Source organism: Argiope bruennichi, chromosome 1 (assembly GCF_947563725.1).
Source record: "Argiope bruennichi chromosome 1, qqArgBrue1.1, whole genome shotgun sequence".
Lineage (NCBI taxonomy): Eukaryota > Metazoa > Arthropoda > Arachnida > Araneae > Araneidae > Argiope > Argiope bruennichi.
The window spans coordinates 66,465,891-66,531,915 of record NC_079151.1 but is presented as its reverse complement, the minus strand read 5'-3'; the positions used below and the strand labels follow the sequence as shown (position 1 = coordinate 66,531,915).

The 66,025-nt window shown below is 26.7% G+C and overlaps 2 protein-coding genes across 3 annotated transcripts; one reads left to right on the top strand and one right to left on the bottom strand.

The window, feature by feature from the left end:
- Positions 1-6,636: 6,636 nt before the first annotated feature.
- Positions 6,637-27,768, bottom strand: LOC129962348 (sodium channel protein 60E-like). The gene is made up of 6 exons (XM_056076098.1): positions 27,529-27,768; positions 25,252-25,379; positions 24,684-24,767; positions 17,820-17,948; positions 17,057-17,148; positions 6,637-6,699 (listed from the first exon to the last, which is right to left on the bottom strand). Exons 1-6 carry the CDS (start codon positions 27,619-27,621, stop codon positions 6,692-6,694), a joined length of 534 nt encoding a protein of 177 aa, XP_055932073.1. The 5' UTR covers positions 27,622-27,768; the 3' UTR covers positions 6,637-6,691.
- Positions 27,769-27,943: 175 nt separating this feature from the next.
- LOC129970256 (clathrin interactor 1-like) lies at positions 27,944-47,642 on the top strand. 2 transcript variants are annotated; one of them, XM_056084444.1, is made up of 13 exons: positions 27,944-28,176; positions 32,132-32,330; positions 34,176-34,314; positions 35,264-35,390; positions 36,303-36,431; positions 36,546-36,729; positions 36,838-36,955; positions 38,828-38,885; positions 39,791-40,181; positions 41,800-41,868; positions 41,957-42,071; positions 43,174-43,251; positions 45,794-47,642. In XM_056084444.1, the coding sequence occupies exons 1-13, from the start codon at positions 28,145-28,147 to the stop codon at positions 45,919-45,921; spliced, it is 1,767 nt and encodes a 588-aa protein (XP_055940419.1). In that variant the 5' UTR covers positions 27,944-28,144; the 3' UTR covers positions 45,922-47,642. The 2 variants fall into 2 exon arrangements, with proteins under 2 accessions (XP_055940419.1, XP_055940420.1); XM_056084445.1 differs by lacking the exon at positions 43,174-43,251.
- Positions 47,643-66,025: the final 18,383 nt, after the last annotated feature.

Genomic DNA, 66,025 nt, shown 5'->3' with positions numbered 1-66,025 from the left:
CAACAGGGAGATAAAATAATAATAAAAATCCTTTTTATTATTATTTAAACCTTTTTTTCTATGCTATTTATTTGAATAAATTTATTTTTTTTAGTCTCCAACTTCACTATAAAAATATTCTCCTTTAATCGAGGATTTTTTAAAAAAATTATATAGAAAGGAGCTTTGACAGTTTTTTTATTATATACAGAGAATTGCAGTTGAGCAATGAAACATTTTTATTTATGAGATTTTGAAGTATTAATCTCTAAAATGTAGTTGTTACATGCTAATAAATTATTGGAATAATATTTATTTCAGGAATCTTAAGATATGTCACAATGTGAATGCCTCTAGTATGAAGGACAACCTACATCTTGAAAAAAATTTGGAGAACATTCGAAGCATTTTTCTTAACTAAAAATGTGCACTCTCTGGATTTCACATGCATTAAGTAGTCAGAAAAATAGTCATAATAGAACGCCTTAAAAAAATGGAAGAATTTCATATAGTTTTCACTTTTTTTATATCATTCTATTTATCTCTAATCTGTATCATTTTATTGTATTTAATATTACATTTAGCTCTATTTTTCGCATAGGTTCTTTCTCAACTACAAAATGTCAGAATTCCTTTTACAAAATCTTGATAACTATATTTGGAAAAACTGAAACCAAACCACAAAAGCAACAACATAAATTCATATATTTTTTTTGTATTCCTCTACAAACATTTAGTGTACGACAACTTAGAAATCATATAATTTGATGATGATTCTTTAGAAATGGATTAGAAGTAGACTGACTCTAAGAGCTTATGGATAGGGAATTGAGTTATTTTAACATCATAAATCTTCTCAATTTTCATTGGATGAATATTTGAACTTTCAGAAAAGTTCAACAGAGGAATAGGAAAAGTCAGCATTTGCTTTTTCTATAAAGAATATTGTAACTTTTATAATGGACAGTAAATATGCTTCAGTAGAGTTCAACTAAATCATTATTATTAAAATGGATGTTTTTATTTAAATTCATCGTTGATGAATACCTTTGCTTAATCTCTTGAATTTCCTATTATTTTCATTACCACAATCTTCTGCATTTTATGTCCTCAATGATTGTGAATAAATACATTTTTAAGGTTGTTAATTTTCTCAAGAACTGTATAATCCATTCAATCAAAACGATATATTTCACTTCTTGCAATTTTTAATATTAAATATTATTACTTTATTAAAATTCTTTATTAATTTATTCATTCATTCATTATGTGTTATTTATTAAATAGTAAGAAAAAAGTTTTTCTTGGCACTTTTAATTTAAAAATTGCTATTTTACATTGTTTACTCATTTTTAGCAGTGTTTTTTATTCAAATTTCTGGTAAATCAAGTTCTTAATCAATTAGTTAGCAATTAGTGAACCACTGCTTTTTATTTCTTTACAACGCTTTTATAGCATTAATTACTTGCTTATAAAATGATGACATATTTTAAATAGATCTAAAAAAGTTCTGCATATGTTGATATAAATTGTCAGATGTCCAGGATAAAATTAAAAAAAAAAAAAAAAAAAAAAAAAAAAAGAAAGAGGATTTTTTAAAAATTTTTAGATAAAAAAATAGGTGCATTGCTTCTGTTTGAATATTACACATCACAGTACATTACTCATTATATTAAACATTAAAAAAATATTTGATTTGTTAGTTGACAAAACTCATTATTAGAATAATTTTTTTTATTCCACCCAGATGCAAGATGCTCACTAAATGAATGGCCAGTATATTTAAATTTATTGACTGTTGGAGTCTGAAGTTTGTTGGAAATAATAAGGAAAAAGCATCATTCTTATTTTCAATTAACAGATGTGAAATCTTGTTTTAAAAGAGGCGAGTTCACACCATTATTTAGCTATTTTCATACATTTTTCAAGAAATTTTAATTACTGCATACATTGGTATCATTTATATGCTGAAAATATAATAGAAATTTATTTTACAGTTTACTGTGTAAAAAAAAATCTACTAGCTAATATATTAAATAAAAAGAATAAGAAAGCTTTGCAAGTAAATAAGGGTAAAATTTATCAGTCCATATTGGCATTGAAATGAAAGAAAACAAATTTTCATATGATTAGTGAGAATAAATTCATAATAAATGAAAATTCTGTTTCAATTGGATTTTGAAACATTTTCTTTCTATACTGCATTTGCAATATATTATAAACAAGCATTTAATGCAAGAATACATTAAAGAATGAAAATAAGAAACCATGGAACTTCATCAAATATTTTCCCTAGTAATTTTTCCGTATATGTGAAAAACGAATTTTTTAAAATACTCTTATATGAAATTTGTTTGAAAATTTTTAATGATTTGAAATCCAATGCCTTATATATATTTCACTCTACATGATAAGAAAATGCTTTATATCGAATATGTATTATTGAAAGAATTTTACAAGTCTTTACTTTTAAATACACATACTGCAAATGATATGTTATTTCTTTTAAATTTCAGCTTTTTATTATTATGAACAACAGGTATATATGTATTTTATTTTTAGATTTATAAACAACAGGTATAAATTGTTTTTTAAAGAAAAAATCATGCATAATATATGTATGAGAAATGTCACAAAAGTTTTTATTATGATATGTAAATTCATGCAACAGAGGGGCATATTATATGAGAACCAAATAATTAACAATGATAACAAATAAAGAATTGAATTCTGTATACTCTCCAAAAGTAGTTTACCTGATCAAAAATGTCTCCCCAATCATCATGAGTAATAAAAGCAAGACTATTTATGCAAGATGGAATAAAACTATCGAAATGAGCATGTTCACTAGAGTCTTCAATATCAGGTAGGCAGATGTACCCAGATGGACATTTTCTGAATTAATAAATATAAACTGTATTAATACATTTTATTAGAACAATGCATAATTAAGTATAAATTATACTAATACATTTTATTAGAAAACGGCATGAATACTGTAAAGATTTTGAATGATTACAATGATATCAAAGACAAGTTTCTCAATACCCAAGTTAAACATTAAAATGCAAGTTATAATTCATTTTTGCAAGACATTAAGGAAATTTAAATCTATATAATAATATGGTCACTAATTGTAAATTTTATTTAATACAGAAGATATAACCAAAACAGCATATTAGAATAACAACCTTATTGAGTTCACAGATATAGTAAATGCCAGGAGAGATACAGTTAATAATATAAAAACATAGAAATATCAGTAAATATCAAATAAAACAGCTAAATTTCTAACTACCTACATTAGCCATTTTACTGATGAGAATCATTAAACTATTCTAATAGAAGTTTTTGTAATCTTTGAATATAAATTGAAAGATTTTGAGATTCACTTAATCTTTTAGATACATTTCATGTATCAAAAAATCGTGCACTTGTTTGAATTAATATTTCATTTTTTGTAATATTAATTATATTAGTAGACAATGAAGGAGTATATAATATAGTAGTAAGGAAAGTTTGAAATAAATGAATTCTTGTAAAAAATGTATTGCTTTTATATGCCTTAAAAATTAAAAGTATTCAAATGCAAAAATATTCAAATAAATGTATACTCAAAACATTAAAAGTGCTTCTAAAAATAAAGCTAAATTGTGATTGATATAATACATTTCATAAAATGGAGAACAGTTTAATCTTATATAGATGTTATAGTTAATGTGATTGACTATTAATAATAAAATTGTTATTATATATACATTGTAAAGGAGATTATTCAATTTATCACACTCACAGGTTATAATACTATCTATTATTATTATTATTAATAATAATCACAGTAGCCAATGATTGTAAGACATATACAACATATTAAGACATACACAACATATATATACATGCCTACAAGATGTTATCGAATATCTATTAAGAAAAACATTAGTAAACAGTGTCTTGAATATTATTTGCTTCAATGGAACTTAACTGTGAAATTCATCAATGATATCAAAAACAAAAACATGTCAAGATTAATTGCAGAAATATTGATTTTTACTGTTTTTGAAATGAAACTGAGTTCCCTTAGCCTTTAATCCTTAAGCATGAATTTTTTATTGAATGTTTAATGTACAGTGCACCATATATTGTCAGTTTCTGTAGCATGTTCTACCAGTATACATTGCCGAAAGACATTCAATTTATTACGGTTATTCAAAAGCAATCATATTTCAAGTCATCATGATATGATCTATATATGATGTAATACTAGTATATTTCCCCACTGTCACCAGACAGTCTTTAAATTTGATATATAAATAAAAGTATATTGATCTGAAAACTTACTTCACAGTGTGAATAATGAAAAATTGCTGCAAAAATAAAGTATTTTTGAGCACTTTAGCCTAAAAAAAATTAAACATATTTGCATATGCAGATTTTCAAAGCATAGAATGTTTTATAATAATGCATAGTTTTTATTGTTTTAAGTTCGAAAAAAATTAATTTTAATACGTATTTTTTAAATCTTAATATTTATTTCTGTATGCCTTCTATTTTAAAACAAATAACGTCTTTTAATTTTGATAAAAATAATAAATTCTCCTAAAAATGAAAAAAAAAAAAAATTATAAAAACCAAAAAATTAAGTCAACTTTTATAATATTAACAATAAAAATCTGGGATCATTTTAAACACTTCTTTTAACAAATTATAAATTAATTCCAATGGATATATCATTGTTGAAACAGTTGACATTGATGTAGAACCATAGGATGACTAAAATTTTGTGTTAGATTGCTATGTATGCAGAAACAAATAAAAATCGGCATGGCTAGAAAGAAAAATGTAAATGTCCTTCTGCACTAACTCATTATATTTAGCAATTTACAGCATTTAATTTGTAGTCTTATAAAGCTAAGAGCTAAAAATTCCAGGATGACTATCATCATAAGATTGGCAAAACTGCTACGAAATTGAGGATAGAACAAAGCCATGTTTTAATTGGGCTTTTTTAAATCAAATAATTTAACAGAAAAGTATAGCAGCGTTTAGAAATAACCAGACTGTAAAAAATTATCTTATTGCTTCTTTCTTCTGAAGTTTAGTAAAGAGCTTTTTCAAACATTTCGCATTTTAAAAATTTCATAAAACCCAGCTTTTTAACCTATACCCAAAAATAAATAAGTTCTTATTTTAAGCTGTAAAAAATTAGAGAAAATATGATTATATATTTTATGAAGAAATGAAAATAATTTAACAATTCTGAGTTTTCATAAATAACAGAAACAAATTCATAAAGTTAAAAAAATGCAAGCATTGTAGTGAGAATCAAAATTAAAGCACAAAATACCAATTAGTGCATTTTTAAAACTATTTTTTTAAGAAAGCACGAGACAGTAAATCCCATTCTCTCAAAATTTAACAACACTCATCGCATGAAGAATTTTATTCAATGGAATATTTAAGTGTAACCTTTTATCTACCAATAGTACTTAAAAATACCCTTTATATCAGGCCAATATCTATCAAAAGAAAATCTATCAAAAGAATATGAAGAGTACAGCTCAGACAGCAAGTACTAGACATCAGCTAAAAGCAGTAATTAAAAATATTTTATTATTAATTAATTAATTCTAATTAATTCTTTTTTACTCTTTCCTGGGCTTAATCTGCATTGAAAATAATTTAGCAAATGTCTTATGTGGATCATATTTTAATGATGGCCAATATTATGGTGGATATTTCACAATCTCTAAATTTTAGACTGTTTGTATCGTAATAGGAGATGCATATGATAATGCAAAACAAAAAGTATTTCAAAGTAATGATATGCATGGAGGAGTTTTATAACAAATAATAAAAGAAAAGATAAAATTCTAGTAATTGGACTGAATATGATCATTACTATAGTTTAAGTAAACATTATTTGGGAGCAATTCAGAAAATATGCTAAAATGTTAAGTATGTTTTATTTTGAAAGTTCTTATTATTTGTATAATCTAATAAGAATATATACCTAAACAGAGCTTACCAAACAAAAATGGAAATTTGTGACAATAATTTTGAAGCACAATTAATTTCATCATTTGAAGAAAAAAAAAAAGTTAAAAGGAAAAGAGTGCACCAATATAAAGAAATGAACTAAAATGTGTAAAATTCTACTAAGAAACTAAATTATGGAACAAAGTTTTTTTTTTGAAATAAAGTAATTTAACACTCTATTAAAAAATCAATATTATATATATATAAATTGCAGCATTTTCTAATAAAAAAATTAACAAGATGCAGTTATATTTAATTCAGCCAAATTCAGAAATAATGCTTATAATTTCATTAAATTACTAAAATTTTAAAAGAAAAAATTTATGCATTTTAATACATATTTTATAAAAGAAACATCTTTACTTAAAGCATAACTGTCTTTATGGACATGGTTCTTTCAAAAAGTGTGAACCAATACATTTATCAAACTATTAGTATATATAATATAATCATATATATAATATAATTTTTGATAAACATAAAAAAAAAGACTTAGTACTTTCAGATATTATTAAATTATATTTTACAGATTGAATGGAAAGCAAATTACTGTGATCCAGTTAAATTTCCACAAAGACCATTCGCCAGCCAATTTCTGCGATCATAAATAAAGTCTGAATAAGAAATGTTTAGATTCTTTGGTGGTTCCAATACACATTTATTCTGAAAGACTCCACTAAATATCTGCAATTAAAACAAATCACAAAAGAAAATTCTTCAAAATTAAAAAACTAATTACATCTCTATGTATAAATACTGAAAGATTTAAGTAAATATTTAAAAGTACTTCTGCAATGATTTTTTAAAGAGTTAAAAAGTTATTTCCCCCTTAATTTTTGTTAAAAATTTAAGTTTTGTTAAAAGTTAAGGGGAAAATGAATAGATAGTGAAACTAATATGCAATTAAATACATTTTTGTTAAATTTTAATATTTCATATAATTAACTTTGTATAAATTCTACAACAAAAAAGCACATCATTCAGCATGTCAGAGAAAACATATTCTCTTTGAACATATTAATTTCTCATACATTTTGACAACAGAAAACTTTCTTACAAAGTTCATTTTAGTGGGTTTTGTTCTGTTTGGGAGAAACTGTATAGCTATTTTGAGATAATCTTGAAATTGTGAACTCAATCAAACACCTAGGGACAACACCTGAACTAATACTTTCCTCTTAAAACTTCTGTATGACACCAAAAGGAGGACATTTAGCACATGACATCAGATTTAATATACTCCAGAATTATATACACAAGGGATCTTTAGTGAATTCAAGTTTTGCACATGGATCTCACTAGCTCTGAAGCAGATATCTTACCACTAGACCATTGTGGCTGTGTAAAATCAGTGGGATTCTTTTCTTCAGTAAATATGAAATATAGTGAAAAGTGAGTTTTTTTTTTCTAAATTTATTAAAATAACTAAAAGCATTAATGAAAACTGTTACAAATTTTTTTTTATAAAATCACATTTAAAAGAATTAGAATTTTAATAATATTCTCCCATAGAGTGTTAGTGAGATAGGCGGCAAATGGGAACTAGTAGAAAATGTAGTAAACAATTCAACAATTCTATTAAAAAACAATTGATTTGAGTGAAACATACTTCAAATTAATAATAAAACATAATCTTTTGTTATATGAAATATTTATCAAGTGTTTCATTTGTTGATTTCATAAATTAATTCAAATTAAATTAAAAAATGCAAACTGAATAAAACTTTTTCATTATAATACTAGCAATTAAAAAAATTGATTGTAAATTGACATTAAAAAATGACTAACTTCCAAGTTAGATATCATTATTTTTGCTTTTAAGAGTTCTTGATTCCTTTAATTCTCTTTCCAACCATCAGATATGTGGTTATGCAATTTTGGAAACTTTTGGAGATTCCATAATTAAATCTGTTGAAATTGCTAATTTTTAGCTTGATCTTTTTTTTAAGTCTTAAAAGAATGGTAAGGCTATTATCATGTATTAATGCCTGCAATAAATTGAACTTCATTCACTTTGCAAATGATCTCAGAACAAAAGAAAACCAGACTAGATTATGTATTTAAAATTTGATTCCAAAAATTCTGACAAATACTAAGCTATTTAGATAAAATGTAATGGCACTTGTGAAATAAGGTTGAAGATAAATCGAATCTAATTTTATAATCATTTGGAAGGTATCATTAAATCTAAGATTAAAATTATAGAAATTGGTAGATCAAGGTATTGTTAAAGCAGGTCAATCTAAGGAATATATTAATAATACTTCCATAACTGAAAAACAAATGATGCAGTAATAATTTTAACTTAATCTTCAAAATTTTAACAAATGAATCAAAGGGAATATAATATAAATATTGCTTTCACTACAAAAGAATTTCCACCAAAATTAAGAAAAAAGTCAGTAATTCATATTAGATTTTAAAGATGGTTCTTCAAAAGTCCATTAGATGAAGAAAAGTAACAAATTTTAAAATTTTAGCACATTATTCAAAAGCTATAAATTGTTAAGACCTTCCCATTGAAATTTCACGTGCCTTTGAAAGTTTTTAGGAAACTTTCGCAATATCTAGTTACTTTAGTTTCTGCCTTATGGAACTAAATCTGTAAAAGAGGACAAAGAAATTTTCACTCAAATAAACAAATAAAAAAAAAAACACTAAACCCTTTAATAAGCATAAAGGGCAATATAAAATTCTAAAAGTTAGATTTTTAAGACATGTATCTAATATGGTAGAAACATTGCTTGTTCATAAGAGGATTATGACTGTAGTTGAATTAAGACAACCAAAGATAAAATTATTTAAAAGAAACTTATATTGTAATACTGAGAATATTTAATTACTTAAAAAAATTATGCAATAACTTTCAAATAAAACAATATCATTAATCTATTATCTTGGTTTGGGTAATTTTGGATGCTCAAATGATTTATACTTAATAACAAGAAAGACAAAGTTTAGTTCAACTAGTTGGTATTCATGGTAGATAAGTATACAAGCATGAATGCAATGATGAGATTTTGACAGATTAATCACATTACTCAGTATTTCCCCCCTGCTATCTACCACAGCATGCTTTAAAACACTAGGATATCATGCTGTATTCACAAAAAGCTTAGTAACATCAGTTTGAAGTTAACTTTTAAAGTTTTTGTTTTTACAAATGTTTCGCAGATTAGAATATATTTTATGGTTAAATAAAATACTAAAAATTTTAATCATTGAAGTATCCTTAACAATAAAGGATAAATATTGATATCGATTCTTTCTTTATTTTACTGGTAAAATTTCTAAAATAAAATCCATTGTAACAATTTAATTTGTTCAGACTGAAAATTTACATAGATGCACAGTAAATGCTATTATTTTTGTAGTAAATATTCTCAGATTTTAAGCACTTTTGTTCATTTTCTTAAGTAATTTAAAGAAACAATTATAACTTTTAATTTTGAAAGAGAATAACTGTAACTGTGAAGTGGATAGTGTTAGATGATTTGAAAGATTGAAGGCTTCTTTTCTAGGTGATAATTATAGAAAAGGAGTCAAAATAGGAATGAGAAAGAAGTATGAAGAAATTATACATTATCTAGTATGAAAAAGAAACAGTATTAAATTTATTATTTATAAATTTTATAAAAATAAGATATTTTTTAATGCGGAATATGTTTCGATTCCTGACATGATGAAAAACATTAGATAAAACAGCTCTCAGTTCCACTTTTTATTGGTAAATAAATGTATGTATATCATGAAATACATTAACATATTTGTAAAAAAATATGACATCTCTTTAACCTTTTGTTTAATAACATAGATACAGGATATAAAAATTATCAATTAAATATTTAAAAAATTAATTCTTTTTTTCTGAGGAATAATGACATTTTTTCAAATTTCAGCAATATTTTTTATTAATAATTAATTAATCTTTTTTTTAATGAGGTACAATTTAGGAAATTTAGAATCGTATTTACTCCCTTTAGTGAAGAATTACTAACATGATGAAGTAGACTATTTTGTTTTTCAATGTGATTTTGTCAGGGATTTTCATCTTTTTTTTACAGCAGTTACCTATAAGTCCATATATTTAAAAATTCAGTAAAAATTCTTAATTTAATCTTCAATATTATTTTTTTAGCAATTAAATCAAATTAAAATTCTTTTATTTTTTGAATCTCATTTTTTTTAATCAATGACTTTTATTTTCAATATTATTTTTTTATCACTTAAAACCAAATTAATTATTAGTCTTATGAAATTGGACTAGTAATGTGTTACATTTCATTTCATTCATAAATTTTATTTTAAAAAATAAGATTTTTTTAAAAGTATATAAACATATTTAATTTCATTAAAAAATAAGATTTTTAAAGGATTCCTTCATTTTATTTTGTTCATAAAGTTTATTTAAAAAATAAATTGATTCAAATATATCTAATTTCTTTAAAAAACAGGATTTTTTAAAGATTTAAGAATAAAATTAAGATTAAAAAAACGATTAGAAGGTAGATAGATAAATTTAGAGTAATGAGTAAGTTTGTGTATTTATACACTATTCATAGTCATATTTATTTAATATGGGAAAGTTCAAATTATGACCAAAAAAAGTCCAAAATTATTTATTTATTAACAAAACAGGGACAATAGAGGACAAGGGAAAAAGTGTGCTTAGGGAGAAAGGCAAAGAATTGGCAATTTTAAGAAATTTAAAGTGAAATAATTTTAAAAAAAGTTAAAACACTTGATTTTGTATATTAGAAGATTAATTATTATACATGAGGACACATATCTAGCTTTACACAATCATTCAACAGATATATTCTTATTGAAATTAATATATATTAAAAATCCTTAAAAAATAATTTTTTGAAAACAAAGAAATTTTTTTGAAAAATTAATAAATTTATAGTAATATTATTGGTTCCTATAACATTATTTCAACTCGCTTGTTTACTTGAAACTTTTTTGCATTCCTCAATAAAAGGTGCCACTCCTCCCTCTACCATGCATAACAATTATAGATTTTTGGCAAGGATATATATGCCAAGATGAATGTATTATTCTTCATAATATAGTGAAGGAAACTGAATATGCATTTTGGAAGTCTTTTTTTTTTTTCCATTTGATTGAAACTAAATTTTACCTAGAAAAATAATTTTAGAAGCAAAATAACATACTGAATTTTATCTATATAAGTAATTAAATTTACATGCATGTGAATGCACAAATCAACAACGATTAAATCACAGATAGATTTGTTTCAAAATTTGATAGGAATTTACCCTTTGAATGCTAAAACTGTGTGCTAAATTTTATAGGCTTAGCTTTTTACTTTTTATAATTATTATGTTCAGTTGATGCCGACAGCCAAACTTCCTATGGATAGATTTCATTCAAAATTTAATGGAAATATAAAAATTTGATGCAAAGTCTACATGTCAAATTTCACCTGTCCAGCTCAAAGCTATTGTGTTGGACTTTAGCTTTGTTATTCTGCTCACATTTGCATGCTAACTCCAATAATTTCCATGCTAATTAATTGCAATAAAGTTTTTTTTTTTTCACTCTTAGGAAGGCCTAAAATGTGGAAATTTGTCAAAATCACAAGATTGGGAGAAAAAAATGAAAAACTCTTAATTTTTTTTTGTACAATATGTATTTTTTAAATATCCCCCTCCCGAAAATATGGCAAACTTATACACAGCAGTTGTAAATTTGAAATTTGGGAAGTGCAATGGTACCATCAATTTTTAGATGAATATTTTGTGAATGCAATTAACCTTCACAAGTATTATTAAGAGGAGTTTCACTAATATTTGAACAAAAGTAATAAACACATTAGTTTTTGGATATAAGTTAAAATTTGCTTACTTCATGTTATTATATATGAAATTCTAATTAAAAAATTACTTTAAGCAAAAATTTCACAAATGAACAAAGAAATAGAAATATTCTTTGATCACAAAAGGAACTGTATTAATTATCAATAGTTCAACAGATTGGATAGTTGAAGATTGGGGAAGTCAAGATTTGAATTTGATAGAACCAACCATATTATACATTTTTTTTCTCATGGGTAAAAATAAAACAACCTAATCACAAATCAGGTTAAGAAGGAAAAGTAATTTATGAAAATTATAGCTAAAATTTCTTAGAACTATGAAAGGCCATAGTTTTTGGAATGCAAATTCAAACTACAAATTAGAAAAATAAATAAGTAAACATAATAAATACTAAACTAAAAAGTTTCACTGCAAAACTAAACTATGTAGAATGTTCTACTTTATAAAGATTGAAAAATAGATGATTGCATCGTAATTAGATAATTCAGTAGAAGATATTCATAAAAAATGACCGATTAAAAATAATATTCACAAAGATTACATATCAGTGACAGTAATTAGAAAGAGAAAATAAAAAGAACCAATTTAATAAGAAAAATAAAAACAATTTTATAGCAAAAAGTAGAAGGCAAATCATTTAAGAATATATAGAGCATTTCAGACATCTGCTGCTGCAATTTATATACCATTCTGCTAATTATATAATCAAGAACATTGCCTAGAAACATTCCAGAATTTGCTGAAAGCTATTTTTCTTCTTTTTTTTTGCTTTTAAATCTACTTTGAAGTTTTGGTTATCTTAACTTGGTTTGTTAACTTATCTTTGTTTAGCTATCTTGAAAAACTATCTTAAAAATTATATTTCTACAGTTCCAGTATTAAATATTCACTGCAATATCGCTTATAGCAGATTTCCTGTCATGTATTTATTAACATGTTTCACTTGCAATAACATCTCATGCTCCTATAAATTATTTTTCAAGAAAATTTCAAATTACTCAGTAAAGCATTAAAAACTCTTGCAGAATTTCAAATGATATACATTTTAAATTTTACTTACATGTTTTGCAACTATTGTGACTGAAGTAAGGAAAGAAAGAAAAAGCAAGGCAACACCAGTTATGCCATTGAGAGACAACATGACTCCTCGACCCATCATTCGAACACCTAAACAAATTTATTGTTTTTGTTTTTTTTGCAAGAAAAAAGTTTCCTGTTATATTTAAGGCTTTAAAACAAAACAAATGAATACAAACAAACATCAAAGAAAAATAAACAAAGAAAATCAAGTTAAATTAGTAGGATATATAATGATCACTAATCTGATAAACTAAATGAAGCAAGATATATTTATATATTAAAGTTCAATTTTTTTTGTCCAAACCATTAAATTATTATATTATTATCACAAATATTAATATGATTCAAAAGAAAGGCCATAAATGATTTTAGTGAAATTTTTTGGAATAGTTATACTCAAATTTAATTTTTTTAGAATTGTATACTTATTTAAAAATCAGAGATAACTATAAATATTAAAGTTTTTGAAATTTCTCAGATTTTTCCGGAGTCCTAATTTTTGACACAAAAATTATGATAGCTACATCAAAAAAAAAAATCTTTATTTAATGCATTAAGATAACAGGTAATCAGATGATGTAATAAAATAGCTTGATGCTATACAGCAACTTAATGACTTCCAATGTTGCATAAAACTTTGGAATTAGCCTTAAAATTTTAGTTTCTAAATAAATTAGCTACAACATAAACTTCTTTAGAAGGCTATTTTCTGCTTATTTCAGTCTGGAGAAAAAAAAATGAGTATTTCTAATTAATATTTTATTGTAGATCAATTTGAGGATGACAAAAGATACATGAACACCTCTAACAAACATCTTCACAATCAAAGTTTGTAGGTAGAAGAGTATTTGTGAAAGTTCCTCTAAACAAGTTGTAGAGACAATCTGATTGCAAGAGAACATATTGCTCATACCAGGGACCAATATAGGTTTGAGACATTTCAGAATGATTCTGCCTTCAAGAAAAAGTTAAAAAATATGATCAATCTTGAATGAAGATGTAATCATTGTTTCAATAGGGATTACTTCTCTAGGTGGTGAATACTGATTTTTATATATTGCACAGAGGAATTTTAACAAATGAAATGCACACATAGATTCTTGATTCTTATGTAAGACTATGCACTAGCATTATAAATGGTGACTTTATCTTAAAGAGTGATAATGCATTTTTTCACAAACCTTTGAAAACAGATAACTTAGAAAAACAGTAGTCCTTAGAATCAAAATAGAGAGCAAATGAAATTCTACATAATTCGGTTGAGAACTTTTGTGACTACTTAAGAATGAATGATTTTGGGACTATTTGAGGGCTATGTAAAAAGAGCCTTATCAACCCAAAATATCAATATTTAATACAATTTATTGTTATTTATGAAAATTTACATAAGTACATTCCATTTTTTTGTCTGTACTAGGATTGGGGTGCGGGGGGGGGGACCTTCCTTGCCATATATGATGTACATTAATTTGCACATTAAAATGAATTGGTTGCTGGGCCACACCAAGGGAAAATGCAATATTAGGGGTAAAGTGCTCTTGGTTAACACATGAAATAAAGACATGCATTTTATTGACATAAAAATATGAAATTAAAAAAATATATGCTTTACTCACTTTTATTAAAATGTGTAAACATAATTTGCTATGTTAAAACATGCAAGAATTGTATTTGTGTTATAAAAAAATAATATTGCAAGTGAAGTAAAATAATATATTCCGAGAGACTGAACAAAGATTGAGTAATTTTTGATTACATTTATCCTCATACAAGAATGGGCATCACATATTTTCATGCTGTATTCTAAACAAGAATTTTCCTGTTCAGACAGGCAGCGAGATGGACAACTTGTTTTAATGAGTATTAGAATTTCATTTTAACTATAGTTGTAATAAAAAGCTATTATTATTTTTTTTGAGAGAAACATGTATATTTTTTTTTTCCATTTGTGGTTTTTAAAAAAGCGAAGACCAGTGCTGTTTTGATTTGGTGTTACTGCATCCTGCATGACCATGCATATGTAAATATTGCACACTTCTGTGAGAGTTTGCAAAAGAGATGTGTATAGATTTAAAAACAATTTTAAAAGGTAATTTTTTACAATTTTTATGAAAATGGTATTTTATACATCATGGATACTGATAGATATCCTGATCTATTAACCTAGATGCCCTGTTTGCATCTTTTAAAGGCCCAAACCATTTATAAACGCTAGTTTATCTCAATAGTATTTCACCCTATGGTGATTTACTCATTTGAAAAGTTTTATTAAAGATTTTTCTCAGTGACATACAAAATTTGATACTGAACACAGTTTAACATTTGATACATTTTCTCTGTGATAGTAAGTTTTGAACATCTATAATTACAAGCTACTTATGGTAATGTAAAAATCTGAAATGATTTGAAACTGATTCTGATTAGTTGAAAACATAACACTCTTAATTTTTTCAAAGAAAAAATATTATAATTCATTTATATTTGGAAAATATTCATAAAAGTTTAGAAAATTTTGAACATAGAAGTAAATTATATAAGATGGCCCATGTTAATTATTCAATCAACTGTCCATTATAACCATTACACCATCAAAAAACTACTTTTAAACATCAATTTGTCATAGACATTAAATTAATTTTATTTTAATAGTTTACACATGAACAAATGAACTATCTTATTTGAGTCCAGTCCTATTGCATCATGCTGTTATAGATACTGTAAGTATCTGTTTATCTGTCTTCTCATGATACCGCACGTTTTTTTCCCCTTATTCCACTGAATTCAAATACTGAACAGGATTTTTTTCTTTGGCTTTCAACAGCAGAAGAAAATCATAAGACAAAAAAAATTGACAAAATAATGGAAATGGTTTAAATTTCAAAGCAACAATAAAATCATTTAAAAATTATGCAAAAAATATTTAAAGAAATTAATGAAACTCAGAAAAAATTTGTATAGCTAATTTGACATTCATAATTAAAAAAATATATTGATGTATGAATAATATTTTAAAGAATTAATTTGTGCTCAAATAATAATAAAAGTCTCCCCAAAGTGCATATTCTTGCACTCTAAAGTATATCTATATCAAATTTAGTAGTTCAAGAGTAATTAGTTAACCTTATAAAGTATCAACAACACACCAATATGTTTAATATTAAAATACAGGGGGTGTTTAAATGAAAAGGTACGAAACATCGCAACAACATAACCGTTACCATATTTGCCAATGCCGCTATGGGAGAACGTAGTGAGACATCTAGAGATGCAATTGGTGTCTCTGGTGGAGACTGGAGCATGTGAGGGTACCCGCATGCACGGGAGAGAGCAGAGGCTCTTATTAGAGCGCTGTCCGATATTATTTGTTGAATTCCTCCAGCACAGAAGAACCATTAACTCTGATCTGTAATGCGAGACACTCCGAAGACTATGCAGGCCATCAAGAACAAAAGACTGGAGCTACTCACGGAGGATGTGGTTCTACTCCATGATAATGTGTATCCACATGTCTCCAGGATCACATGGCCAAGTTCAAGTGGGTGCAGCTCAACTATCCGTCCTGCGATTTTCATGTGCTTGGCCCCCTGAAAAAACATCTGAAAGGGAAGCGCTTCAACTAGGACGGCAAACTCAAGGACACTGTGAAGGACTGGGTCTCGTCACGGCCACAGGAATTCTGGGAACAAGGAATCCTTCAGCTCATTAATCAATGGGATTGTTTTGCTCAGGCCTATGGTGTATATTTTGAATAAAGTTTTCATTTATACCCACAGTGTTGTTTCATACCTTTTCATTTGAACACCCCTTGTATTTAGTTTAATATTATTCCATTTAAATTTTATTATATTATTAAGCTTGGATATACAATAAAACTTTTAATTAATAAAAAACAGCTTTAAATTAATAAAAAATAACTATTTAATTAATTCACACATAGTTTTGAGTGTAACTTTCTTCATGCTTCATAATACTGATAAACAAACTGCGAAGAAAACCTGTTACATCATTTACATTTTCATAGTGCACATGCAGTCAAAAAAATTTCAATTTCAGTTACATAAATGCTACAAGGGTTGTTATTCTAAGACACATGATTATAACATTTTATCAGCACTGACCTGGTATAATAGTGATAACATCAAAAATCCTAATTCCTCTAAGTGACTGTAGCTGGAACTTTGCTGGATTAACGATTTCAATATGAGGTAAACTAAAAAAATGAAAAGTAAAAAGAAAACGAATCTAAGAAGGGAGAAAAACATTATTTTGTACACAATATTAAATATATTTAATTGGACATTTTCTTTTTAAAATATAAACCTCGTGCAATAAGTATTCCAAATCTAAACCAATGAAAATAAGTATTTCACACTTAAAACAGAAATATAATTATAGATTTAAAAACATTATGTTCATATAAACATATAAAATTTGGACATACAATATTCATAACTACAAACTGGAAATTCAAATAAATTAAAAACAAAAACAATGCATTTTGAATGTTAAAAGAATTAATAAAACAGTCACGTAGAACTTTTTATAATACTTTCAACAGAAAAAATTCACCAATATCCATAATATCTGAGTGAAGTGAAATGCTTCTTGATACACAGTATAAAATCTTGAAATTAATGTTTTATTTCTTTGGTGATCTTTATTTTATGCTTTTTTGAAACTTTTAATATCATTAAAACTAATGTTTATGTTAAAATATTTGGCTTCTAAGAATTTCAAACAAATAATGGTTCAGTAAATTAAAGAATATCAAAAGTTCAGATACAATAGATTGCTAATGAACAAGTCCTTCGTTACTTTTAAAGCATTTGATTCTTTAATAGAAAATTTTATGTGCACAAAAATTTTAAATTCAAATTTTACCTTGCCAGAGTTATAATGAAGTCAAAACACATCCAAGGATTTCGCAGATAGGTATAAGTACCAAAAAGAACGCCTCTACTTAATGATTGGTACACAGCTTCAGATATATAAAAAAGTATAGAAATTCTTCTGGAAAATGAAATAAGAATTCATAAATATTATGATACAAGAATTTTAGATTTATATTTAGAAAATGTTAAATATAGAGAGTGTATCATGAAATTTTAAAAATCAATTTAAAACAATTGTTTGTACGAATGTGATCAGTAATAAATAGGATTTTTTTAAAGCCCCCTCCCAATTTTACTTCCAACCCTCTCCTAATTGCTTTATATGAAACAGGCTCTTAAATAAGTATATTGATGTCATAGAAGATTTCTAACTAGACAGTTTCCTAAGCCTGCATGCTTTGTTGTCAATTAAATAACTTTGTAAAATATACAACTCTTTGAACTTTAAAATATTAGGTATATATTACACTGAATTATTAATAAATAAATTTATAATTAACTATTTATTTGCAACTTATTGGAATATTAAGAATTCACTAAACTAGTCATTTTATATTTTTCTTGACAGATCTTGTAAAACAGTAATTTTTAATGTTATAATTGTATGAAGTTCATTATTTCTTTATATCTCATTATAATAATTGAATGCTTTTATAAGAAATAAGATAAGCATTAGCTAATAATTATGGAAATTTGTAAAAAATTAATTACTTTTTCTATAATTTGTATACTAAAAATACATAAAAGCATATATATTTTTCACAAAAGTGAAATCAATTGTTAGTATGTAGATTAAGTTAAAAATTTAATGAAATGTGAAACTAAATTGATTTCATTAAAAGAGTTTCATAAAGTGCATTTCCAAGACAAAATGCTTAAATTCACCACTATCTGGACACAGGTATTCTTAATTTTATACAGCAGCATCAATTGTTGATTAAAATTTTTACAGAATCAACAATTACTGAAATGTAAATGGACTCAAGCAAAGTACTCATTCATATCATGGAATACTGAAACTTGTTCAACAATTTGAAAAAATAAGCTATTTGGAAGAATGTCTACAAGGTAGCAGGTCATACTTGATACAGAAAGTATCACTGCTATATATTGTGCTACAATAGATACATAGTAATGCCAGTTACAAGTTGTAGCAATACTCATGTAGCTTATAAAATATTGGGATTACATCCTAATCATCAATTCATTTCATGAGATTTTGCATTAGTATCTGCACAAATTGCAGTTACTGTATCAGCAGCCAACTGTCACTAAGCAATGGAAAAGGTCAAACAAGATCTAAAATGATTAATTAATGACTGGTGGATTGATAAACTCCCTTTTGTCCTAAAAGGGACCATAAACAGCAAAAACATTTGCACATATGTGTTGTTGAATTTTTGTGTATACATAACCAAACCATTATATTCAAATCGTGTGATAATTTGGTGTGGTCTTCACACATCTTTCATTGGACACTGTAAAATATTGTTCAACATCTGATTGGAAAAATAGACTACATATTCTATGAGAAAAAAATTTCTTGCCTGTAGTAAATTTCATACAAGACGACAGCCAACCTCACACTATAAGTTCAAGGATAGCATTTCTGAATCTTTGAGAAGATTGTATTATTAATCAAGATTGCAAAATTAAATGATCCCATCATCATGAAAATTGGCAAGGATTGATTTATGAATATAGGAATATATAAAAATCCTAGTTCATCAAAAGATTTAATATGATAATGCCATATTGGATAATGAGATCATCAAGATGTCATAAGATGAGATGCCATATTGGTCAAACTTAAAAGATGGTATTCAATAGGTTGAAGGTGGAGTCCATCAAGATATGCTGCACTCAGTAATAAGAGATATTGAGGCACATTTTGCTAATGAAATACTATGCAGTGGAAAATGAATCGAGCACTTACTGCTTAAATGAATTTATATAATCTAAAATTATAATATTATTGTCTTCTAGTGTTCTCTTTTAGAATTAATTTTTTTTTAATGCTATGGGGAGAAAAAATCCATCATCAATAAATACACTTTTAATCTATTCATGCAAACTAAAATTGATGAAAAATACCTGTTTCCTTTCTTTTTTATGAATTTTTTAAGAAACTTATGATTTATCCTTCATATACTTTACTAGGTTGTAAAACGAATGAACAAATCATTAACTTATTTATAATGCTTTCGAGAATTTCAACAAATGAATAACAGGATTAAAAAATATTTTCAATTTAATGTATACTTATTGCAAGATTAAATTAAATTATTCCAACTCAGGAAGTTTTTAACAGTGAATTAATTTTTCATCTAGTTAATAAAATCTGAATTGGGCTACCTTTCTAAAATATAAAAAAAAACATGAATATTTAACAAAATTTATTTTAATGGAATGTAAATGATTAATATGAATGTTTTTTTTAAATCTAAATTTCTTTTTTTTCTTCCATACATAATTGCAATTAAATCATTGGCTTTTCCAGTTATTTAAGAAACTTCAGCCGTTATTGTTTAGACAAAGGTAAATTACTTTTACAAGAGCTCATTAATAAGCATAGAAACAGGCTTTTCTAAATTCCCAGATTGAAGTGTCCATAGCAAATAAAGAAATACAGTACCTATCTATAACATCATCATAAACAGTGAAAAGGATTTCAAAACTAAATGGCAATGTTTTGAAATGATCTTTTAGTTTTTTTTCTTTATAAGATAAACGACTCTTTAAAAAGCAGTATGATGAGATAAAGACAGTGTTGCAAAAATATAGGTTCTTTAAATAAAATAATGTAACTTGTTTAAAAACAATGCTTGGTGTTTGACTTTGAGCAAAGAGTTTTGAGTTTTTAGCAATCACTTCATCTATTCATATTAATTTAGGCACACAATTGCTTTTTTTTTTTTGTAGTAACTTTACTGACATTTTCCTATCCTGATTTGAAATTTTTTAATATTTTTAGGGTTAAAAGCCTCTTGAAAGTGCTATATATATATATTTTGGTTTATGCATTCATAGTTTCATTATATAATTTTCTTTTATTTCGCAACAAAATAATTCAGTCATCACATTCTTATAAATTTTTATGTTTATCAATAAGCATAACTTTACTGAAAATCAATTTAACATTTGATAATTAGCTGTTCAGAAACTATACTCAATCCCACTTCTCATAAGAGTTTTAGGAAAATATTGGTTTTGTATTAGATTATTACATGCGTTATAAATTTTGTTTTGGAATAAAAAAATTAAGAACTTATCTGCAATGTGTTAAAATGGTATCAACAATTATTTCATAAAATAACACCAATGAAATTTTCCTTCAAAGGTTTTGAATATAAAATATTCTGTTTAAAAAGGTTATTACATTGTTAAGCTGAAAATGAAAGTTACATACATAAAAAAATCTCCCTGAAAAGAATTATTAGTAAGCAAATACATTTTAGCCAATTTCCTCATTAATACAAATAACAACAGTACAGGAAAACATTGCCAGCTGGTGTGCTCATTATATATATATATGTAACAAATTCGAATCCTGTCGGCTCTTTAATATGTAAGCATTATTTTATGTGAAGCAGGATGCAGTTTTGAAGACAGTGAAGAGACGTTTTATCTTTTAAAATTCTTTTTAATCCATCGGGAAAGCATAATTATTTACAAGTAGAGATGTGGACAAGACGTCCGCCACAGCGCAGTACAAAAGCCGAAGTGGGGAAGAAGGGCCGAATTAAATTATCCCTCGCCTTATATAACCTTAGATTTTGATAGGGAAAATATTTCTCCATAGTGCTAATATATTATTGAGATTCTGATAGGGATTTCTGACACATGTCAATCACATGTAAGGGAAACACAGGGATCTTTTAAAAAAGAATGCGCTTACTGGACATTTTTTACCCCTTCACACCGAGCGTGTGAAAGCATCGACATTTAGCCAATTCAGCAATTTTATAAAACTTCTCTTGAATTAAGTAGAGACAGTGGAATTGGATCACGAAATAAGAGAATGAACTTATTATGGGCTATATTAAGATAAAATCTTGGAAATTAATTAAATTGAAAGCAAGAGTTTAAAATATCATTACATTTTCCCCCCCACTGCAAGACGTGAAAGTATGTTGGGGCCCTCGACATACAGCCTTACCTTACAGTGGTGGTCAAGTAAAAAAAATTAAGATTTAAAAGCATATTAAAAGTGATATCAAAGTTTCCCTTACCTTCACATTATGTAAACATTAATACAGAAATCTCATTCATCATTTTACATTAGAAATATAAAAAAGACCAAGAATTATAATTGTGAAAATATTATATAAAAACCTTAATAATAAACAGTAATAACAAAATATTAAAATTTAAATGATTTAGTGCACAAATATGTTCTTGCTATTATTCTGTAGTTCACTTAATTTGGTGAAAATAATCGGACAGGCTTGCTTATATTATTTTTAAATTCTTGAAAGTCTGACTCAACAAAATTATTAATTTACAAATAAAGTATTAAATATATCAATCTTGTTATGATTTCACCCAATTGAAATATCAGTACGGTAATGATTTTAAATTAAGTATTTTAACTGTTATTAAAAACACAAGATTCAAAAACTTCAGATAAAAAAACTTGGATATGAAAATAATACTTGCAAAGGTGAAATATTTCATAGTAAACACTTGGAATTGAAACCATAAATATAAGATTCAAAAATATGTAATGAAATTCTTGGAAATAAAAATAATACTTGTAAAATTGAATGGTTTCATATAAAACTTTTGGAAATGTAAATAAATGTAAGATTCCTGTATTTCAAATAAATCATTTGGAAATGACAATAATAATAATTGCAAAATTCAAAAATATCAAATGAATAACTTGAAACTAAAAATAATAAATGCAAAATTCAAAGAGTTCAAATCAAAACAATTGTGAATGAATGTAACAAACGCAAGACTCAAATTACTCTTATAATATTTGGAAAAGATTTAAAAAAAAATAATATAAAAAATATTTGTATTTTGTAAAAAAAAAGTATTTGGACACAGTGATAATAGAGGGCAGCTTAATAAATGCCAGGGGTGTAACAATTTCCCCTGAGGTATTCACTTCCTTAGTCTAATTATCACGTACCATTAATTATTAAGTATATAAGAATCTTGGTATGTTACTTTTTTCGTTCACAAGGTCTGCATGCATATTTTTTAATTAGAAAAAATTTAAAAACTCAATATTTTAAACTAAAACTCATGATATTTTGAATAATAATATAAAATATTATATGCAATTATATTATAATAGAAAAATGCAATTTAAAATCAAATCAAAAGTACAGAATATAAATTTCGAATTTCACTCGTTGAGTCAGCTGATGGATGATTTTTTTTTTTTAAAAACTGATAACTTTTTGAAGAATAATCACTTTTTTAATTAATCACAAAATGCAATTTTGAGCGCTGGAACTGGAGACTATGCCAGGTGATGGAAAGCTTTTTTTATATTGAGATGATAATATAACACACAAGTGATACTTTCGAAATTTGGTTGATTCAATCTGGCAATGGAGACCATTGGCGAGTATTATATTGTGGTGATGATATAACAAGGAAATGACGTTGAGAGCGGGATTATTCAGCACAGGTAAGGAGCCAGAAAATTTTTATGATGACAAGGAGCCCTAACTCCTTGAGGATATAAGGAGCATGAACATGACGATATGGAGCACAAACACAAGCAGTGTCTGCTGAAGTCATAGGTTGTGGATTTATATGATTCAACAGGAACTGGACCGAATCCCGGACTACGGTTTGCGTGAAACGATGTGCCCGCAGGCAGCCGAAGGAGACGGCGGTGAAAGAGCTTCGCCACGGAAACATCGCAGCTGGGCGAACCTGGACCGAAATGAAGAGCGTCGGCGAAGAGCTATTGCATGATTCATATTCCTTTCACGCGGATTTAATTTTAATTCTTTCAGTTCAGCAGTTTTGAAGACAATGAAGAGACGTTTTATCTTTTTAAATTCTTTTTAATCCATCGGGAAAGCATAATTATTTACAAGTAGAGATGTGGACAAGACGTCCGCCACAGCGCAGTACAAAAGCCGAAGTGGGGAAGAAGGGCCGAATTAAATTATCCCTCGCCTTATATAACCTTAGATTTTGATAGGGAAAATATTTCTCCATAGTGCTAATATATTATTGAGATTCTGATAGGGATTTCTGACACATGTCAATCACATGTAAGAGAAACACAGGGATCTTTTAAAAAAGAATGTGCTTACTTCACATTTTTTACCCCTTCATGCCGAGCGTGTGGAAGTATCGGTGTTTAGCCAATTCAGCAATTTTATAAAACTTCTCTTGAATTAATTAAGTAGAGACAGTAGAATTGGATCACGAAATAAGAGAATAAACTTATTATGGGCTATATTAAGATAAAATCTTGAAAATTAATTAAATTGAAATTAAGAGTTTAAAATATCATTACATATATATATATACATACATATATATATATTATTGCTAGTTTAATAATAAAATATAATGATAAAAAAATGACAAAAAGCATCACTGAATGACAAACATTGGTAATGAAATATAACAAACTCATATTTGCAATCTCAATTTGATAACAATTCTATTTAAATTAATATATACTCTATAATCGATTAGAATTATGAATAGATTGGAATCGACACAATTTTAAAATTAATCTTAAAAATTTAAAAACTTTAATCAGAAGTAATAAAAATACTAATTCAAATGTAACATGCTTGCAATCTATTACTATATCATGTCTATATTACAATATTAGCTTTTACAAATAATTTTAGTATATTTCACTTACTTAAAAACAGGTGGCATATATTGAGGAATACCTAGTTCTAACAAATTTCCTAGAGCAACAAAAGTTAATGCTATATCATAAGCACTAATTTGAGATAAGGACAACATTAACTAAAATATAAGGATAACATTAACTTAAAAATAAATCTAGCCTATTATTAATAAGCTTATTTCAGCATTAATACTTGCTGCATATTATGTAAAAATGTTCAAATTAAGTGAATAAGACAATTGAAATTTATCATTTAAAAAAAATAATAATCTAATGCATAGGTCTGGTTATTATATGAAATCGAAACATTCTTTTAAATTCTTCTTTGGATATAATAATTTAAAACAAATTCTTCAATAAGGAAATCAGTTTCCAAAACTTTGGAAAAAATAATGAAGGATATTATCATTTTTATATTTGCAAATGAAGAAGATTTTATTAAGACACTTAAAAATCATGATAAATAAAAGATAAGTTTAAAAAAATTATTCTGCTGAAATATATGAGAGAAAAAACAAAAGGGGAAAAAATCAATTTAATATTAAACAGAAGGCAAAATAAGAATAATAAAGGATACAAATGTGTAGTAAAAGCAATAGCAGCTCGCCTAACTGCACTATATGGATGAAATAAATAGAGAGAAGGTGAGCAATTAAATCTATGGATAAATGTTTGGCCCCAGTTTTGAGTAGCAACACAGAATGTCTGAAATAATAACAGCAAAATTATTAACATTAATATTCCAAAAAAAAAAAAATTACACATTTAAATATCAGCTTGCTAATGTTTTCCACAGGTTTTTCTTGAACAATTTACTTGGGTTAAATAATAGATTTATATGTTTATAAATTTGAATGATCTTAGCAGAAATGAGCATGTGCAAAAAAATATTTCCAAAATTCAATTTTAGTATGAAATTAATATTAATTTATTGGTTTTGATATAACACTAGAGGGGAAAAAATCTAAATATTAAATTTAAATAGATTGAATAAAATTTGGCAAATATTTGCTTTCAATTATATTTCTATTAGTAAAAAAATCACTTATATGGTTTAATTATGACAGTTGCAATGTCCCTTATTATCAATTATATTTATATAAAACTCTTACCATGAGTGTATTTATTTAAACTTTATAATATTTAAAATTAGTACTAAGTTTATTATACCCTATTATGGAACTTTTCTTCTCTCTCATTATTAAGAAATTCATAACATGGAAGAAGAAAAAGAAAAGAAAAAAAAATCTAGGAAATAGTTGAAATGATTATGGAAATAAATAGGAGAAATTCCAACTTCAACTTTGAATATAATAGCATGATAATGTTATGTTAAAAAGCATTATTTTGTCTGCATTTTTATAATATTGTTTTGCAGTTGCTTCTAAATTAAGTTTAAAGATTCACAGAATTACATTAAAATAATGAAAATATATTAATTAATGGAAAATGCAAGACACTTTCTTCAAATTTTAAACAAAGTGTGCAAATAATCACGAAAGTATGTGTTTCTGGACAGTAAATTTATTGATTTTTTTTCAAATTAAAGTTAAGTGTAAAAGCTAATTCTAAAATTAAACAAACTACAGAACATTTTAAAAGCAAATAAAGGTAAAACCTATTGCAACAGTAATTGCAAATTTACTAAAAAAAAAAAAAAAAAAATTGAACAGAAATGAAAGTGGTCTAAATGAAATGCATTTTTTAAAAAACTTTAAAATAGAATAAAACTAATTTTTGCATGAAATTAAGCTAAAATTTTGCATAGTATAAAAGTTAAATAATAATTTAAAATAAATTATTGCATGGAAAATTGGTAAATTAAAAACCTAATTATAATTTTAAAAACTTCCTTAATGAGCATCTATTGCCCAAGAAGTAATTACATGCTGCATATGGTACACCTAGTCTAATTATCTGACTTGTAGAACTTTTTGAAAATTTTTTGCATCAGACATCACAAGTATGCAAGTATACAAACATTACCCTGAATTTATTTTACATGATATTCTATTATACCATATCTGCAACATTTCTTATTTCATCTTTTTATTCATTTTCGCTACACAAAGTGTTCATCTCATTTTTTGTACAGAAAGATACAAAATGGAGTGAAGTTCTCATATTGTCATTGCTCACATAAATACTATGATTTATGGTAAAACCTAGTATGTCCCACTGACAAGTTTACAACATGATCATCAAACATTAATTCTAATGACAATTTTTGCAGGTTATTAATTGACAAAATTTATGCATGAAAATTGTATCATAATCTTTAGTCTAAGCTCAATTATTCATATAAAATGTATACAGATGTTAAAATGTAATAATTCTAGTTTTCTTTATTTATTAGCTAAGAGTTAAACTGAAAAAGAACATTAAATTAAACAAAGGAAAGTTGAGGTACGTTCGGAGTTTAACCCCCTGCTTGGCGCAATTTTCAAAAATCGCCAACAACGGTCTTGCGCCGTGTTTTGTGAAATGTTCAAAAGCGAGGGAGCAATGTCCCAGCTTTGGCGCGTTATCGTAATTTGGCGAAGAAGGGGGTTAAACTCCGGTTCAACCAAATTTGATTTGACCCTACGGAGATCATTATTTCTCCCCTTCCCCCCCTCCTGAGTAAAAATTAGTAAAATTCCGGAGTAACATGCAACAAGATAAGCAATCAGAACAAAAAAAATCATAATTTGTTCCAGATAAAGAATTTAGAATTAAAAAAAAATGCTAATTACCAAAATAATTTGTGACCCAAGATTAATGCAGCTACAAATTATTTTCTAAATATTATACTTAAAACCATTTTTAATCAGATGTAATTAAACAGATAATTTGAGAAAAAATATATACAAACATCATCTGAAACTTTTGGATCAATTTCTGCCAAAGGAATATCTATTGCCTCTTGAGGCCTAAGACGTTCGTACACCAAATTTTCTTTGTGCATAATGATAATCAAGAAAAAAGTTGCTAAAATTCCTTTTCTGGGAAAAAGATTTGTTTCTTTATAGTAGGATCGATAACATATAACGAACGGCACATAAAGAATATGTTAAACATCTTTAGCAGAAAATAATTACTAAATTAAGATATCGAAACTTTAATAAACGAAAGCGAAATCGAACTTTCCGCCATCTGTTTCACTGTTGCCACACAACATTGATTTTAGAAAAGACGAAGAGGAGTGACATCACCATTTGTGATATGCTGAGCATGTGTATGCTCATGTAAGCGTTTTTGATCTTTCAAGTTTATTTGTGAAGGTTTGGCAATACAAGAAGCACTGAGACTAAAGTAGTGGGCTGGTTTTTTAACAAATATGTGTCATGTCTGAATTGGTGACCTAGCAGTGATTTCATCCATAATATTTATTATAAACATAGTTATTTCTGTTTATTCGTTGCATGTTTTTACTTAAATCCTGTGATATATTTTATTTTTGAGTTGTATGTAATCTCCGTCCAACAAACATGTGGAAGCTAAGAGAAATCCAAGAGAAAGTGTAAGAATTTTTCCTTGAATTAAAAAAAATTATTTTGTATGTTTGTATTTTATTTGAACAAATAAGCAATTAACATATGCTTTCACTGCATATATGCAGTGTTTGCTTTTGAAATTAATAGAAAATACATCTGCGTCGTATAATACACGGAAAGTTGGGTATTTTTTCACGTTATTCTATGTATAATTGAGACATAATTACTTAAATAAAATGACTTAATTTTTTTTTTGTATCGCGTTTTCTCTATACATTGCCACATAATGTGCACTGTATATATACGTAGGAAACATTTTCTTTGATGCTTATAGAATCATTTGTTTGTTCAGCTACATAAACAGTTGTAGAGATGCCCAAAAGAATTGATGAATAAATAAATGTTAGATTTTTCTTTTTACTCTAGCTTTTGTTGTATCTAAATATTAAAAATTCTGCCATTTTTTTGAGTGAATTGTGATATTAATGAAATTGTTGATTTTGAACTTTTAGTCATACTATTATTTATTGTTAATTATTAAATAATCAGTTATGGAAAAATTTATCATCATGTGAATAATTTAATATAATGAACTGTGGTATTAAAAAAAAAAATCTTATATGTTTGTATGATGTGAAATGTTGCTAAGTTTTCTGATAATAATTCATGAGTCTTAAGCACATTTCTGTGGATTAAGCTATTTGAAAGTAAAATAAATGAAGTCTTAAAAGTGAGTTAAAAAAAAAATATGCATTTGTAACTTAAAATTAGTGAGGAAATTTTTTTGTGAAATTTTAAAATTAAGGAAGAAATTTCTTTAGAAATTGATCTGGTATTTTAGATATTAAATCAACTGTAAATTGAAATCCTATAGATAGGAAACGGTACATTTCTTCTAAAATTTCAAAATTTTCCATAGAATATTTTTTATTAAAACTTTTAAGAAGAATAATTTAATTTTGATTAAATAGTTTTATGAATTTTACATTTATAATATAGAGCTGTGATTATTTTTTCTTTGATTCTAATGTAGCAGAAATTTTATACACTTATCAAATTCTCTTATTATAGATATGATATATAATTGTTAGAATGTTAATAATGGAAATTGTTAATAATGGAATAAAGTATTTCTTATCTCACTGCAGGTATCTATTATTGCAAATGGGTATCCGTTTATATAAATGATTTGAATAGCATTATCTACTACTACTTGGTTAAAATAAAATTTTTTTTTATCTAGCTGAATAAATTTAAAATGTCATTTTATATACCAGAAACTGATGAATAGAATTCATTATTTTCTAAGATTTTCTAATTTTATGGTATTTGTATAGTTTTTTTTATATTAATAAGAATTCAATTTTCATTTTGTTTCAAATCTTGCATAAAGATATTTATTAATTGGAATATTTTTTTCTTACTTGATATTTATTTATAGTAAATTATTACTTATTTACAATACATTATTTGCATAATGGTTAATTTTAAAGATAGCAGATACATGCATAATTATATATTTTTTTTTGTATTAGGGTTACCCAATGACCTACTCATTTATATAATTTCCTAATTAGATAATATATCCTGTTTAAGTAAATGTGGCTATTTTAATTTCTGTAATGATATAAGAATTATTTGAGATATCGAAGCATTTCTAAGTGATTTTAAATATTTTTACATTTGCAGATTCGGAACTAAAAATTCCTTACAATATATATCATTGTATATAAAGGGTTTAAATTATTTGCTATTAACTGTTTATTTTTTCTAATAATTATAATAGAACATAAGTATGAATTCATAGTTTATTATTGAAATAAAAAAAAAATCTAATTTTTGAAGAATTTGGCTAGTACGTAAATATGAAAACTTAATTGATTAATAGTAAAGGGGTTTTATCAGCTTATTTATCAGCTTAAAGGGGTATTTATTATGCCAATTATTTACCGATGCCTTATGCTAGCTATTTATTGATGTCATTCAATAAGATAAATCATATTTTATATATTTATGAATTTCAGTTTTATTATCTTAAAAAAATTCTCTTAAAAGTGTGTTTGTTAAATTAAAAAAAAAAAAGATAATTCCTTATTAAATTTAAGAGAAGATATAAAATACTTGTCTAGATTTTCTGAATGTTCCTACTCGATTACTTATTCTGTAGTCTAGAATAATAATTTCAATTTTTTTTGTTCTTATGAATGTTGAATGTTTTATTTAATTCAGTAAGTCATCACTTCTGTTGCAACTTAGAATACTCAAAATAATCAATTTATAAATTTCTGCATCATTTAACTTGGATCAAGATATGAAAATGAATTTTGTAAATTAAATATTTAGTCATATGAATAAATAAAATGCTATTTTATTGTAAACATTTCAGAATTTATATATTTTTTGTTGTTGTATATCGTTTTCAATCTTTCTCAGTTTCTTTTGTATGTATACAATGAACCTAATTTGCTAGGTACTTTTGCATTAATTGCATGCTAGTGATGAATTTTAGTGTTGACCACATGTTAAAAATTAGTAACAAAATACCCCCCTCCCCCATTATCATTTGATCTGAGGCATTTAATCATTAATTTGCAGTTTATATGCAAGTGTTATTTTCTATTAATGATCACAAGCATATTTCAAAATATGAATAAAACCTGCAAATTTAATTTTTTGTCTAACATATTCTTTAAAAAAAGGTTTTCAGCAAAGTTGCCATAATGTATACATAATTTTATTTGTCATCAAGTATAATCTTCATGAATGTAATTAATTTCAGAACTGCTTTAATATTTGTCAAATATTGACTGTAGAGTAAGGATTCCACTATTTATGCTTTTGTATATATTTTATATATTGTCTGTGGTGATCAAACATTAATAATCTGTTTGGATCATTCAGAATGCTTTTGATGTCTCGTATACACAAGAAAATTCATTTAAAAGCCTGTCTCTTTTGAATTCATGCGAATTGATTAATAGGCATTTAAGTGTTCTCTATGGTAAAGGGGAGAGGAAATATTTAAGAATCACACCAACTTAATAGGGATATATATATATATATATATATTTATATTTTTTGTTTAACATTTTGCGATTCTCGTATGAAATTTTGAAAACATATGATTAATTTTGAATGAGTGCGCGAAGTTCTAAATTTATTTAATGCTGATTTTCATATATTTATAAACAATTTTGAAATTCTAGTTTTTTTTTATGTATAATAATAATTTTAAAATAGCTATGTTCTAAAAAATTTCTTCAAACTTCTTCTTACTCTACTACTACTACTCTAAAAATTTCTTCTTACTCTACTTTGGTTTCTCTATAATTTCTAAGATGTGTAAGCTATTCATTTTGCCATGAAATGAAATGCTGAGTGACTAAATTAGTTTCTTAAAATGCATTATCTCAGAATATTTTCTTGCAATCACCTGTTTCTGCTTTTTCACTTCCTATATAGTTCACTATGCTATTCTTGCTATACAAAGACATCATGATAAAAATTAGAAATTCAATGATTCCATTAGAAATAGGAAGAATAAAAAGTGTAAAAATTTTTGATTCTTCGAATCATATTTTAGATGTATTTTTTTAAATGTGTAATAGTGAGGTAAAAGTATTGAAAAAATAAACTTTTTATTATAGTATAAATAAATATCTGGTTTAAAATGCTCAAAACAAGTTGGATGTTTAGTTAAAGGATTATAGATAGATAATAACATAAGTGCTAAATACATAGTAATCTGTTTTAGATACTAGATGTTGTTGTTCTTTTGGGAAAGTACTTCTATTTAATTAAGATGCATTATATTTTTTTCATGTAAGGTATTTTCAGAAATGCCTTTAAAAAAAATAATCCTTTTTAGAGTAATTTTTACTAAAACCATTATATAGTTTGCTTTTGAATTAATAATGCTTGTTTCTAAATTTAATTTATAGAAATAGTTTTTAATATTTTTTGATTATGTATTTTATATAGAACAAATGTTGTTATGAACTATACTGAAGTGGAAGCTAAAGTTCGTGAAGCAACTAATGATGATGCTTGGGGTCCAACTGGGCAATTGATGCAAGAGGTAGCTCAAAGTACTTTTACATATGAACATTTTCCAGAAGTAATGGGTATGTTATGGAAAAGAATGCTTCATGACAAAAGGAATTGGCGAAGAATATATAAGGTACTTTTCAAAATATGGATATTTCTTACCATTACTTTAATTTTACTGTCAAATGTTTTGATATATTTCTTTTAGTTGATCAGAAAAATTAAATTAAATTAATTAATAATTGAAGAATTAACTTAATTTGCTGATGTAAAAACTAAAATAAATTGAAATCTTTCATTATTGATTTTAATTTACTTTATTGTAATGCTGGATTATTTCTTTGGAAATTTTATTTATTAAATTTCAGAAAGATGCTAATCTCTTTAATATTAGTAAATATACTTTTTATTTTATTTATTATTTTTTTAATTATGTATTATGTTTTTTAAAGATGACTAAACAATTTTTTTTAATGCCTAGCAATTTGTTTCAAATAAAATGGTTTTACTAGGTGTATCTTATCTTTTCCTTGAAGTTTAAATGTTTAATATGAATATTTGCTTATATATTAATATATTGCCAGAAATTAAATACTGGCTATATATAATTTGTTGAATTTTTTATACATAACTTGCGGATTTGCTTATCATTGTATTTTTAAGCATCAAATTTTGATAGGTATTAATTTTTTTATTTCAATTATCTTATACTTGTTCTGTCTATCCTGTATAGGAACATTCAAATTTAATCAAGTACAACAAATTGTTGCACATTGAAGATCCATTCTCCATGTAATCTAACTTCTAATTGCATATTATTATTTGCAATAACATAATTTCAAGCTCATTATCTTCATAGATCTGCTTATTATCTGCATAATTAATGAGCAGATTCTGTCTTCTTCTGCTTTCATCAGTCGGAAAAAAATCATGTAATATCCGAGGAAACAATTCAAATGAAGTGAATTTCATAGCAATAAAATCTAATATTGAAAATTACCCAAAAAGTAGCCAAAATTCAAGAAAGAATTTCAAGGCAGTTAAATTAGTTTCATTAAAGTGTTATCTTTGTTGCTTGACCTTGGCTCCAGATTAATAAAATCTGTTTTAAAATAACCCTTTTGTATATTGTTGCATGAGCTCCAACAGCTACAGAATTTCCCATAGTTGATGCGAAAAGTAGGTGAAAATCAGGAAACTATGGATATATAATGAAAAACTACAAAAAAAAAAACTGACATATAGATGGAAGACTACAAAATATGCAGGAATTACCCTTTTTTCTGAATCTTTGCCTACATCATTGCAAATAATGAAGATATTTTTAGCGTAGTTAGAAAAAAAAAAAAAAAAAAAAAAAGAAACTTATTCCAGCATGAATATTGAAAACTCTGGAGTTGATCCTCGTAAAAGAAAAGGAACATAGGAGTTTGTTATAAGGTTAAACTGAGTAATGATAAGAGAAGGAAAATTTTTTTGTTATTTAATGAAATGAAATTGTAAATGTCCAATAAATAATATTAATCTATTTGACTAACAAAATTGTGTTCTAGGATATTTTTAAAAAAATATTATTTTATTTATATATTTAATCAGTAATAAATGTTTTAAATAGTTTTACATCTTAAAATACTTTGGACATATCTGTTGTTGTTGATATTATGTCATATGTAATAAATATATCAGTAAGAAATGCTACTAATGTCTTGGTAACCAGTGTTGGAGTCATATGTTTTAATGACTTGGAATGAAATGGAATATTGGTATAAATGCTTTGTAAATCCAGTATTAACCTAATTAAAATTAAACTATTTATTCAAAGGAAGCTTATATGTAGTATTTGTACAGTTGAAATCTTTGTGAAATTTCACTCTTTCAAGTACTGCTAAAGATATTTTTTATTTTTATATGGCTTTTAAATTTTAAATACTGTTACATGAACGGTGCAAATTTTTTTATCTCATTTTTCTTTTTATAGTCTTTACTATTGCTGGGTTATTTAGTTCGAAATGGTTCTGAGAGAGTTGTCACAAGTGCCCGGGAACATATTTATGATTTACGTAGTCTTGAAAATTATAGTCACATTGACGAATTTGGAAGAGATCAGGGTATTAATGGTAAGTAAATTTATTTAATTATACTGCCAAAAGACTTGCTTTACATTCAGTAGGCTGTGTTCATAAAAAAAAAAACAAGTATTTATTAAAACATAAACACATGGATAAGAACCAGAAGCTATTGTGACAATTGTGTGCTGGTGTATAATCTAGTATTTCAATTGACTTTATTTGATCAGATTAATGCAGTTATTTTTCTGGATGCTAATCATCAAAATTTATATAAACCATTTGTTATTCTTTTTGGACTAATAACCTCTTCATCACCTTCCAAATGCTTTTTTATTATTTACAGGAGGTTCTCAATTTGATAGAAAATTTTTGTGCATTTTAAGTGGACTTAACTAGATGTAAATCGTTATTATAAAATATTTGGTGAAAATTTTTCTTGTTAAATATCTGTAATTGTGTTATAAGCATATGCAAGTAAAATAAGACCTCCTAATGCATATGGTTAAATAGATTGAAAGTAACTTGTTTCATTCATATACTGAAATTTGAAGAAGAAAAACATCAATAATGTTATAAGATTTATAAACTTATTGATTTATCTTTATAATGTTAAAAAATGTATTATCCTCAAGAAAGTTTTATTTTGAAATTTCTGAAGTCAAAATTTCTTTATTTTTTAGTTTTTAAAAATAAATTTATATTATATATGATTTTTCAATTCTTATTTATATATATACAGATTTCACTTGAGAATTGAATGTTATTTACTTTTTCCTATTTATATTCTTTCATTTTTAAATAAAATCACTGTAATGGATGTTAGTGTCTATTAAATAATAACATGAATTAGTATCTTGATTTATTCTAAGCTTCAAAGTAATAAGCTTCTTTATTCAAGCTGTTGTAATAATTGGTGTCTAAAATAAACTTATTGCTACTAAATTTATCTTCATTTTTTTCAATGTGCATTTTCTTACAAAATATATTTCCCATTTAGTTCGACAAAGAGTGAGAGATTTAATTGAATTCATCCAGGACGATGAAAAATTACGAGAAGAAAGAAAAAAAGCTAAGAAAGCTAAGGATAAATATATTGGAATGTCATCAGATTCAATGGGTTTTAGGTAAGAAGACAGTAATTATATATGGCTAATTTTTTCAATGTGCATTTTCTTACAAAATATATATTTTCCATTTTGATAGCAATCTGGGAAAGTCATATGAGTTTCTATGTATGTTTTCTTTTGACATTTTTTTGCTTTTGAATCTCCAGTTTGATTAAAATCTTGACTTGTTGAAATGGAACATACATGAAATTTATAGTCTAGATGGGTCATATTGTATAAAATAACTGGTGTTATAAATTAAAGGACAATATATTGTTAGGTAAAATATTACACCAGTTATTGAAGGTATAAATATAAAATGCCAGCAGCCTAAAGCAAAAAGCATATTTCAAAAAAGAAATATATAATATAGAAATATGCAGAGTAATGAAAATCCTCCCGAATTCCCATTCCAGTTTGATTTTTGGAATGGTAAGGGAAATGAAAGAATTAAATGAGACTTTAAAATTAAATGTCAAAGTAATATAAAAAAATATGTAATTAGTGTTAAAATGTAGTTGCTAATTTTTTTAATAATTAAGGTAGCAAATTAACTGATTGATAAAGTTCTTATCTGTCAAAATGCATTTATTATTTATAATTAAAGAAGAAAATTGAATAATATATTAGTTATAATACCGTGTTTTATAAAATATTTTCTGTAATATTAGTGCAAATATATTTAGGAATCTAGAATTATATAACTTTTTTTCAGATATGTTTTCATATAATTATTTTGTAAATACCAAAGATGTAAAAACTTTTTATAGTGCAATTAAGATTCACGATATACCGAAAAATAAAACTGTGATGCATTTAATTTATAGCTTCTTGTTTCATATGTGAAAATTTGTATTTGAAAAAAATTAATTTAATTTTTAATCAGTTGCATTTGATTTTACATACATTTAAATGCAAAACATTTTTTAGTGGCAAATTTGGTGGAAGTGGAAGTCAATTTGATCGTTCTGGTAATGATTTAGAAGATTCCTTTAAATCTAGATTGCCTAGATTTGACATGTCAAGAAGTCGGAGCTTTGAGGATTCCCCTGAGCAAAGGTTGCATTTTAGATTAATAATGATTTTGCATGTTTTTGTAATTTTTGCTGACACTCCTTGATTTTTTTTTTTTTTTTTTTGTGGATTAAAAAATTTTTTTTTTGTATCTTATAGCAATGATGAAGATCGCAGATCTGAAAATGATGATCGACTAGAGTATAAAGATGAAGATGCTGAAATACATGATGCAAAATCTTCTAAAGCAAGCAGGGTAACTGACAATAAAAACAGTTCCAAGGGTAATCGTAAAATTGATTTGGGTGCTGCAGCTAATTTTGGGAAAGATCAAAATTCTTCTGTAAGTTTTTCATTTTTTCCCTCTTTACATATTTAGCTAGAATTGTTTCATTTATTTGATAATGTATGCATAAATTTTTAATATGCATTTGTTTTCTTTTTAACTTAGAATTCGTCACCTGAAAAGCCACTTAATTTGATAGATACATCTCCTAAGAAAGAAGTTAAAAATGAAATCGATCTTTTAGCTGATCTGTCTATTTCTTCACCTAATAATAATGTTACAGGTAATTTTATATTGATACCTGAGATCAAATTTATTCTAATTTTACTTTGATTATTTTGTATTGAATGAATTATCTCTTTATTATAAGAACCGAAATAAAGCTAACAAATATATAATTTTTGTTTAAATTTTGATTTTGAATGCTAAAATTTTATTTATGGACCAGTCTGTCAATGAGTTATACATTTTAACTATTAGTTATCTGAAAGTTTTTCTATGAATCAATTAAAAATAATCAAAATCCATTTAAATTTCATTTCAGAATCTTAAAAAAAAAGTACTTATAGCTTAAAAATTCGTTTTCTACTTTAAAAAATAAATTAATGTATTTATAAATAAAAATAATTTATTATATATAACCTCCTAACTTCTAAAAGCAGCAAAAGAGACTGTTTATGCTGATACTCTACAGGACAGAATAAAGTATTTTAGAGCTAAGGAATTTGGCAATAATGTACTTTGGATTGAGAGTGTGCATCTTAGAATTATTTTTTTCTTTGAAAGTTTAGTTAAAAAATGAGTGAGAATTTGGTATTTTTTGTATCAAATTTTGGAGCTCAGAGTAGTCAAAAAATTGTTAAATCCAAAAATTGTTTATTTAATAATACCATTTAGATCTCACGCTTCCCCCCTCTCAAATTTTAGTGCTTTTTTCCTTTCTCTTTTTTTATAACGGTGAATAGAAGATTGTATTGTAACAATATAGATATTTCTTGTAAACTTTTACATTGTTATATCAAATATTTTTTCATTGTTGAAAACTGGGGAAGAAAAATTATATTTATTAGCACAAAGTTGCATTGAAAAATAGAACAGCAAAGTTTCTGTACCACAAGAGGTTGCATGCAATTAAAGGATAAATTATCTATATAATTTTAACGGTACTAAGATGTCCTTCATAAGAAAAATTCATATATATAATAAACTGAACAGCAGCGAGTCTGTTAAAATAACATAGCTCCCATTTTTACTATAATTTAATATTTAAAATTACTTTTTTGATGGAATCATATACATCATTTTGCTTAAGAAGTTATATTAAGATTAAATAAACTAATATTCTTTATCATTTTGTTAATCCGCTTGTCACCAAAGATGCATAGTATTTGAAATATATTGAGCTATGTAAAGAAGTTATTGCATTATATCACATTAAAAGCAGTGTTGCAGAAAATGTTTACTTTTTATCCTTTAATTGTGCAAAAAGAATATTTAAGCATTGGTTTTGCTAATTAAAATGAGGATTTTTTTAATATTCTATTTTTATTTTATAATGGGATTTTTACATTCTTCTGAAAAGTTTAAAATTAAAGTGTTTCTTCAATCTGTTTTAAATATGTTATCTGAATTTTGTTTAGAGATTGACACATATGTACATATTTGTCAATTTACTGCAGAATTTTAATTTTTTTGAAAAACGAATTTTTTTTTTCATTCTTATGAGAAAAGAATATAAAATTTTGAGTAGTTTGCTTTCTGCTTAACTTTATGGTTATTTATTAAAATGATATATAATAGATGGGTATTTCTCTTAGGAAAATTGATATATTAATGATGAATTTCAACGATTAAGATACTTTTACATTTTGTTAAATTTATCTTTAGATTAGGAAATGTTTTTTCATATGTAAATAAGCCTTTTGAGTACTATTTGCTAATTATACATAATTTTTTATTTTTCATTTTTGAATTTTGTAGATTTATAAATTATTTATATCATGTTTTTAGAAAAATTTCTTTTTGAGATAGAATAGTAATTGTCAAGAACTGTGTGTATCTGTAGGAAAATAGAGTTTTATAAATTCAAAATATTGTTTTGAGCAAACATCTTTAATATTATTATGGTATAATTTGTTTTTCTTGTTCTTTTTAGATTCAGCAAATGGAGATTTTGCAGATTTTACTAGTTTTAAAAGTGCCGAAGACTCCAAGTAAATATATTTAAATTTCTCATTTAAAACTTAAGTGATTATAATGAGATAAATATATAATTGTTTAGTGTAGATAAAGCCATACAGGAATAAATTATATCATGAATGATTTTTTTTAAATGATATAAATCCAAATACTGATTTTTTTTTTCAGATTAATGTTTTGCCCAAATTATTTATGTAATTTAGATCAAATAATATATGTGAAAGCATTAATATCAAATGGTTTGAATATGTAGTGTTAATTTCTATTATTTATTTCCTTCAGTTTTTCAAAATATGCAGACTTTTCCTTCCATTTTGATATGATTTACTATTTTATAGCAATATTAAATTATTAGAAATCTTAACTTAATCATTGGTACATGAATATTTTTAAAAAAAATGTTCCAGAATTATAGTAATTATGAGATATTAACAAAATTTGAAATTAAGAAAATATTTTTAATTGGTCTAGGTTTTTGAAATGAAAGGATTATTAGTATATATAATAAACAGTTTATCCTTGGCTATATGCAACCATCAATTCATTTGAATAAATTCTAAAATAATCTGGTTTAAAACAGAGTCTAATTATGTTATTCAAATGTTGCTCTTTTTTTCTCAGTTATTTTTAATTAGTTTGCTAATTGCAATTAAATTTAATAACTTTTAACGTCTTGCTTGATGCTTTCATTTGATAAAAAGTAATCTAAAATTAACAAGAAATAAAGGATGTGCTTTCTGAGAGAAAATTAGAGTGCTTAAAAAAAGATTTAAAATTAAAACAAAAAAGAAATTATGTTCTTAATTTGTAATGCATAATTAAATATATTTTCACTAATGAAATAATTATTTTATACTGACAGCATAGTATAGCTCTTTATTTGCATCCCATATAAAAATTTTCTTTTGTTTACTTTTAGGCTAGATAATTTTGCTGACTTCTCTACTTTCACATCAGCTGCTACCACAGCTAGTTCTACTTCTGGTACTGACTCTCTTAGTTTCCTTGATTCGAACATTGGCTCTTCACAGCCAGTTTTCCAATCTTTGCCTTCAGGTCTTCCACCTCTGCAACCAGTTGGTGCTGTAACTCCACTGTCTCCTACATTTAGTGCCTCACCTTCTCCAATGGTTTCTCCTGTTGGAAATGTTTATCAACCTGTCATGGGCACACCTGTGGGTGTTGTGCCTCCTATGTCAGCTGTTCCACTTTCTGCTAGAGTACCAGCACCAGTTTTGATGCAGACACCAGTTGGAGCTGCAAATGTTGTATATCCTGTAACTTTTGTAGGCAATGGGTTGTATTCTCAAGTAAGTGAAATTTTTTTATGTGAATTTATTCTAATCCCCTCTCGCACCTTCTGTTCTATTCAATTGTAGAGGCTCTGATAACAATGAATTCCTATTTATTCAAATTGATAAATAATTTCTGATAAAAACGACAGTCTCGTTACTCTGTTAATCATATGTTTGCAAAGATGCTGATAGATATGAAATGTAATCTTTTTTTGTATCAGAATTTGTTTGTATTAAAGGTTTGCTATACTGTTATTAAAATAAAGATTTTACAGACTAAACTTATCATATGCAATCTGATTTTAATTCAGTGTGAAAAATTTAATTAAAATTACATTTTTTTTTTTTTTTTTTTTTTTTGCATTTTAGTAATAGGTATAGTGTGAAATAATGTATATACATATCAGATTGATTAAAACCCAAATTCTTAAGTAAAAATTTTATTTATTTAGCTCTGATATTTTTTTCTTTTAAAAACAGTTTGGAATGTTTCTTTTGAGACAGTATTTGGAAGAAAATAAAATTGTTCCTGTTCCATAATTTCAATGCACTGCAATTTTTATCGCTTCATTGAAGAAGCTATCAATTTTGATATTTGGGAAAGATGACATATAGAGTATACAAGATCATTTTTCTATGCTCTGTTTTAAGTTTCTACCTATTTGTTTTTAATTTCTTGCTTTAGTCTGGACAGGATTTATATTTAAAAAAAATTGGGGGAAAAAACCCCCAGAAAATTATAATAAGAAAAACATTATTTAAAATAAATTCTAAAATGGAAGTTAGAAATTTACCTCATGAATTAGGTTATATTCTGTTTAAAATTTAAAGGATAAATTTTGATTTTACATATGAACTTTAATGAGAAAAAGCTATATAAGAGTTATATTTTGAATGTAATGAATACAAAATTTGAAATTTTTCGGAACTTTAATGTTTATTAGAATGTTCATTGCAGCATGTTCGGAAAATATGTAATCTTGTTAATGTGATTTTTGCAAGTAAAATTAGATGCATTTTATTCTGAAAAATGTTCCAATGTTCTTTTTCGGGTAGTCAGATGGAGAGTTTGTGGAAATCTGAAATTCACAGCCAAAATTGATTAAGATACACTTAATTTTTTTTATCAAGCAGTACAAAAATATCATAACCGAGAATATTATAAATTTGTTTAATGCAATAATTTAACTTCTTAAATGTTGAAAATTATAATACAAGTTTTTTTATAAGTAAAAAATAAATCCACGTTAAGAGCTATTCTCTATCCACATTCTTGTCTTGACAGTAATTACTTCAGAATCTCTATGAAAAGCATAATTAAAAAAAAAAAAAGGAACGCATTTTGAAGTTAAATTAATTTTGATTTTAAAATAGAACAGGGATTATATACTTTGTATTAGTTAGTATGATAATTCTATTGCAACAAAATTGTTTCTTGATAATGGGGTCTAAAAATTTGTAGTAAATTCAGAAACGAAAACTTAACCTAGATTAATTTTAATATTTGCCGAATGATTAATATATTTTTTTGTTGGATATTTTTTTAAATATATTTTTTTATATTGAATTGTATAATTTTTTCAATATAAAGTAATTCAATATAAAATACTGTATGTTTTTCTTTCATTTTTAGCCTTCTTCTCTACCTGTTATGTCTCCTACTTCAACTACAAATACACATTCCTCATTGCAAGATTTCAGAGTATGTTTTTAAAATTTCAGATTTTGTGTTTTCCTTAATTTATATAAGAAGTATAAAGTGAAATCAAAGTTTTTTCCCCCCTTTATAGACCTCAAGAAATACTTGGAGTGATGCAGTAGGTACTGTGAATATTAATGTTGATAATTTAACTCCTGCCAGTAAATATGATAAACAGCCAGCACCTAGTATGAATCAACTTGCCGGTATGTATTACTTATTTCTTAAAAATCCTTTTCGCATTCTTGTGAAAGTGATGCATGAGCATGCATGTAACATCCCTTTAATAATGTAAAATTCTCACGCAATAGAATTTTTGTGCTTTAGATTTTCTAAATTTTTATCCTACTTATTTTAATTACATTGTTAAAATCTGTGATACTTGAAATTCAGCTGTTTTGAGATAAATGGAATAAAAGATAATCTCGGGAAGTTCTTAATTTTCATTTATATTAAATATGCTATTTGTGTGCTTGATATAACATAAGAAATATTTCTTATTCTGAGATTTGCTTTGCCAACAGGTTTTATCTCAAATCTATTTGGTATTTGTCAATGAAAACTTAAAAAAAGAAATATTGTATAAAGAGACTTATACTCGTTAACCAAAAAGCAAGCATGGTTTCATTTATTTTGGGAGATATAATTTTTAAATTTATTTTTATTTTATTTTGTTTCAAATGTATAATATTTGTCCTAAATTGATTTATAATATTTTCTGGAAAATTTTTTAACCAAAAATTAGAATATGTGGTGCTATAATTTCATTAATATTTATCCATTCTCATTACATAGATATTGCACTTAAACTCGTGAAAAATATTTAAATGGTTTTGTTTCATTTTCATTAAATCATTTTTATTTTATGTATTGACACTATTTAATTTTTAATAAATATTTTAATATTCATTTGATAGGTTTTGAAAACATGCATGCTTAGACCTCCTTTTTCACTGTTTCTCAAAATGAAAATGTTTTTTATTTTATTTAAAAGGAATTTATGTATTTTTTAAAAATGATTACAAATATAATTGTCATTTTTAAATATTGGGAATAGTTCTTTGATTTTTTTTTTTTTTTTCAAATTGGATAGTTTACTTTTTAAAATTTGGATAGGATTATGTTTCTTCCTTCACTGTACAGTAAGTACAGAAGTATTTTCAAGACAGCTTCAAATACTACTAAGTAACTTCATTACTGTATTACTTATCCCCAATTATTCTTGAAAAAGTAATGCAGTTGAATTTCAACAATTCACTTGTTTTGCATGTAGTTGCATTTGCTAATTGTTTTCTAACACTCTTATAGGAGTGAATATGAATGCAATGAATATGAATAACCTTTCCATGAGCATGCAACAGATGTCCCTCAACCAACCAATTCTAGGTAATTAATAAAAATAAAATTCTAATAAAAAATAACAATGATCCTCCTTTAATGACTTCAGATTTGAAACACAGGTTATTCAGCCAGATTTCTATTTAAAGAACGAAGAAAGTTTTAAGAAGAATAATTAATTTTTTTTAAAGCTTTAATACTTACAGGAAACTTGTATTAAATTATTGTTATGAGAAATTCAGTGTTTAAATTTAAGTACTGTTTATACACTGCAGTACATTGAGATTATGTCGGAAAACTTGCTGCATTAAAAATAAAAACGAAATTTTCAAAATTTAAACATTTAATGCTGTGTTGAAATTTATTATAGTTGCAGAGAGTTTAATAAAAATTTATATTTTTTTCTATCTAAATGCAATATTGAAGTTAATATTTATGTGCATGTTAATAATTTTGCTGTCTAAATTTTTCAGAAATTTAGAGGCATATATTTGTCTTATTTCTTTTTTACATTGTTTCAAAAATTAAAGGAGCATTTGTTATAGTCTTTACTTTTTTTTTATGCTGAACTGACATGTTGTAATTGCATTTTTATATAAAGTAGAAAACACATATTCTGTGTCACAAAAACTTCTTCAAAATAATAAACAGTAGCATTTCCTGTTCTGGGTTCTAGTTTAAAGTCAACTGTGCTATTTTCAAATTTCAGAATTATTTCTTAAGGTAACTAGATAATAAAGACTTGTATTTTCCAACTGCATTTAATTTAAGTGCAATATGATATATCGTTTAATTTTTACAAAATTCTCAAATAATGCTACTAAGTGTAAAAAGTTATTTAAATTCATTGAGTGCTGTTCCTTATAAAGGATGAGAGATAAGGTGAAAAGAAAGAATATCTTGTGATGTTTGTTTGGGCAAGCACACACACATAGAAGAAGAAAGTAGGGAAAAAAAATCATATGAAGTACATTAAGTGATTCAAAGTATGGAGATGAAAATAATAGTGTTGATTTGTTGTCTAAGAAGTCAGGCAATATAGGAGAAGGTGACTGAAAGACATTAAAAGATGTGGCATAGAAAAACTGATAAAATATTATTTAAAATTGAGCAATGCTGAATATAATATATATATCAACTAATATATATATGTGGAATCGAGCAATGTTGAATATATATATATGGAGGAAGGAAAAACAAATTTTTGTAAAAGAGGAAGAGTGATGTGATATTATTTCAGGCTTTTGCAATCACAAATATATGGATTTCATAAATATTAAAAAAAAAAAAAATCTGAATTTTTTTTAGTGACATAATTTTCTGAAATATGTTTTGAAGTGACAGATTTGGCAGAAGCTACAGTTCTTGGGTTTTTGGAAAAAATATTTGAATTTGAGACTTGATTCCACCAGAACTCCACTATGTTTATATTATCAAGATTTATTGAATATCTAAAAAAATGATAGTGTACTTTTGTTACATGGAAACCATCAATATGAAATGTCTCTGAGGTTGTTTTTCTGAAAAGTCTGGTGGGCGTGCTGGTTCTTTTACCATTCTTGTTATTTGAACATAAATTCGAAAAATATTTAAAAATATCCAAAAATATCTTCATGAAACATCAGTGAGATATTAATTGTGCTAAATAAGGCTGAAATACAACGTCTTTCTATACTTTAAAATATAAATCATCAAAGTAGAATAGTTTTTCTCCCAAAATAATTCTGTTACTAATATTGTGTATATTTTTAAATATATTTAATATATTTTGATTCATTTGAAGTGAATTATTTTTTTAATTTTCAAATCTTATGAATATTTCGTTTTTGCACATTTAGTTACAAAAAATTAGTGTATTATTATTATCCCTGCCATTTTTGTAATTTCTAGAGTCTGTCAGTTTCAGATCTAAATGGTTTGTTCTGTCCCCCCCCATTTCATTTTTTTCAGAATTTGGGAGAAAAATTTGGTTTACTGAATACATAACAATATTTTTAATAATTCTGAAATGATCTTAGGTGTAAAATGCTCTATTATTTTTAGTGGTTTTTACTATCATGCTAAATAAGAATATTTCTCTTTTAACTAGATTTATGTTTTTTGAAATTTTATGAAAAATTAATAGTGAGTTCACAGAGTTATATTTTAAGGCTTAATGCATGTCATTTGAGAACATTAAAATTTTTTTTCTTATTAAATATATGAATCTATATTTTAATAAATCTAAAAATTATTTTCAAATGCCAGATATCAGAATTCTGATATCTAGCATTAGAAAATACCATATTTTTCCTGCATGTTTGTCATTTAAGGATTTTGAATTTTTTTGAATGCTTTTTAATTAATATTTTTCTTTTATTTATTATTTCTAATTTACTTCAACTATTTCAAAATTAAGTAATATTAAACCAAGTTAGTTAAAAAAAAGTTTTCCCTTTAATTTGTTTTTGTGCAAGTTGATTGATTTCCTGAAAACAGACCTTAAAATTTTTCTCCCATTATGTAGATTAAAATATATTAAAAATGATCTATAATTTTTGCAATTTGCAGTGATTTCTTTTGATTTAACTATTATTTTTCTTAAATTTAGGTCCAGGTTCCTTGCCACCTCCAGTAAGTCCTGTTACATCGAATATTATGGGTGGTATGATGTCACCACCTGGTGGACCTTTTCAGCATCCTGTATTTAGCAGTCCAGGAAATTTAGGAATAAAATAATTAAAACCATGTCAAAAATAAGCTTCTCACATGTGTAAAACACCATTTTACTGAAATCTCATGGTTTGATGAAATGAAAGTTTCATGACAAAAGCAAAACTGTATAACAAAGTAAGATTCAAGAAATGTTATCAGTTTTACATAATTCCTACATGGGATGGAAGGAATTCAAACTATGCTTTTAAGGGAAGCTTAGGGTTAAAGGTACATTAAAGAAACATGCAACATTTGGGAGCTTCTTTGAAGCCTTTTTTTTAGGTCACATTGTGTTACTATAATGAATTTGCAATTCTGTTTGTTTATCGTATATTGCTATACTAGATATGCAAGTTAATTTGTATCTGCATAGTTATTTGATAAATTTTTCATATTGTTATTCGGAAGCAGCAAAGGAAAGTGATGAAATATTTACTTGATATTTTGTTACTGTACGAACAATGAACTATATATTTTTGTTTTCTTTGTATTGTTTTACATCTTAAACATATGTATTCTAATTATTATCTAAAAAGAAAAAAATTTAAAATTATTTATGAAAGAAAATGTATGCTTTATGTAGGATCCTATGAAATGTGAATGCACATTATTTCTTGATTTTTAAATAGTAAAAATCATTTTAACTTGTGTCACAATTTTCTTGTATTTTAAAATTTATCATATATATATAGATTAAATTGTTTTTCAGTAAATAGTTTAAGATGTAAAAAATTTGCAGGAAATTTTATTTTGATTAGAATTTTATACATGCTTTATAATGTACTTCCATTTTTTTATCATTCATCTGTAAAGTTATCATATTTACTAAAGCAACCATTCCTGTGTAATGTAGAAAATATTGAGCTTGTATGAATTCTGTATGATAAAAATTATGATATGTAATTGAAAAAAAATGTGTTGAATGTGATATTCTGTTGTGTTTTGTAATTAATTTCAAGATTTGCTCAATTTCTCCTGAAAGGTAACAATCATTAGATCAGGAAATGAGTGACCTGATAATTATATACATTAATTAATTATCAATATTCTTTTGTATCATTTGAAGTTTCATCAGTAATTGGTTTATATTTAGGCATGTATACTTTCTTCACATTAGATTTTAAATTGCATCTGAAATTTTTATGAAAATATTATGAAATATCATCAGTGGCACATTTTTTATGTGTTGGCTTTTAATTTTGCTTGATATGTTGTATGAAATGTTAGATAAGAATGTAACTATGCAATATCCTATCAGTCATTTTGCCAGTTTCTTTAGTTAAAAACGAAATAGCCATTTCAGTTTTTGCAATTATTTGACCGTGTAAAATTGCAGATTTACGTATTTGACTGATCTGAGACTGTTTATTTTAGTTATTAGTAAATTATTAATGTTTCTACTTATCATAATGGTTGTTTCTTTTGTTAAATTTGTTTTCTTTGTGTAATACTACTGTAGTTATAGATTTTATTAAGACTATTATTATGCAAGCGTTAAAGTTGTTTATTATTTTTTTTTAATTGGTTAAGTGGGTACTTTTCTGAAATATATAAAAAATGATTGTATAGAAATATGTACATAAATTGTTATTGTTCAAAATTATTTTGTTAGGATGGACATTATATATATACCCAAATTTATTTCTGTGCTTGGATGTTTTTACTACAGATGAAGTTTGTTTCCTTATCTGTACTTTCATTCTTTATTAGTGCTATTACACAATAAAAGAGAAAGTTATTTTCAATTTTTGATACAGACTCATTAAAGTTTTATAACATTTTTATAGATTCTTTTATTATTTGACAATCAAAGTTAAAGTTGTTTTATGAAGCTGTATTTTAATCGTGGAAAAGCAAAGTTTGTTGCATTACAAGTCCTCACAAAAAATAATACATCGAATGCATCTTTAAGGATTGTTAAATATATTAATTGGAATAACAACATCACTCTTTAAAATATTTTTTAAAAAGTACTTTGAATATTTGAATTTTTTTTTCCAGCCAAAACTACATTGTGTTAACAAAAACAAAACAAACATTATATAGTGATAATTTTTGAAAGTATAATCATATAAAAATAGTTTTTACCATGTTTTAATGTAAAAAAAAATTATTGATTGATATCAATTTAGTTGTCATAAAAGTTTTTAAGTAGTTCTGATAGATTTCAAGAATACAATAGTATCCAATAATAGTTATTGTTACAATGGAATTTAAACCATTTTTATTGTTTCTATAAATATTTTATCTTCTGTTGTTTAAAGCTAAGAACTGAAAATTATATTAAATGTTTCAAATTTTTTAGTAATGTCAAATTAATTTTTATTTAATTTGACATTTTTTTTGTGTGGAATTCATAAACAAAATTCTTTGATATGAATATGTTATGTGACATATTCAATATCCTAAAGGATTATATTCATAGTTTTTTTTTTAATCAGCAAGCTTTGATTCACCTAACATGTTAAATGTTTCAGTTTATTTTAGTGTTAGAACCAACTGCAAGTTTTGAAGAAGGTATAAAAAAAAAGCGAGATACAGTATTTTGTATGCTAGTACCCAGTTAAATGTTATATCAACGTATGCATTAGAGATTTAAATGAAACTTATGGAAATACTTATTGAATTGTTTTTTTTCACTTGTGTCTTGGAAAGCGAGTTGGATTAGAACTACTAATCAACAACGTAGAACATGAAATTCTAAATTTTTTAACTGTTAAAATTAGCATACAAAAATTTAAACTCTTGTTAATAGAAGTAACATGATGTAGTGATATGCAGAAAAATAAATTATATTTATTTTATTGCAATATGGAAAATAATAATTAAAATTCGTTTTATTGCTTAAAGAATTAAAAATAAAAATTTTATTAATGTAAAATTATTTCATATAAAATTACATTTTCTACTTATTTTAATAATCACATTCATTTATTCTCAGAATATTCTATTGGGCAAACTGCTAATAACATTAAAGAGTTACCATATTCAAATAAAAACATTTATCTTTATTTTTAAATGATTAGCTTTATGATTTGTGATATTGGATAGAAGCTCTCCAATATAATGCATTTAGGTATCTGAGTATTATTTTGGTATAAAAAAAAGCAGCTACGCTTGAAATAAAATTTTTACAATAAAAAAAGTACTTCAGATGAAAAATTGTGGCCGATATAGAAGGATAAAATAAAATTAGTTGTGGAGAAAGATGTTTAAAGAACATTTTCTTAGATTAAATGGACTTAAAAAAAATTAATGCACATTATGATGAATTTGACTTATTAATAATGCACCGCCTATCTGGTTATATGGATGCTATGTGAAAGATTTATAAATCCAAAAATAAAAATATTTGTAGTAACGTCCCCTCGAACTTTAAACTCATTGATTGATGAGATACAGGAAACCTACGCAGGAATAAGTGGGACAAATATGCATTGCATGTTAACTATGGATAATCGCCATCTGCATTTTTTGGAATCTTGAGTATTGGAGAAACTGTAGAGGCTGCTTTTTTTTTTTTTTTTTTTTTTTTTTTTTTTTGGAAGAGAAACGTCTATGTTCAAAGTGGACACGAAATAGCGATACATACTGGTGATAAATATTAATTCATCCCATTTCTTTTCAATCGGTTTTGCAAACTGTGATTTATACAGTGAAAAATCACTGAAACTTTATTCAATCTAAATTTAATAAATATGAACCTGAGCATTTAATATATATGTGTTTTTTCTAACACCACTCTTTGTTCCTTTTGCAACACTTTTGGTGAAGGGCTTTGGACAAAATAATTTTAAGATTTTTAAACCTTAACCACTAACATGAAAAACATGTGTTTGTATTTAATGAACAATCGGTCACATTTAATGTTTGTTGAGTCTACCGAAGAAAACTGCTCAATGATTATGACAGTACACACTCAAAGAAGATACCTGTTTTCACAACATATCATTTCCAGTGTTTCCTCAATCCGAATAGTTAATGACATCGATTCTCACTATTGAAACATATCTGCTAATTAAACAGTAATATGTTTCTGGGATCATTTACAATTGAATAGCGTCACTTCGATTCAGGTCTTTATAACTCGAAGTGAAATCCATTATCACCTTATAAGGCAGCAAATCAGAAACAATCTATTACAGCAAATGAAATGTTTCCAAAAGACATTTAGGATGCAATGCAACTAATTGTATTGAACCACGCTCTTTATGTTCATCGGAGCTGCTGCTAATTTTTTATTCCAAACAAAGAGGGGTGTGTCAAAATTAAGCTTAATTTTGATTGATGTAATCATTTGAGTTGATAGAAAAAGAAATCTCACAACAGCTGATCAAATAGCAACCTTCTTTGAATCATCTAATGAACAAATGACATCAGAACAGCACATTATTTGCCTCAGGCTAGCTAGTGGAATGCAGATAATTACCCTTTATCAGTTCTTTCTGTCATCTTTTGGTTTACCCATTTTTATTTCTTTACAGCAGCGTTTCTCAAACTTTTTGTATTTATGTACCACATGATTTATCATTACTGCTCCGTAGGTCATTACTGTATCTCCACCCATTATCAGTCACGGATTTTGACAATTGGAGCCCCTTTTAAGGTAAATTTATTGATAAGTAGACAGTTTGGGGCCCCCTTTAAGGTAAATGTATTGATGATAAGTAATGTGAAATAAACTCAATGGTGCTTTTAAATTCATTATTTTATTTATGTGATATATATTAAATAAATAAAGTTCCTGCATTTTATCTCCGTTTTATTTATTTATTTTTTGATAATACTGATTGATAAGCTGACAGTGCTTTCTTTCTGTCTTTGCATATTTTCTAAATAGAACGGACATCAGGGGTGTTTGTGCTCCGGGGAAACCCCGGAATTCCGGGGATTTTGAACTTCGATACCCGGAAATTCCGGGGATCGTCGTTCAAAAGGAAGTAGGAATAATAATGAATTATTTATTTTGATCTGGATAATTTTGTTTGCTTTGAAAGAAGAAAACGCAAGGTCAGTGTGTGTGGTGAAAACTTTTCCTTTCTTTCTCCAAAGGCAGTGATAATGCGTGAAAAGGGGGGAAAAACTTTTTGTTCTTTCCTTATTGCGAGTTATGACTCATTCCCCCGGTTCTCAGACATTCTCTTCTGGATTCTTTTCGGCAAGTAGGCGCGGCAGAAAAAAAAGGGAGAGACTTCGTTCGACCAGATGTGCGATCACGTGACCTCGGTTCAAAGGTCTTAATTTTGCAAAAAAAGTAATTCATTGAACTTTTATAATTAGGTCATTCAATACTTCATAATTGTAATTTTTCATTCCCCCCCCCCCTTCTCGAAACTCCAAAATGTCGGTAGTAAGTCCGTAAAAGTTTCAGGGGATTTTTTGGGGTCCCACAAACACCCCTGGGACATTACAGTATCCAATCATTCAAATTTTGTTTTCAGAAGAATACAAATTGAAAAATCATTCTTGACAAATCTATCATTTTTGTTTTTCTTTATTTAAGTATTAAAAAAAAAGGTAACTTCTTCCATTAAAAAATTGATTTGAGTCAACTTTTTTTAATAAACTATAATGAGTTTTATTATAAACCGAGATCTATCAATAGAAAATATTCCTATTTATATTCCTTTCGAACTGAAATTAAAGCATAAACGTTATTTGTCCAAGGGCAGAACGGTATTATCTATTCAATTTCATATTTGTATGTTAATTTTGTAGTTAAAATGCTTATTAAAATAATTAAAGTACTATTAATTAATGCTCATTTTAAATTATTGAATTTATTATTATTAGAAAATAATGATTTAATTTTATTTAGTGGACTGAATTAGTTATTTAAAAATTGTTGACTTACGTAAAATTTTTCGGTAAAAGAATTTTTAAGTAAAAAAAGTAGAACAACTCGAAATAACAAATATTTTATTTTAAACAAAATAGTACAGAGATGCCAAGACTTCTAAGCACAATTTAAACATTTTTTTAATTATTGGATTGGATATTTTTAAAATGAAAAACCATATTCTGAGAATCTGAGACCCTTTAAATTGTCGAGTTTCAAGGTCACCGCCTCCAATGACTGCACGCTACTGCCATTACGTATAACTGTTAACATTTACATATAGATATAGTAAGAACACTATAATACAGAAATATTTTTATTTTTGCTAGTTATACAAAAATAATGCACATTGATTCTTTCTGTTAGTGATCATAGATCACTATTTGTTTCAAAACTATTTTAGTAATTATTTTTGATTTGCGTGTTCATGAACTTTATGAATAAAGAAGACTTCATTGTGAGGAAACAAGACTTTTAATGCTATATATTTATATCTAAAGTGTACTACACGTAAGAAATATTTTTATTTCTCAAGCACTCATGCATGAGATTTCCTAATTAAGTTTTCATTAGTCACTCTGTGATAATCAGACCTGAGATATTGTTAACAGGATAGCAGACGGGAATACTTTCTTGTCAATGAAAAGTTACTATTTCTCATTTTAACATTAGCAGAGTTCCTAAATTATATTTTTATAATCTTTTCAATGTTATGCATCATCTTCTTTGAATACAAATTTTTACTAATACGCATTTACTAATTAACAATTTTAATCTGCGGGACTATATAAAATTTAATTTTTTTTTCAACTTTTTATTATCAGTCTCTTTAAAGACCAAAAAGTTTTCATGCCATTTTCTATCTTATTTAGAGAAATTTTATAATTGGAAGTGTATGCTTCGGTGCAATATTTAGAGAAATAAATTTTGTTTCACTTTTGTAAGGCACCTTGTACATCTATCTCTTAATTATATTAGGAAGAATTCATTCTGATAATAAAAGTGTTAAATGAATTCGGATACTAATGATAAGGTGTCACTACCTCTTATTTAGCTTAATAATGATATAAAATAAAATAAGATAATAACGAAAACAATTCATAAACAATTCATTCGCGTGATAAAAATCTAATATATATATATATATATATGTCTACTTTCCTTTTCATCAAAAACTTTACAGAGGCTTAAAAGTATAATAACGAACTAAGGCGTGGTTTCTTCGAAGAATGTACCGAAAGGCATGCTTCGCCGTTTTTTCTGGTTTCACATTCTTCGCCAACGATTATTTTTTCTTTGGATAAACATGTTTATAAGAATCTGTAAGACAATCTGTTATCTATGCTATAAATATTTATGAGGCACGCAACTACTTTCTTATAGTGACATCGGAAGAACTCTTATTATTTAGCAGAAGCCTATTCTGTGACTTGAAATTTCGCAAATGAATATGAAAAATGCGTGTTCTGAATCCGTAGTTAGGAAAACATAATTATTTTTGTAACAGAAATGTAGACGAAAGTGACGGTTCATTACAAATTCATTTTCAAACTTCAACAGATACGCTCCTGAATATTTTTACTTTCTCGTATACGAAGTACAGAGAAAGTATTGTTATCGTCTAAAAATTCGAATTCGAGATTTTAACGAATCCTTTCGTTTTAAATCTCGCCGATTTAAAACGAAGAGATTCGTTTAACAAATTGCTGTCATTATGTCTGTCTGTATCAAGGATAACCCAAAAACACTTTGAATTAGACTTATGGAATTTGAATATAATCTATACACAAAGTGTGTGGATTTGCTTCAGATTTTTAAGGAAATCCATTTAAAGGTATCTGTTTTCTATCTGTTTGATTATAAGTTGAAGTAATAACTATAAAACGAAAAGAGTTGGATAGATGAAATTTGGCACTCAGATTTAAAATCTAAGCGTAAATACTTATCAAATTTGAAACGAGATTCTTCAAGAGGTTGACTTTCTGTTGGTCTGTATTTTCAAAAGCATATAACGCAATGAGTTAAATATGTGAAATTTGATATGTAATTTTGATTTCAATTGGTGTGAAACAACGCATCTAATACAAATTTGATTTTCAGATACCTATTGCTAAATGTTAAGAATTAATCACAAAAGAAAAAAAAAAATCGCCAAGTTAGCGCAATAGATGCAGCAAACTTGCTTAATTCGAACTAAAGATCAATATTGCAAACAACTTTTTGCCAATGCCATTCAAGGTATTTGTTCTCTTGCTCGGGATTCTCAATTTTATGCTGGAGGAGGAGGAGGAGGATAACACTTGTTTCAGAGAGTATAAGACAAAGCTTTGGGGAGATCTTTCACTTTAGTTAAAACTTATCTATACCGGCGTCTTCCTCGTGATATGGGCGTCCTAGGTTCGAATCCCGGTTCAGGCATGGTTGTTCTTCATCTGTGTTGTATCTGTGAGGTGTGTGAATGTGCCCCCCTGTAAAAAGGGGTTGTGCAAGCGAATGTGCGTGAGTTTCATGAGCTAGAAGTCAGATTTCTGCCAGCGGGTGCTTAGGGGTCTTTACCCTCAGAAGCTACTGCACCTTCTTTTCGTGGTAACGCGGGCACGACATCATCATCAAAACTTGTCTATAATCGTTTTATATAAAATTTCAAACGTTTGGTTTGTTTTGAATTGGCGCCTCAATTATATATTGTTTCTTTTTATTTCAATCCGCTGATCGTGCGCATAATACAAGTAGTCTTTGGGCAGTTATTACCTATTAAGTACGGAAGTATCGATTTTCGTGAATTAATGAAATAAATCACGAAGTGACACTGATGCATAGATTGTTGTGAAGATGACGAACAAATTTTTTATATTTAGGAATAGTTATTAATTAGATATTTATAAACGAAATTAACAAGAAAAAAATATCGAAGATTGAATTTATGTTATTATTTCGGATCATAATGCAGATTCTCAATTATTTCCAAGGATGTCAATCTATATATTCAAAATAACAGAGAAACACTAATGAACCAATCGCCTTGACTAATAACTAATGCAATTTTTGCCCCAAATGAAAAAGCATGCCTTCTAGATATATCAGGAATGATCGGTCGCCCTCTACCACCTCCAATTTTTAAAAGAAATAGAAAAAAAAAAAAAACTGCTTCACTGAACATTCTCTGTGAGGAAAACTCGCGACAATTCGCCACCCTCAGTTGAAAAACCGATTTTGAAAATTTTTATTTTACATAAAATATCTTGGCTCCTACATACATCCCCAACAGTCTTCCACTTTTCACAATCTTCCATTTTTGAGAAAAATAGAAAAACAACACCAGCAAAAAGCAATGCATGTTCTATAAAACCTGCAGCCATTGCGTTTATTTCGAAACTTTACATATGCTTCTAGATACGCCATCAGTGATCGCCTAAGTTTTTTTATCTCTATTTTGAAAGATAATGCAAAATAAAATTTTGATACAGTCCTAAGCCTCTATAGCTGGAAACTTCGTTAATATTCTTGGGACAGTAATTTAGTTGCATTGAAATATAGCTTATGCATAGAATGCTTTATATTTACTTTCTTTTGTGACAAAAATGTAATGCACCAAAATTGATAAATATAATTAAATTAATACCATTAAGAGTAATGACCTTCGGCAACTACAGTTCACTCCCGAATATCCGGCCTAATGTGGCGGATGGGCAGACTGGATAGCAAAAAAGCCGGATAGGCTGGAGTTCTATTAGCTCATTTCTTTGCTCACCAATACCAGAAGACAAAGTTTTTAAGTTTTTATACCAAAACTCACTGTTATAATATGTATTTTCTCACTTTTTATTGAGTGCTAAACCTTCCATTTATCTAAAGTCACACAGAATGAGAACGTGTCCGCGACCCGGTGAATCATAGAAGTAGTTGCCGGTAACGTGTCGAGTTAAAATAGAAGACTCTGTATTGGTAGTTTATATACTGCACAACACGTTTCAAGAATTTCTTTGAGAAAAACCTATTTACATTTTAACATAAGTTCTGTAACGCCTGGTTTATATGCCGGAAACATAAACAAAACATTACACATAAATCGTAGGCCAAATCCTTAAGGAAATTTAATAAAACTGATTTCACTTTCACTGATAAAAGATTACACAGATATGAAAAGGTAACCCTAAGATATGAGTCAAAACTTACAGTTTTTAGTTTTTGCAAAAGTTCTTAATTGGGGAATGGGGCTTCTGCATTTTAGCCCTCTTCCAATGCCTTGGCAATGTTGCCAAGCAACGACTTGCCTTCTTCATTTAATTACGATAAAAGAAAACTAGGCCGGATAGTACGAAAACCGGATAGTCGCGAACCGGATACTCGGGAATGTACTGTATATTAATAAAATTAATTGACGACGAAAATTGGTGATATTGACGGTATCTATGTTTTATTTTGTAATGTCTCTCGAAAATGAGGCTGAGGTGCATATGTCCCTTGATGATTCATCTAGTGGTCAAGAGTTTTTTTTACGGAATAAAATAGGCGAAATCTGTATGTTATCAGTTGGTAAACTCTATCAAGGTTTTCCTTCATCGAGAATCTATAGTGAAGTTATATTTTTGGATTTCTCTCGAAAATGGACGATGATGGAGAGAAGTGGGTCACTGGTCAAGTACCTATATTTGTGTGCGAATATATATTTTTATTTACAGATATTGTCCCTTTATTTATGGATATCAATGTAATTTTAAAATATTTTTTTAAAAATTGATAATGAATTCTTTCTTTTAACTAATTGCATTTATTTATTGTCATAAAGAGTAAGATTTTAATGTTCGTTTCCATTTGTTAAATTTTCAATGATTGTAGTACTAATCTGTTTCTGTATAATTATGTAGATTTATGGATCTAGAGAAAATATAGTGAACTTAGTTATTTAAATATATGGGAATAATTCACTAATCTCTTAGTTACTTCCATGTATATTATTCGACAAAAATTAGTCCATGACTTATACTTTTATTTTTTGAAGAGCAAATCTAAACCGCCGATTGTAAAGTAACTTCAACCTAACCTTTGACTCAAAAGTATAATTAATCAGTAATAATGTTAAATATTTATATTTCCATCAGCTTAAATATTTTTTGGGCTATTTAATAATCAAATATTTTTTAGACTATATTTTTATATTTTTCAATTCATTCAATGAAGGTAAATAAAATAATAATAATAATAGCAATAAAAAACAAAAAGAGGACAGACATTGGAATAAATATTTATAGACTCAGTTTTGAGTAATGAAAGGCTTCAGATACAGAATATAAATTCTAGAACATTTCAGTTGTTTTCTGTAATGTTGAAATACTGCATTCTTTTCTATTCTCACTGAAAAATTTACAATAAATGTTTCTTTCTTGTTCATTTAAATACTCTGCAGTAATTTTGGCATTGGAATTTCACTTCCATGTTTACAAAATTAGTTTTCACAAAACTAAATTATAAAAACGGCATGAAATTTAAAAAATAATAGAAAAGAGTAAAATATAAAAAAAATTCAATTTCTCCATATTTCTTACGTATATCTGAAATTTAATTCAAATTACTTTCCCTTCGTTTAAAATAAATGAACAGGCTTTTCTTTAAAGTTACACATTAAGAAAAAGGAATGTTTGTTGAACGAAATTGACAGTAATAGTTTTAGTCTAAAATAAACCGAGTGAGTTTGGATTTATATGACGTTGTTTTTTTAAATAAAATATATCCCTTGTTACATCACAAAACTTTTGTTAATTGAATTTTATTCCCAAACTCACAGAAAAGCTTTTATCTTGAAAGATTTTCTTTGGAAAAGTTACCTGGAGTCTTATTCGAAGTTTTAATTTTTAAGAGTCTTATTTTATAATCCTTGGTATCTTTTTTGTGGAAAATTTTCTTAAATAAGAAAAAGGATTTACGTTTCTCTCAGTTATTTTTTAAAGAATTCAGTGGAAGAACAATGTGTGTCTTTATTTTTTGTATGCATCTTGAAACACAAACAATGAAGTTCTTAGTTTCGAAGAGACTTAACAAAAATTGATGACAGATAAAAAGGCATGTTTTTGACTAAACGGAAATAATCATTGTAAGATTTGTTAATCTGTAGAAGGAAAAAAGTACCATTTCATCTATATGCAATTAATTCATGAAAACGTTAGCATGAAAATGTTTATAGATTAAAATATATGTATATTATCTGCTAGTTATCTCAAGCAATCAACTTATTAGCCGAAGATGTTGTTTATATTTGATTTCAGATAAATCGTTTGGATATAACTTCCCGTTTATGGCTCGGCAAAATTGTTTGACATTAAAACCCTGTTGTTTTAATTATCTTATTTAAATTCTATTTAAAGTGTAGGTGAACTTTTATAATAGATACTCTTCTTTATCTATTTTACCACTTCTATCTCTTTTATTCTTCGTTCATCTATCTCCTAAATTTCGCGATATTGAAGAACTTTCACTTTTTTTTTTTCATTTTCCTTGTATTCTATACAGATGCTAAATAGAATAATTTATTCTTTAAAATTCAACAACCGAAGAAACACATACAATTTGTTAAAATATTGAAAATGGCTTACATTTCAAGATAGCAATATAATATATAGTTAGAAATAAGGTAGAAAATATTCTTTGGAAAAATTTCCAAAAATTCAAGTAAAATTTGCACTAATAAGAAAATTTTAAAATTTTAAAATGCTGTAAAATTTATTTTTGTGTCATACTAATTTTGGATGGTATCATGAAAAAACGACAAAATTCAGCTTCATTTTTAATTAATTGAAACTCAAATTAAAATAGTTTCGATGTAAACATTCCCACTTTCCAATGCATATATGTGCCGAATTCGGCAACTGTATGCCAAATGGTCCAGCCTATAATCGCCACATATATATGCAGAAATGCGCGCGCGCGCTCACACACACACACACGCGCGCGAGCACCAGTCATCTTTATTATTAGTAGAGGTCGAGATAGAGATAAATTGTATAATGCGACATGTTTAATGAAAATATTTTTCAGAGCTCCGCAGAGTGAACCATTGTATTTAGAGCAACCAAATTTGGAAAATTGTTGTTTTTTAGTTAGAAAGTTCTCGCAAAGAAAAATAAATTAATTATAAGAAAAATAAATTATAAAATAAGATTTTAATTCTAAATTAACACAAAAATTTAATATTTTTCCTTATTAACTTCAGAGTAAATTTTTTTCTTTAAAAACATCTTTACATCATTAAGAAAAACCTTTTTAGTTTTTCCTCATATAAATATTTTTTTTTACGGTTTTAAGATTAATTTAAAGTTTAAAAAATATTTGGAGTTTATTTTACGATTTACTTTTCATTACTTCAGTTTCTCTATTTATATTCGCTTAAATATAGTATTAAATAAACTTAATATTATCCCTACGTGATAAATTCTGCATCATGTAATTAGGCAATAAAACTATGTTGTTGTTTCTTAAGGCACTTATCATGGACAAGCCCACTGTTCGAAGACAGCCGATTTAAGCCTGAGGGGGAGCGCCTCTTGTTTCTATAGTAGCGCCATCTAGGGCCAAGAGAACGACTTTAGCTACACACAGGTCACAACCCTTTTTACGGGGCGGACTTCATTAACGCATTTCATTCACTCATCCACAGATCGTAATTTAGACCTGAATCAGAGAACGATCACCCCTGATTCAGTATCCCCAGTGGTATTACTCTCGACATGGGCAACTTTGTGACCACGGCAGATTTATACGCGCGTTAGCCACCAAGCACGTGGGGAATCTTCGACCGGCGGGGTTCGAACTCGCAAACTAAGGGACGCGAATCCAACGTTCTACTACCCAACTATTATATGAATTAATTGAATAAATTAATAATTATAAGTTAGTTGGAAATTCTGATTAAATATGGTGATTCTGACTTTTTTTTTTACTCGTAATCTTTTATTTTTCTTTATAATGCCTTAAATAACAGTGGATTTTTAGATAAAGTTATCTGTATTTTAAAAGAAAACTCCAGATCTTTTTGTCAACTTTAAAAGAAAGAACTTGTCGTTCACTGTTCAATAATCTGTGAGTTGAAAAGAAGTTCGTTGGAAATATTAATAGTGGTTTTAGGATCAGAGAACGAAAAAAATAGAGAGAATTCTTGTATTTTAAAATCTTATGTTTTACTTAACTGCACATGTTTATCTAAATGCTTGTCATCTTACGCTCAAATATAATTACTTATTTCAAAAATCAGATGCACTATGTTTAATGGATTTTAAATCTAAACTGGTGCGTCTCTTTTTTATGTGTATAGAGTATGAATTAATTGCATTAAAACTTGTTCTTTCTTCTCTTAAAAATCTGAAGATGTCTTCATTCTCACTTAAGATATTCTTTAAGGGTTTTCTTAAAGCCATGATGATTTAATAAGAGTTCAGAAAGTACTTAAGTTTATTATAACCGAGACTTATGTAAGGGCTTTTGAAAATTATATATACCGGGGATTGATTATGCAGCCTTTGGAAAGTCAAATTTAGAAATGAAAGATTACTTCTTGAAGCTAAAACTAAAATGACAAAAAAAAAAAAAAAAAAAAAAAAAATGTGAACAGTGCATTCATTCTTCACTTTTTAATAATTTCTAAGAAGGAATGCTTTATAAATAAATTCGCAACTGTCTGAAAAGATAAACAGTTTTAAAAGAAAGAGGAATGATGTTTTTTATTGATTGTGGAGAATTAAAAAATGATAATAAAGCTTGTTTGTATTCATTACTGCCAACTAAAACGTTTTGAAAATGAGCTTTTTGTTCAAAACTGTTCAAATTAAAGTTTGAAAACCAAAAATTCCTGGATTTAAATTGGTTTCTCCAATAGTAAACAACTCGAAATTGTTCCTTTAGTTTAAAAAAGAAATTGTAAAACACATCCGCAGATCTGTTTCATTCGAAAATGAACAAAGGGATTAAAAGATTTATCACTTAGTTAGTTTTCAGATTTTTATACAAACACAAAGTCTAAAAACAAAACATGATGAAACTTCTGATTTTTATACAAAAACAAACACATGGAGCTAAATACAAAGTTAACTTTAGGATCTTTAAATGATATTAACTTCAATTTTAAACTTTGAGATTTATTTAAATTTCTGCTAAGTTATTTAATGCATGTTATTGAATATACGAACAATAAACTGTATTATTGATTTAGGAGTTTCCAAGAAATTAGGTGCAAGAGTTGTGAACCATTTATCTTTCAGTCATAGTTATTGCTGTATACATATTGTGATGCATTTGAATTCATGAACCACCTCTACAAGTTCTTGCACATAGGTTACATGCATTTCAGTTTGTTTGATTTGTTATGTTATTCTTTCACTTGAGAAATTTGAAAGCAGTACAATTTTCAAATACAGTAAAAAAGTTCCATACAATTATACACCTTCTTGGAATCATTAAATAAACCAAAATTAATAAAACTAAAAACTAAATGAAAATATTAAACAACAGCGGGAAGACTGTAACAGTTTGAAGGAATATAAAAATTACTCTTTCCTAAACGATTGATTGCAGATGATAATCAGATCAACAAAACGCAATTTTTCAAAATTTCAATGAGTTGTTATTTTTAACTGCACCAATTTAATTCTTGATAAAAAAAAGGTATGGCGACTTTAAAGGAATATTTGATATTAATTCGGATTTTCCCATCATCAACAATTCTTTTTCATTTCCCCTCTTTTTTTTATAAATATTTAGGGAACAAAATGTTTTTCTTAGCAAGTAACAGATGCTAGTAATCGATGTTCTTCCAAATAGAACCATTTCATCGTGATTATTATATTTCAGCTACATAACATGAAAAAAAAAGCATCATTCTTTATGTTATTTTCATTTGTGAACACACAGAATATAGTTTTGGTAATGTTCCGCCGCCATCCAAGAAAACACTTTTCTCTGATAACACATATTCGTTTTTACAAGCTTTCTATCTGCCTCTGCCGGTTCTTAATATTATTGAGAGGAAAATGAATCATTACCGAAAGCTAAGGGGCATCATCAAGAGAGCATATCTCATTAGAAGTGAGGGATTAATCTTCCTTTTTTTATGGAACGTGATAAATGGAGAGCAAATAAGTAAAGAGCAATTGAATGGTATGTCTGACCCTGATAACAATTTTTTTTTCTGCTCATCACTTAAAGGTAAGATGATCGCGAAAATGGAGAGCAGTTCTTTGTAATATTTTTTTCTGCCATTGATCAACCGTTTATGATTGTTTCTTAATTTTTTTATGGAATATAGTAAAAATGTTATCCAAACTTACATTTGTTTGAGGTCTTCAAAAGAAGTTTCTTTTGCCTATCTAAAAATGATTTATCAATGACTGCGATATTTTTTATCTGACAATATTGTAATATAAAGATTAAGCTATTTATTTAATTAATATAGAACTAAAAAAGGTACCAAAAATTTGGATTTGCAAACGCATATTTAAAAATTTTCTATTTGTATGAATTTGCTCATTGCAAGCATTGTTAATAAGATAAGAAAGCTACAAATAATTTATTGAAAATACATATAAATAAAGGTGGTCAAAAAGCAAATAACATACATTAATAATATAACTAAAATACATATAAAAATATAAATAACGTAAAAAATACAAAATATATAAATATTAATAAACTTAGAGAAAGGTTTCTGCAAAATAACTCTTGATAATAAAGTTTATTTATTAGGAATTGTTTTGTCTTCATATTTGTTCTTAAACATTTTGATATAAATTGATTTTTTCTACTAATCTATGAATTGTCGCTCTTAAATAAAAAATGTGCAGCTTTTGGGTCTTATAATAAATTTTAGAATAATGTTAGTTCAGATTAAGAAAAGAGAGTGAAACTTTTATTTAAATAGAGATTATAAATTGCATGTGTATATGTCAAATTATATGAAGATCCAAAACGTTCCATGCCATGGAAGTATTTTTACCTAAGTGAGAGAATATTATTATTATATTTACATATTAACGAACTTATACAGAAATATTTACAATATCTTAATATTTACGTAAAGCTTCATATAAAATTAAAACTTCCCATAATTTAGGAATAACACAATCAAGCTTATTTAATTTAAGGTTCTCAGATAGTTTTATATTGATGTTGGACATTGAACAATGAATTTTCTATCCGAAGAACAGTCCCGAAATTTACCAAAAGTAGTCATGCATAGAGTGATTCAACTTCACTGCAAAAACTGATAAAGATGGTAGAACGTAAGAAAATAAACTAGAATAAAATAGACATGATATAATTAGCTCAAAATGTCCAGCAATACTGTTATGATGCCTTCACGTTTTCGTTCGACTTTCAGAACATGTGCTAATAAGATATGAGCAGAAATGTCATTTGGTTGAACTGAAGGATATAAGGTTATGTAGAAACAGGAAGCTAAAATCAGATTTGAAGAATATTTATCTTTGAATAGGGCTAGCCTAAGAATGAAATACAAAAGATTTCGAATTAAGATTATATAATAGGATACTTGTACATCAATTGAAGCCATCATTTATTAATCAAACTATTATTTATAACTATAAATGTATTAATAAGCATGCTGATTAATTATTAAGCCTTTAAATACAAGTCGTTGCAAATTAGAGAAAACTATTTCATATGAGAAATTTAAATTTAAATTGTACAGAATTTAAATTTCTCATTGACTAAAAAAATGTATATTTTGTATCACACGTTATCACACTTGGCATTGTTACATATGGCTGGGTCCATGAGTAAGTAAGTGCGTATTGGTAAGTGTACTTACCAATAGGGATGAAACCCCCGGGGGGGGCCTCGAAATGAGGATGAGATGCTTCCGGCATGGTAGTTAGATCTCGCCACCTTGGAGGGTACACAAATAGGTGGGGGATCTGAATCCTTCCATCGATGACGGCACGTACTTCCTTCGGGAAGGGTTGTACCGTGCCCGGTGATGGCCCTTAGGACTCAACCACAGTTCCCGCCAGTGTTGCTGTTGCGACAGTCCGGTCATTCAGCCTTATGGTTTAAATCCGTGTGCCTTCGTAGCGGGTCGGAGAGTCAGTTGGTGGACTTGTCTAGGGATGAAATGTACTCTTACATAGATCATGTAGTACACATTTGTCCAGGTGATTTACTGTATAAAATCATTCTCTACATCTTTGTTGTCAACTATTTCGTACATAACAGCATTTTCAGAATGTTAGCATTCATAAACATCTAAAAGTTCTATATATGCAATCGGACTATCAATGAAATCCAATAATAGTGTTAGCAAACAACGAATTTATCCTATTTGCATTTTCCTATAAGATTTTGGTTAATTTTTTTACACTTACTGCTTTCTATAACAGTTTTTAAGCCGAATTTTTAATATTAATATATATATATATATTTAATATCACAAGAAAAAAAAATTGCGATTGAATAAAAAAATTAATTTTTGTGAAACTATTTAAAATAATTTTAGATGAAATAAACCAAATTCAGGGCGAGTTAAAATGAAATATTACTGACACTAACAAAACTATTGTCGTAACGCTCACCAAAAGTTAAAAGCAATAACTCGAGTCATTCATATAATATCTTCAAATGATGCTTCCTAAAAATACTGTAACAATGTAAAAGGCGACTTGATAATTAATAAAACTCTCCTTGACAAATTCAGATTACAAAGCCTTGTCAAAGTTTATGAGGAAAAGTACATCTTCAAACTGAACTCATTTCACCCTTCACTCCTGCTAGCCTAAAAATAAAGACATCAATTTGTTCATCCCCCTTTGGTCTGAGTTTGGTAACTTAACACCCACTTTCTAATGCATGTCATTCTTCCATAAGTGAGTGCTAGAGCCGTCTGCAGACTGCGGCCAAACTGAAGTGTCACCCTGAGATGATGTATGTCTTGTCCTCTAATATCCTCCGAGACATGCAGGATAGCTGGAAAAAAAAGGACAAAAAGTTTTAAGGTCTTGGAGTTATTCACTATGAGATGCCACCGGGTAAGGATTCCGCTTAGTTACGCGAGAAAATTGCCAGTTATGTAATTTGATTTGTCCTTTATGCTTGATGAAACTACTTCCACCAGTTTGGAGAGATAATTTCTAATGAAAAGGTTTTCATTGCAAATTATTATTTAAACTTTTAATTTGGATTCACTGAAGTAACAAAAGTTTTAGAACTGGTCATTATTATGTCAGAAGTTTAGCCGATTAAAGAAGGAGCATGAAAAATTAAAGCTATTTTTGCTTTAGATTATAAATACACGATATCAAAGAATTTTTATTTAACAATAAAGTAAGCTCTTATTTAAATTATAGATAAACATGCAAATAATCTATCATCTTTGAACTTTTTTTTTTTTTTTTTTTTTTTGCAAATTTTGTCGTAGATTGTTTTCGCATGGTTTTCACTATAATATCATATCCTGAATTGATTTTTATTTTCAAAATAATTAAGCGATAATCAATTTTTCAATGACTGCAACCTTTTTTTCATCAAATATCGTTTTTCGTTCCATTATTTGCTTCTGTTCGAAATCTAATGTTAAAGCAAAAATTCAAAAAGGAAATAAAAAAAAGTAAGATAATAAGTTAAGGAGTTCATGCTTTCAAAGGCCTTTCTTGACAGGATGAATGATGTTAAGCAATTTACTATCTCTACTATACCAATAATATTCCCAGTGATCTGGGCTTACCGGGTTCGAATCCCGGTTCGAGCATGGTTGTTCCTCATCTGTGCTCTATCTGTGAGTTGTGTGAATGTACCCCCCTGTAAAAAGGGATTGTGCAAGCGATTGTGTGAGTTTCATCTTCATATGAGCTAGAAGTCAGACTTCTGCCCTCGGGTGCTCAGGGGTCTTTACCCACAGAAGCTACTGCACCCCCTTTCCGTGGTAACGCGGACACGACATCATCATCATCATCCTCCCTATACTAATAATAAAGATGAAAGTAAATTTGATATGGGATTTCCAACTTAAATTTGTAATTCTGTATCAAAACACAACACCAAATCGGTCAACTGAAATATATTTCGTTTCAAAGTGCAGATTCGGGTTCCGGCGTCATACCGCGCATCTAAACTCGAAACTCAAAGTAATGTGGAAACATGAACATGTAGAGCAAAAATCATTACTGTTTTTCAATTGTATTTTTTAATTTTTAAATTTAATTTTTCATTAATTTTTTTTGTTTTATTAAAAATTTATGTTAGTATTTATACATGGCTAATTTTTAGAGAAAAAATTCCTTCTCTAAATTATGA

Bases quoted from the DNA above. Each gene is read 5' to 3' on its own strand.
- LOC129962348 (XM_056076098.1), bottom strand. From the start codon at position 27,621: ATGCACAAAGAAAATTTGGTGTACGAACGTCTTAGGCCTCAAGAGGCA. The intron at 24,768-25,251 runs GTATCCTTTATT...ATCTCAAATTAG, and splicing joins ATTGCTTTTACTACACATTT to TGCTTATGATATAGCATTAA. The intron at 17,149-17,819 runs GTAAAATTTGAA...TCATTTTTTTAG, and splicing joins TTCATTATAACTCTGGCAAG to TTTACCTCATATTGAAATCG.
- LOC129970256 (XM_056084444.1), top strand. From the start codon at position 28,145: ATGTGGAAGCTAAGAGAAATCCAAGAGAAAGT. The intron at 36,730-36,837 runs GTAAGTTTTTCA...TTTTTAACTTAG, and splicing joins GGAAAGATCAAAATTCTTCT to AATTCGTCACCTGAAAAGCC. The intron at 41,869-41,956 runs GTATGTTTTTAA...CCCCCTTTATAG, and splicing joins CCTCATTGCAAGATTTCAGA to ACCTCAAGAAATACTTGGAG.